At 35.2% G+C, this 72,089-nt stretch overlaps 1 protein-coding gene and 1 pseudogene across 1 annotated transcript in view; both read left to right on the top strand.

Moving 5' to 3' along the window:
• The window catches only part of LOC127218357 (vigilin-like), a 2,034-nt gene extending 1,260 nt beyond the window's left edge, over nucleotides 1-774 (top strand). Inside the window, exon 1 of the mRNA XM_051179376.1 lies at nucleotides 1-774. This exon is cut by the window's left edge and continues 1,260 nt beyond it. Coding sequence (XP_051035333.1) covers nucleotides 1-774 — 774 coding nt within the window.
• A 22,539-nt stretch (nucleotides 775-23,313) lies between these two features.
• On the top strand, nucleotides 23,314-30,837 carry LOC127218359 (cyclin-D-binding Myb-like transcription factor 1; annotated as a pseudogene).
• Nucleotides 30,838-72,089: the final 41,252 nt, after the last annotated feature.

A 72,089-nucleotide genomic window follows, 5' to 3' on the forward strand; every position in this document is an offset into this window, starting at 1 on the left:
GTATCACAACCAGGAGGAAATTTTCATATTATATCTATTATGGGCCTTGAAGCAAATGTAGAACAAGCCAAGATGAAACTGCAAAAACAAGTAAAAGCTTTACAAATGGAAATAGATGACCGGACATTAAGAAATTTCAGACAAACATTCAGTTTAGATCCCAAATATCATTCCAAGATCTTTGGTAATAAAGGTATACTTATTTCCCAGATTTGCACAGAATATGATGTTACTGTTCATTTTCCAAAGAAAGGAGTCAATCCAATACAAGATCAAATTACCATTTCGGGTTCTAAAGACAACATCCTAGGAGCTCGAGATGCAATAATGACAATGCTGCGTAAGATTGAAAAAACCGTTTCCAAGGAAATCCCGCTGAACCACCAGGTTTGTGCCAATATTGTTGGATTTGGTGGAAAATCCATTCATAAAATCATGGAACAATTCCATGTAGACATTCGTGTACCTTCAAAGGGAACTTGTGCTAATTCTAGCATCATTGTGAGTGGATCATCTTGTAATGTACAAGATGCAATTAACTATATCTTGACTCTTGAGAAACATTTCCTGTCTGTTGGAAAGTGTGAACCTCCGCTGGAGCATATTAAGCGTGGCCCTGGTCACATAAGTGTAAAAACATCTAAGAATTTTGGGAAAAGAAATGTTCTTCGTAATGCAAAATCTACGACACGTCCTCCACATGTGAACAATTCTGATGATTTTCCCAAACTGAAACATCAAGTGTCTCCTAAGCCTCACCCTTGGAGACCATAACAACAAGGAATAAACCAAATAAATGGAAATTGTCCCAACCTGATTACCTGAGACTGCTGTCAAATTTTATTATAGAATTGAAGTATTTATTGACTGTCACAATTCTGACATATTTTCCATCTTCACATCACTGCTAAGATACTACAAATGTTACAGTGGAAATTATGTTCTTGGGCTTGAATGTTTGCAAGATGTAACACTTTCTACACAGGAATATATCCTGACATATTTACATGTATTCTCTTAAGAAAGTCCATATACATTAACTCAGGCTTCCTACCTTCATGTTATATTAGTATGGCATTTTTAACTTTTACTATGAAACTTAGCAACTGTCACAAGAAAGCTACCTAGATATCTTTACGAAGTCATACCCTTTTGCTTCACAAAAACAATCAAATTTGTTCTTTTGGCTTCTTACATTATTTCTAATTCACATGCACAATGTGATATTATGGTTTACAACATAGTAAACACACTTTCTGGTCAGTATACTAGACATTGATATACTTTAACAGTACTTGCACATCACAAACATTGTAAAAGTGGTACTCAAGCAGATGCTGAAGCTCATCACATTGCATTAATTGAGTTGTTTCCTCAGATAATGGTCCTATCATTGAGGAGCTTGAGAATTTTATGATTTGTTCTAATACTCTAGACACACCTTTTAGAAATCTTCCTTCAAAAAAAGTTAAACTCAAGAAGAGATTATGTTTTCATTTTCCTTTGAGTGAATTCTTAGGTCTGATAAATTTTATATTAATTGTGTCAAGTTTGTTTGGTTATTTTCTTTTGTTCATTTTATTTGTTAGTGTCAGTCACTACCAAAAGGGCTACTGTTATAGCTACAGCTGATGTATGATATCTAAATCCATTTCCTCCAGTATTTATTTTGTTTCAATTAAGTTAATTGCCAAAGTCTTGTTTTCTTAGGAGTAGGTTTAATCCACTGAATGGTCTGTATAATGCATGCAACCCCAAACTCAAGTAAAATTCAGAAGTCTCAAAGATGGCACAGCAGTGGTCTGTCTTGTACCTGTACCAAAGCTATATGTCCTCAGTCCCACTAAGCTTGTTTGCATCCCCCTACAGGTCATCCAAGAACATTGTCTATACAGGAAACATCAGTAGGTTGCTGCCTAGCAAAGGTGTTGACTAGACCTGTGGGTATCTCAGTATACTGTAAACCTGTATATGATATTTTCAAAATATTACACGTGAATGCCTACCACCGCACAAAATTTATTATCTCTAGATTTTGTTTTATTTTGGTTTGTTCTAGCATTTCTACTACATACTTTGTTAACTAAGGTGCAATTTCAGACACTTTCACTTATGTCATCTTGTCAATATACTATTCTGACAAAAGTAGGTATTATAGCAATCTGGGGTGGTATAGTGTTGTAAGGTCACATAGTTTTTTCTTTTTAAATTTTATAATTCATTTTTTTGAGATGAAGTCTCACACAGTCAATGTAAGCTTTAAATTCTTGATTTTCCTGCTTTGAATTCTCAAGTGCTGATTAATAGGCATGTGCCACCATGCCTGGCTTCTGAGTCTTAACACATTTTCTTTGCATCGTGAAGGAATTCCTAGTAGCTTAACTCAAGGTATGTTGCTATTAACTTGGCCTAGTGGGTATTATTTTAGAATAATATTGATTATATAATACTGCCCTTATAACTTTAACAATTACAGACATATCACTTGGAATTTAGTGGTAACCTACTAAGCTTAACCATTATACTTTCAATCATTCAGAGATCATTTAGGAAAGGTTATGATAATCTTAGCAGATATTTTGTTTCACTTCAGTATAATGCACATAATTAACAAGTGCTTAATAGAAGCAGTGTAATTTATAGCTCTATAAGGTGGATAAATTTTTCAAACTGAACTTATTTCAGTGTTAGGTAAATAATTCCTCACTTGAATAATTTCAAGTTATTTTTCAGCAATGTTTTTTTTAACAAAGGTATGTGAGAAAATATTAGTCACATGATGGAATATTAAGTTATGCTATGATTTCATCAACATAATAGCCATCAATAGAAAATATAAAAATTATGTAGATGGCCAAAAGTTGAAATATGAATCTCTTTCAAGATATTTTATTTCTTAGAGAAGGGGAGGAGAGGAAAGCATGTGGGACCGGGAAGATTGAGTCAGGGGAGGATAGGACAAGGAAAGGAGAGAGAGATACCATAAAAAAGGGAGCCACTATAGGTGTCCAGAGACCTACAAGACTGACCCCAACAGTGGAAAGGCTACCTTTAATGCCTTTCCCTGAAAATGAAATTGATGACTAACTTATTCACTATCATAGAACCCTCATGTAGTAGCTGATGGAAACATAAGCAGACACCCACAGCTAAACACTGGGCCAAACTAGAATCCAGATGCAGAGAGGGAGGACAAGACCAGGCTACAGAAACCCACAGAGACTGCTGACCTGAACAAGGAGGAGCATATGGGCCGCCAGACTTAAACAAGCATCAGACTGACTCAGATCCCCTGAACATGGGTCCCAGATAGAAGGCCTGGAAAGTCGAAGGGAGCTCTGCCAGTGTAAACAGGGTGTATCCCTGGTGCAAAAATGATTTTGGGAGCATATTCTCCATGGAGGGATACCCTTAACCTAGAGGCAGGAGGGAGGGCCTATTCCCTACTCCAAATGACTTGACAGATTTTATTGACTCATCCTGGAAGGCTAAACCCTCCCTGTGTAGTGGGGGGAATGGGATGAGAGGATAGCCAGGGAGAGGCATGAGATGGGGGGAGAGAGGGAAGGACGGAGGAAGAGGGAACTGGGTTTGATATATAAAATAAGAAAAAAATTAAAAAAGGATATTTTCTTTTTTATATATAACCAAGTCCATTTAAATGAAAACAAACATTTATAAACAATATTTGGGAATTTGGGCTTCATTCTTTCAAAACAACTTCCTGCTGGTAAGGGATGCTGTCATGGGGGATTCTAAGACGATGCACAAATCTTGCCTGTAGTCTGCAAGGCTGCTTTATCCAGCTGTTTTGAATGTAGGATCACCTCGTACTCTGTTTCAGGCATTAGATGAGGGCTCCATGGATAAGTTAGTTGTTGATCTCACTCTCCGGTAAGGGCATTTATGGTAGCCTTTCCATGGAAGCTCAAATTGTTAGTTGGCAGCAGTCTTGTAGTTCTCTAGACCTTTCTTTGTGTTCAATTTTATCTTCAAACCAATATTGGCTCCCTCTTTTGTATTCTCTCTCTCTCTTTCTCTCTTTCTCTCTCTCTCCTGTCTTCTATTCCTAACCAGGCTCAATCTTCCTGGTTGCACATGTTTTCCTTTTCTCCCCCTCATTTTCTCCTACTTCTCTCTCCATTCACTGCTCCCCCTCACTTCCCCTGTGCTCTGGGGGACTTGTCCCTTCCCGGTTCTATGAGGGACTTTATATGACTCTCTTAGAATACACCTTGTATCCTAGTTCCTCTGGGGTTGTGAATTATAGGCTGGTGATCCTAAAAAAGGATATGTTCTTTCTTAATGTTTGAGCTCACACAGTTTAAAAATTAATTCTCTAATGGCATTTCACCAGAATTCCTCAATTTAAGATGTCATAAACCATTCTTCTTTTCCATGTCCAAATTCTCTGATCAATTATTTCTCTTCACTTTCCACTGAAGGTGAATATGATTTCAATCCAAGAACCTATTAAAAGCAGATATTACAACCATCATTGTCCATTAAGTTAAGAGTAAAGCTATCTGTGTAATAGGAGGTTACACTAAATGTCTAAATTTCAACAGTCATCTGTTTTCAGGATTCAAAGAATAAAGGAAGCAAGAGCCAGCAGTTGAGCCCTAAAACATTTTGATACCTGGCATGACAGCTGGGATTGTCTTCCTGGCTTGCAGGTGTCTGTCAAGGGTGGTTTAGGGATTGTTTGTGTGCAGTGAGGGTAACCTGGGAAGTGGTGAGTCTTTTTCAAGAAAAGGGTAGATGTAGTTGAGAGGGCATGGTATCCAGTCCCGAGAAAGAACAGTTACTGGAGATAACAAGAGAAATAAAAGGAAGTAATGCATAGAGTCATACAAATTGACACATTTGCCAAAAATCAGCCTGAGTTCAGGCCAAAAATATTTTAATTTATTTTGGGTTATGTTTCCAGAACTCTATTGCACTTTGTAAACACATGTGAGGTAAAGTGCTCCTTGTAATTTTTTGCAGTATATGGCATGCATGCATGTGGTTTTGCGTGCATGCACTTTCATGTGCAGGGTGAGAGGACTAATTTGAATGTTATACCTCAGGTTGTGTTCACATGTGCTTTGTGACAGGTTGGCTCACTAGCCTAGTTCACACTGATTTGTTTATAGCAGGTTGCCAGCAAGCCTCAAGGACCTACTTACCTCTGACATCCTAAGTATTGCCAGTGTTATCAGCATGTGTCACCATGCCCAACTTTTTAATGTGGGTTCTCTGGATTGAACTCAGGTCTTAATGGTTGTACATTAAGAGCTTTACTGACCCTACTATCTCCTCAGGCCAGAAAGTTTTACTAATTGCTAATTTCATTTTGAAGCTCAAAATATTTTGATAATGTATTAAGGGGCTACAGGAATGGCTCAACAGATAACGTACTTTCCAGGCAAGCATGACAAAGGGAGTTTTGTTTTCCAAGTGACCTACCTATAATTATAAACTCAGAAATGCAGAGATGGGGATTTCCAGAACATAGTAATCAGTAAAAGTAGTACTATTTGCAAGCTCTGAGTTTGATTGAGGCACCTTATCATTTCATATGAACAAACTTGAACACACACATACACACACACACACACACACACACACACACACACACACTCACTCTCTCTCTCTCTCACACACACTCACACACACAGAGAGACACACATACACACACACAGATAGAGAGAGAGAGAAAGAGAGAGAGAGAGAGAAAGAAAGAGAGAGAGAGAGGAGAGAGAGAGGAAGAACTTTTTCCTTTGGGGTATCACTTTAGTGCTGAATTACTATCTATTACATGCCATTTAAAATAAAATAACATTAAAACTAAAAGAAATATTCCAAAGCAAACTCAAACTAAACTGCAAAGATGGAAGAAAAGTTAAAATTCTTTAATAATTTAAATCCAAATATAAAGCATAGAAGAGCAGTTCAGTGCTTAAGAACACTTGCTGCTCTTGCAGAGGACTAGAGGTTTGTTCTCAGCACCCACATGGTTGCTCACAATAACCCAAAGTCTACTTCCAGGGGATCTGATACCCTCTTTTGGTCTCCAATTTAGAAGCTCAGTGAGCAGAAGAAAGGGAAAACACAGGTACCTCTTTACCCCAGAGGACAAGGAATCTTGGACCAATTAACTTTCATAACAACCTTTATTAGACAAAAAAGATATAGGGCCATGGTAGTGTGCCATGATCAAACTTTGAAATTGTAACACAACTAGGAAATATAGATCATGATATCAGAGGCAGCATGGTGGAGTTAAAAAATGGTAAGGATAGAGAGAAGAGTTGAGGGAGAGAGAGGGAAAGAGAGAGTGAGACATAGACAGAGAGAGAAAGAACCTTGGAAAAAGTTTCAGGAGAGATAGCTTAAAATGGAGGAATAGAAAAATAGCTTATGTGCATAGCATATGGGGGGCATGGGGGCTAATGAAGAGAATATTTTTAGAGAAATGTCTAGGAGGAAAAGGCAACTTATGGCTGGAAGGGAGTTCTATACATATTTTTTTCCCAGATAAGCATAGCTGACGAGGAACATTGGTGAAGCAGGAACTGCATTATGACCATAAACTTATCCTTCAGGTTTGTAATGGGAGAGCTGTACTTTGAGCATCCTATCAAATACCTGCCACACTGGCCACCCCTACTATCATTGAGATCTGTGTGCTTTAATATTCACAAACAGGGCTGACAATTGCCTGACTGGGTGCTGGGTCATGGTCTGATTTCTGGGAGAGAAATAGAGACAAATAGTCTAAGATATAATACACAGGCTTATGCTTCCTTGTGACAGGCATGTATGACACATAAAACTTCTTATGTATGTTATATAGAAACCAGGTTTGCAAGTTTGCAAGTAGCCACTGAAGCAATGTGACCAAAGAGAAATCCCCCAACCCACCACAAGCATTAGAAAATGTTCCCCATACCATCCTTCTTAAATTGATCCAGCCATAACTCCAGGTCTTCACATTTCTCTTGGAGAGTATTTAGAATCCAAGTCTCCCAATGTTCATACCTTCCACCCATGGTTTTTCAACCTAATAATCATAGCTCCAGGAATAATGATGACTGTGTGTGCAAACCATACAAGTCCACAATAAAGAGTGTCAAACCACCAAGCAAGGAGACAAAGGCAAATGACAAAAAGTGAAACATGTAATGGAAATATTATAAATGGAGAAGCCTTTTATTCCTACCCAGAAGTTTTTGGCATTATCTCACAGTAGCTACTGGCTGCCATGGGGGCAGGCACAAAGTAGCCTTTACGAAGCCTGGATAGTATCTTGCCACTTTCTGAGCTTTCAAAGCAACACACCCAGCAATAACTCTAATTTACCTGGGATCCCTTTGAGAACTCATTGAGCACATGAAATTTCAGTTACTGAACAAATGACTGCTTCTCAATTCACATTATCTCTGAATAATTATTGTGCTATGCCTATGTGAACAATCTTAGACCACAGAACAAAGAGGTAGGATTTAGAGTTAATAGAAATATTTTCAAGGCTGCATTATTCTCCAAAGAATCATTACTATAACATGCAGTTCCCATTTTATTCCTAGATGTGGATCAATGTAAAATATTTTAATGTTTGCTTGACAATTTGGTCATCAGTATTAATGTGCTGACAGGGTTGACAACCTAGCCTTCCTTTAGACGTCCATTGTAGAAACTTGGCACCTTCTGCTGGAGCCCAGATTTAATCAGTACACATGAGTACTGTAATGGTAAGGAGAAATTAATTTTTTGTTGCTTTATTTTATATTGCTTTTATTTTTTATTTTTTTCAAATTTTTAATTGAAGATATTTTTTCAAACAATGTATTTTTATTATGATTAGCTCTTCCAAAAAACTTCCTACTCACACAAATTCACAATATTTCTTGCTCTCATTATAGAACAAAGAGGCATCTAAATAAATGACCAGAAATAAGATAAATAAGATAAATAAAACACAAATAAACCTGAACAGGATGAAACAAACAAACACACAAAAGAACAGTAAAAAAGAGCCAAACAAAAAACACAAGGAATACACATATACTCACTAGCACACACTTTGGCAAACACAGACATTCCTTAAAAATACAAAATGAGAAACCGTAATGCATAATCAAAATACCTATAACATAATTGGAAGAAAGGAAGAATAAAAGAGAACAAAATAGTTAAAAATACCTTCCATAAAATAAAGTAGCATTCAGTTCATTTTGTGTTGGTCAAATGTTGCTGGGCATGGAGCCTGACCTTAAGAGTCAGTGGTTCCCCAGTGAGATTCCCTTGAGAAAGCGAAATTTTTAATTTGCAAGTGTTTATCAAATAGAGATAGCTTCTGGTTATGGATGGAGCCACATATCCACTTCTATCAGTACTGGAACCTTTGAGCAGACACAGACCCATATAGACCCTGTGCATGAAGTCACAGTCTCTGTGAGTGCATTTGTGCATCAGTACTGGTGTTTTAGAAGGCCTTGTTTCCTTGGTGTCTTCCTTCACCTCTGGCATATACAATCTTCCCATCTCTTCTGTAGGGTTTCCTAACCCATGAAGGGAGGACAATGATAAAGTTATCCATCTAGAAAACAGAGGTCCAAGGTGTTTTGTCTGTGTACCTTGTCCAGATTTGGGTCCTTGCATTTATCTCAATGTACTGTAGCAGGCAGCTTCCCTGAAGATAGCCAATCAAGGCACTAATCTACGACTATAGCAAAAAGTCATTAGGTATTTTATTGCTACTTTCCATGGGCAAACAGTACTATTTGATTTTCCCTACTTCCCAGGCCTGAACAATTGGTCATCTAGCAGTGTCAGAAATGAAATTCATGTCATGAAGTGGGCCTTAAATCAAATCACTTATTGGGTGATTAGTTACACAAGCTTTGTGCCACTATTGCGTGGATGTATCTTGTATGTAGGTCATCAGTATAGATAGAAGGCTTTGTAACAGGGTTACCATTTACCTTTCATCATTGGTAGTGTGCAAACTATTTTCAAGTATCATAAACATTAATTCTCAGTTCAGCTTCTCTATGTTCAATGAGTTTGTATTATTTTCAACAATACTGTCTTACCACCAATAGCCTAGGTTGTTTGAGGGTTCCTATGGGATCCCTTTAAAAACATATTGGTTATATGTAACCCATTCCAGGATTTTAGGCTTATTTTGGTGATATGAGATGTTCTGGGTTTCTGTCTCCCTGTTATTTCACAATTCTGTTTATATCACCTTCATATATGTATATATTTCAGAAAATGTCCACTGTGTTATGCTTCCCTACAACTATTTAAATAGTCCTTGTTTTACCTATCCCACTCCATGTTTCCTCCCTTGCTACCTTATTCTGTACCCCTCTGTTTAATACTCCCATATTGGTCCCTTCCCCTATTTGCCCATCCATAACTGTTAACACTTTCAATATTGATCCATATTGCCACTAGTCCCTTAATCTATACCTATACTGTGTGGTTGTAAGTAATGTGGTGTTCTTATGAATGATTTAACAGCTAATATCCACATCTGTGTGAATGCATGCAAGGCAGACATGGAGGAAGCAGGACATCCAGAATAAAAGAAAGGTAAAAATCAATGAGGCAAAACATAGATGAAGTGAAACAGTCTAACTCAAGTTATAAAACTGTTGGACAAGCATAAGTAAAGGCCAAACATTCACAACTACTATGAAGTCTCTGTGTCATGATTCAGGAAGTGGTACTCCAAAACAGTCTGAGACAGAAAGAGATAAATATGAAGGAAAATAAGGGAAAGAAAGAGCTTAAGAATGAATCCTCATAGTTTGAAACCTCAGAGCTTCTATATGTGTTAATTAGTGTCCAGAGGACAGAGACCAAGATTTCCATATTCTGTCCTAGAGCAAAGAATTAGATCAAGGACACATGAGTAGAATTACAAAGAGAGTTTACAATAGAACACTTCTGAGATAGAAGAGAGTGAGATTAATGGAAAAATTAGGACACTGAATCACACAGTTTTGACCATTTGGGGGCAATTCACATAATATCCACAGCTTATATTCTTATATGCTATGTTTTTTTCTTCAAAATTGCTCTAAGTATTATGCATAACTCTGATGGGAAGGGCAACTCTGGATTTGTTTGTTTCAACCTACATTTTCCATATGCTACTACTAATACCTTTCTTTTCTATCTTTCTTTTTATCTTGACACAACTTCATTTTGAGAGCATTAGTCCAGAAAATCTTTTTGAAGTGCTAATGGATAATGATTAATCTTCTATATCAAGTTCCCTGGTGTCTTATTCTTGCTTAAGAGAGATTATAAAATTATATGTATTTTCTCACTAGTTATAGAAAAGACTTTGAATCACTTGTGGTAGGAGTTAGCTGTATTTCCCATACCACAAGAATTTTAGGTTGGAAATTTCAAATTCTAGAAGTCACAAAATTTTCAACATTGAAATACAAGAACTAACCAATCAATAACTCCCAAAAGGACAAGAGGTAAGGAGTCCATGGCCATGATAGCACTGCAAATACTCATTTTCAGGATGTTTGATCCCTGACATAAGTGTATTCCATTCTATTATAAAAGTATGAATGCACATTGTCATTTAGCAAACAAAAAGGTAAACAAACACGCAAAAAAACCATTTTTGTAGAAAGTCCCATGGTAAAAAAAAAAAGTGAAAATGAAAATATTGAGAGTTTTTCTATTATGGAATGTTTACTGTTCCAAAGAAAATAATGAAGTAAAAGAAAACAAAGTTGACAACCATTGAAAGATGAATAAATGGGGGTTGTCTTTGTATTTGTAATGTTAGTTATCCATTTTTCTTGTTTTAAGAGAATTTTCAACTTTTTGACCTTTTAGCAGTTTATAGATATTTTCTATAGGTCCCTGTCTCTAATACACTTTTGAGTTAACAGAAGTTATGAAGATCATTTTACAGAATAATTTTTGGTTATTTTAGTCTGAGTTGGAGGGCTTTATCCACTCTGAGAAAGTGTAAATTTCCAAAAATATATCTTTGATGATTCTAATCATTCATCATCTACATATATTACATTATGTGGCTGAAAAAGTAAAATATAGGCCTTGAAATTTCACTATGTTACAGGATTCTAAAAGTCACACATTAATTTTGGATCATGCATTAGATATTGCATTAAGTAATTTTATGTTTTGTGTTAAATACTATGAAGTAAAAAACAACTTACAAAAGAGAGTTTATTTTGGTTTACTGTTCCAGAAGGTGATTTTTCAATGGCTGGCATGGAATCTGGACTACCACTTCATTATCCAGTAAGCAAAATGGGGCAATTCAACACACCCCAAAGCCCATCCTAAGTGATAAATTTCCTATAACAAGGCTGCACCTCCAAAGGTTTTTATACATAATCTTCCAACACAGCACAATCAATAGGGACCAATAATTCATATACTCATTTCTAGATCTATGCACTTCTCTTGGGGCTAGTTCCATGTAATATATGCAGGAACTTTTAAATAAAATTTGAAGATAGTTCTGTACAATATAGTGTCTTGACTGCATCAAGAAGAGAGGTGTTTAATCTTATACACAGCTGGCTGCTTCTATGTGAAGTAATGCATAGGAGAAGCAATGAGTTCTGCCTTCCCATAATAAATAGTTGTGTCAAATTCCTTGTTTAATTCTATGTATTGTTCTACACAGCATGGAAAAATAAGACCATCTGGCTTGAGATATAGTGTTAGCACAAACAGTAAGAAGAGACAGCACCCTGATTTTAAGAATTAGTATGATTCTAACACACTGTTGCTTCCCACATGTCCAACAAGTGGTTGATAATCTCTTTGACAACCCAAACTTGGTCTTTGCTGTCACTTCTGAAAAGTAATATATAGAAAGAGTTCATGCCCTTTTGGGATCTCCTGACCTGGTGGCTGCAGGTATGTCAATTCACCCCAAGCAGATAAAGCCATCCAGAGTCTACTGACATTGTGATTCTAATGTCACATCATCTAACTGGGATAGGGAGTCTCTCAGACCTGCCTGCATCCAATGTAAGACCCATCTACCTGCATCTACTCACAGGAAGAAAACCTTGGACCTGTAACCACCAGGACAGTAACAGACCCCACCTGCATCCACTGCAAGAAGGGATGAGAAGGCCACAATATAAGAAAACATTCAACAACACAAAAACAAATATGATGACCTGACCAATCCAACACAGATGAAGCAGAAGAGACTGACCTTAAAAACAACTTCATGAAGGTGATAAAGACCATAAAATAGGAAATTGAGAAAATCCTTTAAAGAAATGGAAGAAAAGACAAACAAAAGATGCAAGAAACAATTCAAATAGTGAAAGGTTTGAAAACTGAAATAGAGGCAATTAAAAAAAAATACACACACACAGTCTGAGGAAATGCAGGAATTAGAAAACTTTGGTAAACAAACAATGCAGGTGTCAGCATAACAAACAAAATACAAGAATTGGAAGAGAAAATTTAAGGGGTTGAAGAAAAATACATTCATTAACCAACAAATTCCAAACAAAATATCCGGGAAATAGGGACACTGTGAAAAGGCCAGACCTAAGAAAAATAGGTATAAAAGAAGGTGAAGAAACCCAACTCAAGGGTAAGAAAATATATTCAACAAAATCATAGAAGAAATTTTTCCTAACCTGAAGAAAGTCATACCAATACAAGCTCATAGAACTCCAAATAGAGTAAACCACAGAAAAAGTCCCCTCATCATATTCACCACATAATAATCACAACACCAAACATACAGAAAAGAGAAGGAAAGAGAATATATATACATATATATGAATATATATTCTACAAACCCTAAGAGACCATGGATGCCAACCCAGACTACTATACCCAACAAAGATTTCAATTACTATAGGTGGAGAAAAAAGACAATCCATGACAAAACCAGATTTAAAAAAAATCCACATATACTAATCCAGCCCTACAAAACATTCTGGAAGGAAACTCCATCATAAGGAAGTAAAGCATGCTCACAAAATCATAGGCAATAGATAATCCCACTTTACCAAAAGTCAAAAGAAAATTCAGGGTAAATCCACACACAATATGACCACCACCAACAAATCCAAAACAAACAAGAATTAACAATCAATAGTCCTTAATTTACCTCAATATTAATTGTCTTAATTCACCTATAAGGAGACACAGGCTCACAGAATGGATAAAAAGACAGAATCTATCCTTCTGCTGCATACAAGAAACACAACTTCAAAGGTAGACATTGCCTCAGAAAATCATTGGAAAAAGATTTCCAATCAAATGAACCCAAGAAACAAGGTGTTATTCTAATATCTAACAAACTAGACTTCAAAATAAAATCAAGCAAAAGTCAGGAAGAAGGTCATTTCATATTCAGCACAGGAAAAATCCATCAGGAAGAAGTCTCAATTATGAACATCCATGCCCCAAATACAGAGGCACCCACATTCGTAAAAGAAACATTACAAAAACTCAAATCCCAAATAAAATGTCGCACTCTTATAGTGGAGATTTCACTACTCCACTCTCAGCACTAGACAGGACCACTAGACAGAAATTTAACAAAGAAACAAGAGAACTAACAGACGATAAGACAAAAATAAGTTTTAACAGACATATATGAAATATTCCATCAAAACATAGAAGAATATGCTTTCTTCTCAGCATCACATGGAACCTTCTGAAAATTGACCACATACTCGACAACAACACAAGTTTCAGAAACCACACAAACTCATAGAAACCAAACAATGCACAATTGCACAATTCATGTGTGAAGGAAGAAATAAAGAAATGAAAGACTTCCTAGAATTCAATGACAATGAAGACACCACATACCCAAACTTATGGGATACTTTAAAAGTAGTGCTAAGAGGAAATTAAATGCCTATATCAAGAAACTGGAGAATAGTCACATTAGAGAACTAATGCAACAATGGATAACTGTAGAAAAAAAAAAAAAAAAAAAAAAAGCAAACTCACCCCAGAAGAGTAGATGTAGATGCCAGGAACTAATCAAACAGAGGGCTGAACTCAAAAAAGTTGAAACACAGAAAACAGTACAAAGAATCAATGTTATGATGAGTTGGTTCCTCATTATAGGAAGATAGACAAGCCTTTATCCAAACTCACCAAAAGACAGAGAGAGAACATGCAAATTAGAAAAATGAGAAATGAAAAGGGGGGACATAACAAAAGACACTGAAGAAATCCAGAGACTCTTCAGGTCATATTTGAAAACTTGTACTCCCCAAAATTTAAAAATGTATCTAATACGGAAAAAATTCTTGATAGATATCACATACTGAAATTAAATCAGGAATGCATAAGCAATTTAAACATACCTATAACCAATAACAAAATAGAAGCAGTCATCAAAGGCTCGTAACTTAAAAAAAATCTCAGGGCCAGTTGGCTTCAGTACAGAAATGTACCAAAAATTCAAAGAACACATAATACCAATACTCTTCAAACTCTTCTACACAATATCAGCAGAAGGTTCATTGCCAAACTCTTTTTATGAGGCTACAATTGCCTTTGGACCCAAGCCCCACAAAAACACAACTAAGAAAGAGAACAACAGACTGCTATCTCTCATGAACATTGGTGCAAAAATACTCAATAAAATACTGGCAAGTTGAATTTAAGAACACATCAGAGAAATCATCAAACATGATCAAGTAGGCTTCATCCCAGGGATGCAGGGATGGTACAATATATGAAAATCTATCAATGTAATCCACTATATAAACAAACTGAAGAAGAAAAACTACATGATCATTACACTAGATGCTGAAAAAGCCTTTGACAAAATCCAACACCTCTTCATGATTTAAATTATTGGAGAGATCAGGGCTTAGAGGAACATAATAAAAGCAAACCAATAGCCAACATCAAACTAAATGGAGAGAAAGCCAATGCAATTCCTCTAAACTCATGAATGAGACAAGGCTGTCCACTCTCTCCCTATGTCTTCAATATTGTATGTGAAGTTCTAATTAGACTAATAAGGCAACAAAAGGAGTGGAAGGGGATAAAAATTGGAAATGATGAAGACAAACTCTACTGTTTGCAGATGATATGATAGTTTACATAAGTGATCTAAACAACTCTACCAGGGAACTCCTACAGCTGATAAACACCTTCAGCAAAGTGGCGGGATACAAGATTAACACGACAAAATCAATAGCCCTACTATATATAGATAAAGGTTCTGAGAAAGAAACCAGAGAAGCATCACCTTTTACAATAGCCACAAATAACATAAAATATCATAGGGTAATGCTAACCAAACAAGGGAAAGATCTACATAATAAGAAATTTGTGTCTTTCAAGAAATAAATTAAAGATACCAGAAAATATACAGGAAAATCGATGGAATTGAATAGAAAACACTGATATTAACCCACAAACCTATGAACACCCGATTTTTGACAAAGAAACTGAAATTATACAATGGAAGAAGGAACCATCTTTAAGAAATGGTGGCAGCATAACTGAATGTTGATGTGTAGAAGACTGCAAGATAGATCAGATCTATTGCCATGCACTTAAGTCCAAATGGATCAAAGACCTCAACATAATTTCAGCCACACTGAACCTCTTAGAAGAGAAAGTGGGAGGTACACTTGAGTGAATTGGTACAGGGGACCACTTCTTGAACATAACACCAGTAGCACAGACACTGAGATCAACAATTAATAAGTGGGACCTCCTGCAATTGAAAAGCTTCTGTAAGGCAAAGGGCACAGTCAACAAGACAAAAGGGCAGCCCACAGAATGGGAAAATATCTTTACCAACCTCACATCTGACAGAGGGCTGATCTCCAAAATATACAACAAACTCCAGTTTGTATTTAAAAACTTCGGAACAGAACTAAATAGAGAATTCTCAATTGAGGAATGTAAAATAGCAGAAAGACACTAAAGAAAGTGTTCAACATCCTTAGCCATCCATCAGGAAAATGCAAATCAAAACAACTCTGAGATCCCATCTTGCCCCTGTCAGAATGTCTAAAATAAAAACACCAAAGTGAGTTTATGCTGTAGAGGATGTGGAGAAAGGGGTACACTCCTACACTGTTGGTGGGAGTGCAAATTTATATAGCCACATTGGAAATCAGTATGGTGGTTCCTCAGGAAAATGGAAATCAGTCTACCAAAAGATCCAGTAATTCCACTCTTAGGAATATACCCAAAAGATGTCTATTCCTACAACAAGAACATCTGTTCGACTATGTTCATAGCAGCTTTATTTGAAATAGTCAGAAGCTGGAAGCAACCTACATGCCCCTCAACTGAAGAATGGATAAAGAAAATGCGGTACATTTACTCAGCAGAAAACAAAACAAAACACACAAAGAGAAAACAATGGAACCTTGAAATTCGCAGGCAAATGGATGGAACTATAAGAAACCATCCTGAGTGAGGTAACCCAGTCACAAAATGACAAACACTGTATGTACTCACTCATATTTGAATTTTAGACATAGAATAAAGTATTACCAGCCTAAAATCCACACTGTAAGTAAAGCTAGGAGACAAGGAGGACCCTAAGGGTGACATACATGGTACCCTGGAGAAGGCAAAAGGGACAAGACCTCCCACACAAATTGGGTGCATGGGTGGGAGGGGAGAGGGAGAGGAGGGGAGGCAGGCAGGTTGAGTCAGGGAAAGAATAACGTTGAGCAAGAAAAGAGATATCATAGTAGAGGGAGACATTATAGGTTTAGATAGAATTCTGGCTCTAGGGAAATATCCAGAGATCTTCCAGAATGATCTCACCTAACAATCTGAGCAATAGTGGAGAGGCTACATTACATGCCCTTTTCCGATAAGGAGATTGATGATTACCGTATATACCATTCTAGATCCTTCATCTAGTAGTTGATGGAAGCAGAAGCAAACACACACATCTAATCACTGATCCAAAATCTCAGAATCCAGTTTCAGAAATGGAGGAGTGATGAGCACAGGAGTCAAACCAGCCTGGAGAAACCCACAGAAACAGCTGACCTGAACAAAGGAGAGCTCATGGACTTCAGACTGATAGCTGGGAAACTAGCATAGGATTAACCTAGATTCCCTGAATGTGATGTTAGATTTGGGAGGACTGGGCAGTCTATGAGACCTCTGTTAGTGGATCAGTATTTATACCTAGTATACAACTGGAATTGGGATCCCATTCCACATAGAGGGATAGTCCCTCTGCCTAGACACATGGGAGAGGGCCTGGGCCCTGCTCCAAATGATGATATGAAAGACTTTGAAGACTCCCCATGGAATCCCTAACCCTCCTTGGGGAGTAGAAAGGGAATGGGATAAAGGATTTCAGGGAGGTAAGGGAGGAGGGGAGGGAGGGTGAGCAAGGATTGACATGTAAAAACAGCTTGTTTCTAATTTAAATTTTGAAAAGGAAGTATTCATAGTTGCAGTGCACACCTTTAATCCCAGCACCCCAGAGGCAGAGATAGCTCAAGGCCTGCCTAATCTACAGAGTGAGTTCTAGAAGAGGGAAGGACAGCTAACTCTACACAGAGAAATCCTTTCTCAATAGAAAAGAAAAAAAATAAATAATTGGAAAGAAATGTTACACGAGTTCTAATTGGTCTTAAAAATAGAAACCTGGAGTCAGACATAGGGGAAAATGCTGAAATATCAGAGAGCAAAAGGAGGAAACCACACCTTACCTTACAAACTTCCAGGCTGAAAATACAGTTAGCTCTTATCTTCTCCCAACTATTACCCCTTTCTCTGCCCAGCCACATTATATCCATACTGTCTCTACAGACTTTCGCACTTCTATGGTTAACTAGTGTCTAGCTCTGCATTCTATTCATCATGCCAGTTTCATTTGTTAGTGTACAAACAAGATATTATCACATTTCCCTTTTTGTCTAAAGTAAAAAGGTTATAACTAATATAAGAAAAATAATTTATAATAAATATATACAATATATGCAGACAATAAAACATCAACAATGCCCAATCCATTGGAAATTGATAAATATAGAGAAAATACTATATATCTATCCTATCTTGATAAGCTCCAAAAATTGTACCTTATTTACTTTCTATTTTAACTTGCATTACCAAAAATCTATATTTTTATGACTCTCAACCTCTTGCATTTACATTTCTTTTTTTGCATTTGAAAACAAGGACATTTATAACTATCATGTCTTAATTTCCATCATAGACCTGAGAAGAACATAATATTACCTGAGTAAGCAGGGAAGTTCAAGCAAGCAACTTCCAAAAAATACATGAGAAATGGTAGAAATAGCTGGCTTCATGGACAAGTTTACCCTGCAATGTTTAGACATCCATCTTTGTCCTGCAGGCCGATCATATCTGACAGAATGTTCTGTGAAGCAGGATATTTTGAAGGGCTGTCCTACCTTGACTTTGCAAGGTTCAGCATTCTTTTCTTTTATGTACTGTTTATCCAATTACGACAGCATACTCTCAGCAGTTGAAGCAAGAACATTTTCTTAAAGAAAATGCCACAAAGAAATTAAATTTCACGTGGAGTTTCTTCAATACCCATCATGTTCTTTGAAGGAGATTGGTGCTGCCAGAAACAGACAGGTCTCATTGTCATAAAAGATAAAAGAACCTATATTATTAAAACATCTTAAATGTCATATTCTACAGATATCTGAAGTATTTGAAGATGATTGACTTATCTAAAATATATCTGTGTTTGACACTGAAAACCTGCCTAATGTGACTGCAATTTTGATTGTAATCAGTGACTAATTGCTAAACTTCAATCCTTTTAATCCTAAATGGTTGTTAATAATAAATTTAAAGGATTAAAAATTTATATTACATTGTTAAATGTGTTGCATAGGTATAATACATTGAACAAGATTAGAAATGTATGGACAGTATGTTCCAACAATTTAACTTCAATTTTGTATCAATGTACAAAAAATCCAAATCAATGTAAAAAATAATAAAAAGTAGTATTTGCTCTTTTACTTTAAAGGAAGATTCAATAATTTATCTTTTTATTATATTTCTATATCCTCCCTCTTTCTTTTCAGAGTAGACTCAGTAATCAACCCTTATGTTATATCATGCCTATATTCTTTTTTTTTCTTTCCACAAGAACTCTGAATCTAATCTCCTTTGTTCAACTTTAGTTCCTTACCATTGCAAATAACAACTTCTAACTCCCCCCAACATTGACAACTATCCATTACCCATTGAATCACCCCAAAATACCCACCCCACCTCTTGGGTATGTGTGTTTCATTTTCCTAAATTTACTTTCTGCTATCTTGGAGTGATGGCATCTTAATAGGGGATGCTAAAAAAGAAAAAAAAGGGGGGGTAATTTTCAAGTCCTGGGAGAGGTAATTGTATTGCTTGTTATTCAGTCTCTGCACAGTGGGAAAGATCAGAGATTGTCATTGCTAGAGTAGTCTGTGAGGCTGCATCTTCTCAGCTAGCCACTTTCAAATTGTACTGAACAGTTTGTAGTTCAAAAGCCAATCTTCAGGTGGTGTTTTTCCAGCTTATTTTTATTATCATAGTCCTAGTGGAATTGTCATTATGGGGCCCTGTCATCCTGTGGAGACTTCAAAAGTTGCTGTTAAGCATGGTCATGGTTCACTGCAGAAAACTTAAAAAAACATTTCAAATGACATATGCAGCAGAACTCAATGAGGTTAAAGGATGAATAATTGTTACATATATCCAGAATACAAAAACTTAATTCCTAGTTACCTGATACTCAAACCTGAAATAATGTACCAGAAGCTAGATGAAACCTTTTCCTAGAATTAGTTAGTACTCTATTTGACCAGTAATACCATGACAAAAGGTTTAAAAACTATGTACATATTTACACACACACACACACACACACACACACACACACACACACACACATATATATATCACATAAATTTTCAGATATTTATACATCAAGAAAAGATTTAAAGAGTTGAAATAAAATGAAAGGATTATGAGATTAATATCAATACAATAGTCCCATAATTTTTTCCTTCTGTCTCAGGTCAGAGTGCTCTTTTGACATGAGATAGAAATTTTGGGTTTTACTTTAACAAATGTGATTGGGTTTAGAGAACGAGAAAGCCACAGACCATTTGCTTTATATGTCTACAGAAAAAAAACATAAACAAACATTTTGAAAAATTTATGAAGTTCTCTCCTGTTGTAGATATGATATACTAATAAACCAAATTACTCTTTTCATTTGGACATATTTTTTTCTGAATGGTTTGCTCTTCACATGTTTTATATGTCCAGTTGTTTTCAGATACCTTAGCTGAATGCCTTTATTCTTAATGAAAAGACAAAAATAAAGCCCTTCCCCAATCCTAATTGAGGGAAGTTTTCCTTATGGAAAGTAATATCTGATCAAATAAAAAGAATTTGTTGGCTTTAAAGTTAGTTTTGATTGAATGGCCATGATGTTTGATGAACTATCACCTCTTTGAATCAAGAGGTCTATCTTGTTCAAGTCTAATATTTATCAGTTTTGATAGTATCTGTAGTTTTTCTTCATCTGTGGAAATAAAAGCAAAACACTGTTCCCATCTTAACACATATCCCACTTCCATTCTGAGGTCAGCACATCTTTCAAGTATACAAGGTGATTTAATTCTGTAGTTTTTTTTTTTTTGTATTATCCAATGTCTCTCCACAGCTGTTGTTCCTTTCTCTTTAGTATTCATAAAATTCAAAGTTAATAAAGAATAATGCAATCTATCTGTGTAGGTCTTTATTATACCTTTACATTTATTTAGCATATCCTTTAGAGATTTATTTGATCTGTTTATAACTGCTTATCCTTTAGAATTGTGTCTTATAACTACAATCTGATTTATATTGCTTAATTTTACTAGAGACATACGATGGAGCATTGTCACTCTTATGATTGCCATAACTTCTAACAATTGTGTGGTTACAGAATCAGCTTTTTCTTAACTCAAAGCAATTGCCCATTGAAATTAGTAATAGATATCAATAGTGTGGTGTACATATTTTAATTTTCCAAATTCTATAAAAAGAAACACATCCATCTTCCAGATTACATTCCTTTGAGTACTCTTTGTGGTACTACCTGCAGATAGTGGAGTTTGGTAATAAAGAACAAGTAGAATATTTTCTTATAATTGCATTGACGTGTTGACAAGTGATAGAAAAGACTATTGTTTTTCAAATCTTTGATTTTGATATAGCTTTTTAATGAAATTCTGAGCCTCTAGAATGTTGCCTACCAATAGTTTATCAATTTTATCATTGCCATAATTTAAGTCAATATAGCCTCTGGAAATTTGCTTTAACTAGCCCTAATCCGATCAACTTTCTTTTCTTTTGTTTTAGAGTTACTACTATTCTGTGCTATATACAATCAAATAATATGTTAATAATACTGATATCTAGTTTTTTATTTACATTTAATTTTGATATTATTAGTACATCATTATCAATTTTTAAATAAGTGTTCATTGTTTTGTGAAATTCTACTACACACAATTAATTTACACAAAGAAAACATTCATTTATCTACTCTGTGTAAATATTTTACCAATATAAAGACAATGCTGTAAGATAAGCTTCCTCAAGGCCTCTGCACCCCAGTAAATCACATCTGTTTCTACCAGAGTGACTAGTTTGGAAGGAAAAATAAGGTGTTGGTATTCCTCCTCCCTCATCCCAGTCTATCCACAATATAACTAATCTATAACTCACTCTTTTCTTTGAGTTGACCTCTGCAAAATTTGATAGTTCGGTTGTACTATCAACTGACAACTGTGTTTCTACATCTTTTTCTCTTCTTATTCCTTGACTTTTTTCATCAAAGACTTCAATTCCAACTTCTGCTATGTCTCCAGAACCTAGCTCTTGGTTTGAAAACGTATGATATTAAAGTTTCCTAGAAGGCAGAACAACAGAAGTATATGTGTTACAATGAAATACATCAAATTCCAGTTCAACACTTACATTTGGTTTCTCATTGCTGAAGTAATATCTACTCAGCTTTATTAGTAGAGGAATTAAAAACAGACATGTATTAAACAGCAGAAAACAACAACAAAAATTGTATTCAATATTATCATGAATGTGACATTGGTGTTAACATATGCAGTGGGAAGATATAGTGAGTTTCTTTGGAAGGGGAGTCTAAAAATGAAATGGAATTCTTGAGAGAGAGGGTGAGAGGAAGGGAGGGAGGGAGTGGGAACTGGGATCAACATGTAAAATAAAAATAATTAATTAATAAAAAAATAAAGAATTATGTTACTGTCAGAGCAGTGCAACAGCTTCTCATCCAGCTGCTTACAAATACCCATGTGTTTTCTGTGGAGGTAAGCATTGCAAATAAGTTCATGTGCCTGCAGCACGGCTTGCTTACCATGAAGGCATAGTAGTTGTTCAGCAACTACACACTGAGGCAGAGCACTGTTATTTGAGGCAGGAGCACTGACAATAACATCCCTAGGGCTTCTATCATCCATGAATCTGTAGGTATTCAGGGATCTTATCTTTATCAGTATTGATTCAGTTTTAGGTTTATCAATAAATCTAGGAAATTTTATTAGTTTTTATCATTCCTTTGTTACTATTTTAGTAGGAATGAGAAATGTCATTTATATCTTCTTGAAATTTAATCTTTTCCATTGCAATTACAATAGTCTAATTTTCCGGAATTTTAGTATTATTGTATCTAAATGTTTTCTTTGTAATTCCTTTCCCTTCTCTCAAAATGCTTTGTATTTTAATAATCTAATTTATTTTTATTGTTAATTTAGTCTACATATTTATATACATTTCTGCTTTTAATATTAAAGCCTTAGACTTTATTGTCTTCCTAAACAGACATCATGTGTCAATAAGGCCTAGCTTAGGCTGGTCTGATATATTATCCTTTACAGGTTATTTCTGCAGATTTTTATTAAAAAGTAACATTTCTGTGACATACAAGTTCCAGCACATTATAGTTTTGTGGTAATTTCTCATTTCATCTAAAATTAATTCCTTCTTTTTATCTACTGTAATTACAATGATCTTTTTCAGCTGTCCTTTGCATACATTTCATTCTAACCATTTGTTCTTTCAAACCATTCTTCATTAATTCTTGGTTTAATTTTTACAAAGTAATGAAAAATATTCTCTTCAGTTGTGTTAAAGTTTAATATTTTAGTCATGGCCCACCCTAGAATTAGATTATGAATAACTTTGTTTTCTTTTTCATTGTGAAGTGAGAACTTCCTCAAAATTGAAGTTTGTATTGCTCATCTTCATGTGAAATGGGTCTGAATGATATCTGAGACTACCATGGTAAGCCCCTTTCCATATTGTTCCTATTTGGGTCCTGTAGAGTATTTACTGTTTTCTTTGCAATATTTATTTTACATATGTTTTCTGGTATGAAAAGTATATAATGAGTTGCATGTAGTGGCAATGAATTTGTTTTTAATATAGGTTTTTAAAAATAAAATCTCATTTAGCTGTCACTACTTTGAAAGCATTAACTTCATCATGATAGTCAGTTTATCTTTTATGTCCTGATATCTATTCTCCTTTCTATTTTGATTTTTAAAAATTCTTATTCTTGGATAATACTTTCATATTTTGAAATCGATTCCTTTATTCATACTGTAAGTATATTGAGTGGTGTGCAAGCATTAACACTATAAATTCAATCAATCCCCTGTCATACTGGTATATTGGTCACACACTCTGTATTTAATATCCATCTTAAATATGTCTGATCATTACATCCTTCCAGGTTTATATTTTCTTTATTATCCTGTTTCAATGGAAAACATAAATCTGGAAATTTCTATTGTTTCTGCTCCAGGTGTCTGTCTTGAGTTCCTTACATGAATTCCCTAAGTGACTATTACCTGAAAGAGGAATCTGACAGAAACCCTTCTGTTGTCCACTGAACTTTTGGTCATGGCATTTACAACAGCAACAGAAAATCACACTAGAATAAAATTCAAGTGTAATTTCTTTTGTTGAGAGACTATTACAAATAAGCTGCCATGAACACAGTTTAACAAGTATCCTTCTCTTATGTTTGAGCATCCATTGTGTATACACCAAAGAGTGGTGCAACTGTGTCTTGAGGTAGATAGATTCCTAATTTTTTGAAAATCTGCCATATTGATTTCCAAAGTTGCTGTAAAAGTTTGCATTCCTACAGGCACTGCAGGAATGGTTCCCTTGCTCCACATCGTTTTCAGCATAAGCTGTCATTTGTGTTTTTGATCATACCCATTCTAGCATGAGTAGGATGGAGTCTCAGAGTCATTTTGATTTGCATTTCCCTGATGGCTAAGGATGTTGAAAATTTCTTTAAGTATATCTCAGTAATTTGAGATTCTTGTGTTGAAAATTCTCTGTTTAGTTCTGTATCCTATTGTTAGTTGGATTGTTTGGTTTCTTGCTGTCTAGTTTCTTGAGTCTTTTATATATTTTGGTTTCTTGCTGTCTAGTTTCTTGAGTCTTTTATATATTTTGGAGATCTGTATTCTGAGGTCTTGGTTGTGATTTTTCCCCTGCTATAGGCAGCCATTTTATCCTATTGACAGTGTCCTTTGACTTACAGATATTTTTCAGTTTCAGGAGGTCACATTTATCAGTTGTCTGCCTCAGTGTATGTGCTACTGGTGCTATATTCAAAAAATTTTCTCCTGTGCCAACACATTCAAGACTCTTTCCTCCTTTATCTTCTGTTAGGTTCAGTGTAACTGGATGTATGGTGAGGTGTTTTAATCCATTTGGACTTGAGTTTTGTGCAGGGTGCTAGATATGGGACTATTTGTATTACTCTACATGTTGACTTCCAGTTATGCCAGCACCATTTGTTGAAGATGCTTTTTTTTCAGTTGTGTATTTTCTGCTTTTTTTGTCAAAACTGAAGTATTCATAGATATGTGGACTTATGTAAGGAACTTCGGTTTGAATCTTTTGATCACACTGTCTTGCTTTTTGCCAATAACATGTGTTTTATTATTATTATTATTATTAAATCATTATTTCTCTCTAGTAAAACTGAAATAAGAGGTGGGGATGCTTGTAGAAATTGTTTTATTATACAGAATTGTTTTAGATATCCTGGGTTTTGTATTTTTCCTGTATGAAACTTAATATTGTTCTTCAAAGTTCTATAAATAATTGTAATTTTGATGTGGATTGCAATGAGTCTGTTGATTTCTTTTGGTAATATGAACATTTTCCTATGTTAAGACTGCTGATCCATGAGCATTGGAGACCATTCTATCTTCTGATGTCTTCTCTAAATTCTTCAAGGAATTGAACTGGTCTCATAGGCCTTTCACATGTTGGTTACAATTATATCAAGCTATGTTATGTTATTTGTGGCTATCATGAAGGGTGTTGTTGCCATGATTTCTTTTTATCCTGTTAATCATTTATATAGTAGAGTTTAATTGTTGAGTTTATCTAGTCATGAACCAATTCATTAAAGTATTTAGCAGCTGTAGGTGTTTTCTGGTATAATTTTTGGGGTAGCTTATATATACTATCATAACATCAGCAAATAATGATAGTTTGACTTCTTGATTTCTGATTTGTATCTTGTTGATATCTTTTGTCTCATTCTGCTAGCTAGAACTTCAAGTACTACATTGAGTAGATATAGAGCAGGTGGGCAGCCTTGTCTTATTCCTAATTTTACTGGAATTGTTTTGTGTCTCTCTCCAATTAATTTGATGTTAACTATCAGCTTGCTGTATATTGCTTTTATTATGTCTAAGTATATCCCTTGTGTCTTTGATATCTCCCAGACTTTTTTCATAAAATTGTGTTGGATTTTATAAAAAGGCTTTTTCTGTATATAATGAGATGATCATATCATTTTATTTCTCTCAGTTTGTTTACATGGCGGATTTTGCATATGTTGAATCATTCTTGCATCTCTGAGATGAAGCCCATTAATTATTGTAGATGAGCTCTTGATGTGGTCTTTGATTCAGTTTTTGAGTACTTTAATCAGTATTTTTGCATCATTGTACATGGGAGAAATTGGTTTGTAATTCTCTGTTTTTTGTGTGTCTTTATTTGGCTTTGATTTCATGGTGGTTGAGGCCTTATAAGAAAATTTGGCAATGTTCCCTTTGTTTATATTTTTGGAACTACTTGAAGAGTATTGGTATTACCTCTTTTCTAAAGGTCTGCAGTAAGATTCTGCACTGAAACTAACTGGACCTGAACTTTTTTTTTGGGGGGGTGGATTTTAATGACTGCTTCAATCTGGGTGTGGGGAGGTTATAGATCTGTTTAAACTGTTCATCGGACCTTGATTTAACTTTGGTGTGTGTTGCCTATTAAGAAAATTGTACATTTTTAAAAATGAATTTTGCATTTTTGTGGAGTATAGGATTTTAAAGCACTTTCTAATGATTCTTTGAATTTCCCTGGTGCCTGTAGTTATAACCTCATTTTCCTTTCTCATTTTATTAATTTGGACATTCTCTCTGTGTCTTCTAGTTTGTTTGGATATGGCTTTGCCTCTTTTGTTAATTTTCTAAAACAAATCAAATCTTAATTTCACTGATTTTTGTATGCTTCTCTTTGTTTCTATTTTATTGAATTCTGACCTGAGTTTGGTTATTTCCTACTTTTTAGACCTCTAGGTTGTTCTTCCTTCTTTTTGTTCTTGAGTCTTCAGGTGTGCTGTTAAGTCACATTTAAGAGAATCCTCTAATTTCTTTATACTGATTATTTGTTCCTGTTATTATTATTATTTTGTTGTTGATTGTAATGGTGGTGGGGTGTGTGTGCCTGTGAGTTTGTATGCATGCCCACATGTATGTTTTCGTTTTTTGGATTTTGCTGGTATGGTATGTGATTGTCTATTGAGTGTTATTGTTTTTTGGGTGTAGTTAACTTCCTTGGGTTGGAGTTTTCCTTGTAGTACGTTCTATAACGTTCAATTTGTGGCCAGATATTATTCATATTTGACTATGTCATGAAATATTTTCTTTTCTCCATCTATTATAATTGAAAGTCTTACTAGGTCTATTAGTCGGAGCTGGCATCTGTTGTCTTGCTTTTAGAGTCTCCATTGAGAAAACAGGTACAATATTTATAGGTCAGCTTTTATATATTATTTGGCCTTTTTCTCTTACAGCTTTTAATAGTCTTTCTTCTGTATCTTTAGTGTTTTATTTATTATGTGACATGGGACTTTTCCTTCTGATCCAGTCTACTTGGTGTTTGTAAGTGTCTTGTACCTTTGTAGACATGTTCTTCTTCCTTATGTAATGGGAATTTTCTCCCATGGTTTTGTTAAAAATATTTTCTCAGTTTTTTAGCTGGACTTAATCCTTTCCTTTTCCTATTATTCATAGGTTAGAACTTTCCTTGGCATCCCAAATTTCCTGGATGTTTTTTGTTAGGAACTTTTTAATTTAACATTTTCTTTGACCCATCACTTTTTTCTATCATATCTTCAATGCTTGAGATCCTTTCTTCCATGTCTTGCATTCTGATGGTGATGCTTATATCTATAGTTATGTTCATTTACCATCCACTCCTTTGAGTGGGTAGGGCCTTCCTTGGGGAATCTAAAGTCTTGCATACAAGGTTGAGACAGGACCAAGTCCATCCTAGAGAGTTTTTCATTTCCTCTTTAAGGACATATTTCTGTGTCTATTCTTGACTTCCACACATGTTCCATGTTCATACATGTACTATCATATCCTGATTCTTCTTCTTCCATTCTGTATGTAACCATTTTTCAAGGTAGCCAAGTAGTATTCACTTATGATATCACAACATGCATAATTACTAATTACTCTAATATCATACTGCTACTATGATTTTAGTATTCTGTTAATATGAATGGAATTAATATAGATATTTATTCTGTCCATAAGTACATTATGAATTTGTATTTATAGACTGCTATTCAATTTTCATCTAATCTTTGTATAGACTGTATCCTATATAAAAAGATCTACAATCTCCACTATAAGATTGTTCCAAATTTGTTTGGGAGTCAGTGATAAGTCTACAAAAATTTATGTGAATTTTCTTGTGCTACAGAATTTAAAGTATATTAGGGAAATATTTAGGAAAGTTTGAACAACTATCTGACATAAATTTTCAAGTTAATATAAGCAATACAAATGTGTTCAGGATTGATTCAGAATGGAAATTGAAAATATAATACACTTTTGAAAATACTGCTGAACAAAAAGACAATATACATAATTTACCACAAAGATGGGTAAAATAGTTGATGGTCACAGAAGACTGCAAAAATACTTCATTCTCTATTATAATAATGATGACAAAAAAGAACATACTAATATGGAAAATATATAGTCCTCCAGCAGTGAACACTAAAACATTACAAAAAAGGCTATTGCACTTATAACATGTATTTTTGAACTCATGTAAACAGATAATTAGAGAAAACTTGAAATTGTATGATAATTTACTAATTTTTAGGAAAGACATTTGCACACACGTACACAAGAATGTAATTATCAACAAAATAATGATAGTAAAATTTAAGACAGTATGCAGGACACTGTCTTTTTATATGGAAGTATTTACCATGCTAAATAATCAGCAAACATACCAAACATATGTTCAATTCTCAATAGGGATATTACATGTCAGATTACACTTTCTAGGAGATGTGGTGTTTACATATCCTTTGTTAGTCCAAAGTACATAAAAAAGTACAATTGCATCCTTCAAAGTCCATGTGTTAAATAAAAATAAATTGTTGAATATTGTGATGAACTTGATACAAAATAGGCCCTTAATTACATAATTTATATAACTTCTACCATGAAATTTAATGTACATTATTTTCTACACTGTATAATATTGTAACATTTTATTCTGTGAGAATCCTTGGAATCTGAAAGTGAAACTTACCTTCCTTCAGAGCACTTTTTACATTATTATGGAAGTAAAATAATGTGTAAATGTCTTAATATCTAAACTTCTTCTGTATTCTGAAGTTTGATTGAGAGATGTCTTCTTATTTACTCTATAAACCCTTGTAACAAAGGCATTACAGTTTCTATTTCAGTTCGGTATTCAGTTTGGTATTAATTAATGGATAATTAATTTTATTTTTCAGAATGGTAATGCATATTGAGATAAATCAGCAGTTCTCTGAAGTTTCCCTGTTTAATAATTTTAGAGCCACTTGAATTAGTCCTGTTTTCTCAGATTTATCATCAAACACACATTGCCAACGAGACCAAGGGAAAGGACAAAGTGTAACATATTAAGCATCTTTAAGCACAGCTATTTCCAGCAGTTTGTCACACTTACCTCTTCTGTCTAAGCCTCTACTAACATTGCCTATGACAATATTTAAAGATGAGTACATTTGAAGTAGGTCCTGAACCAGAAACAGTTGAAATTGTGAGCTCTGTCTTACTGAGGACACAGACAGGAACCTCATTCTTTGCATTCAGAATGAAGCTGATGTAATGGAAAACCCTACTGAACCTCTAAATAAGAAGCCTTGTTTGTCCTCAGAGAGTGATGAGACTTATTACATGTCACCTGCTGCATTCCCACTGCCAGAAATGGATCAGAGCTTTGATTTGGTCACAACCATAGCCACAGAGGTGGAAGATGAAGAGATTACTGAGGGAACTATGATGCAGTTCCAGATTTTACAGAATTATAAACCAGATAAAGAATTTCCCTTGGATAATGAGGAAAAGTCAATCATTAGCCAAATATGGTTCATAGGTAAAAAAGATAAAGATAATCTAAGCAAACAAGATCATAAAAGGAAGCAGGGGATGTGGTCCAAGGAAGAAACAGATATATTGATGAGCAACATTGAACGATAAATTCAGGAACATGGAGTACTGAATGCAGCAGAAATCATTTTTAAGATGTCAAAAAGTAAACGCAAAGATTTCTACAGGTCTATATCATCGGGTCTGAATCGGCCTTTGTTTTCAATGTATAGAAGAGTGGTCAGAATGTATAATGACAGAAACCATGTGGGAAAGTACACACCTGAAGAAACTGAGAAGCTCAAGGATTTCTGGCAGCAGCACGACAATGACTGAGTAAAAATAGGTACCGTTATTGGAAGAAGTCAGTCTTCTTTCTGTTAAAGACTGGTGCCGACTGATGAAAGGTCCTTGCAAGGTAGGGAAATGGAAAGAAGAAGAAGGAGGAGGAGGACAAGAACAGATTCTTGCAGATGTGGCTTATGAACTGATATGCACTGAGATGGGTGAGAAATTCACACAGGGTGTGTGTTGGACAGCTGTGGCGGTACGAATAGGTACTAACTCAGCAAACAGTGTCGTACTAAATGGCTCAACTACCTGAACTAGAAACAGACTGGAGGCATTGCATGGACCAGGAAAGATGAAGTCACTCTCATCCACAGTTTAGCAGAGCTTGATGTATCTGATGATAATGAAATTCACTCATTATCAAAAGGATGGGAAAGTGTTCGTCACCACAATGGCTGAGAAGTAAATGGTAGACCATCAAAAGGCAAATTACAAACCATAAGGACTTTGTATTCCCAGTCCTAGTACAATATCTTCGACATGTATATGAGAGCCAAAATGCAAGCCTCATGTTTTGGGAGAATAAGTCAGAATCTGAAGCGTCAGAGAGCATCCATGATATCAGTGTTCAATAAGTCCCCTTTATAGACACCAGTAAAGGAAATAATAGTACATCCATCTGTGCAGTCCCGTGACAGGATTGCAAATTACACTCAAGCTCATTCCTGGCTCCACAACAGATTAAGATGCAACTATTGTTAATGCTGAAACAATAACCCTGCCCAGTGAACCACAATAGATATTTGAGATTCTTCCTTCTTTCCATTTATTTTCTATTCCTTCACCTTGTACCCTTAACTCTGACCACTAGTCCCACAGTGAGCCTAACAGCTTCTGCACCTACTTCTAACCTGTTACGTTTCATCTTTTATCTCCAGAATATCTATTGAACACTATAATAAATGACATTTGGACTATCATACCCCAAGAATCATCACAAAATCCGTTGCAAAAAAACAAAATAAACAAACAAACAAAAAAGAAAAAAAGAAACCCTGTTTTTTCCACTTCCCAAGTAGAATTCGCAGTCAATAGTAACATCAATTTTTCTGATTTTCCATGGTCTTGCATATTCATTAAAATCAAAAAATTCTTCATATAAGATGGCTGTGTAGCCATCATTTAATTATGCCCTTGTTTCAAAATCTAGACACCCAAACAGCAGAGAGCTAATAGACTGTGCTGTGATTACAGCAGAAGAAAAATTCTGTGACACCAACCATAATAATAAGAAATTTACTCTGATTTAACCAGTGCTTGAGTTACTGAGGATTGAGTCACTTGCCATAGTGATGACAAAACTATGTTTTGTGCCCTTTCACTACATGAATTTATCAATCAATGCATGGTGTTTTACAGGCACTGAACATGTCTTGCCTTTCACAACACTAACAAATCTAATAATCCAGAAATATCAATGATCACATACCATTGTATCTTTTTTGAATATCCCTATTTCTGTAGAATTAAAGGATATTGGATTTGATAAAATATTACTATCTTGTTGTCAGAAACAGGAAAAGTGCCCAAAAAGTGTGATGGCATCTGAAAAGAAACAAGAGCAATGCCCAGGAGAGCTTACCTTATAATTTGCTGATTCACATAGTAACACTAATGCCAATGAAGTGTTATGATATCTGCAAAGGAATGTGATCAATACCAACTAGATCTTTCTTTCTAATCTCCTGAACCATAGAGCTACAGTGGGTTACCTTGAACATTAATACTAAGACTTCTTTTTTACTATTTTCAATACATCTGAGATACAGTGTGTGAGCAGACAGTGAGAAATTTAATTATAGATATCCCTGTGTTAAATGATATCATGGGGTATTTATTTTGCCCCTCAGCTTCTTGAAATGTTTCAGATAACCAATGATTAACTGTATTAATATTCATGTCTATAGTTCAAGCATGGTACTCAACAAAATCTCCATGAGGGTTGAGGGCTGCTTACATTTCAAACTAGTCCTAACAATATAGTCCAGGGCCTATTGTTTAGAAATAGAGACTTTGAAGGTAACTTTTTGTTAATTGTTTCTGGTTATCCCATTGTTGGCTGCTGGAGCTTATTTAGGCAGTAGAAAGTGAGTAAAGAAAATTCACTACAATTTTGCTGTTCTTAAAGGGAATAGGAATTAGTAACCAAACCCATTAATAGTGAAAAAGTTTCCACAATCTTATTGCCAGGTTTTTCGTTTACAATTAGCACACTGAAGTGATGCTAAATGGGGATAAATGTGCTTAACAAACTGGGCATTTTATTACATGTTATACTATATCAAATACACAAAAATCAGAGAAAGAGTTTTTATTGCACCATTACCAGGCAATGTACTACATGAATGGCAGTTTAAAGATGTTTATTTATGTAACAAAAGAAACAGGTCAATAAACATTCCTATTGGTTATGCCTAAACTGGCTTCTAAATTCTAATGGAAGGGATTGATATAAATACTCACCAAAAGTATAGTTATATAATTGATTGTAATGATATAATTACAAGCATATTTATTTCACATTATCAAAACACAGTAAGAGATATGGAATCACTAGGGAACACCTTTCATGTGTTCAGTTTAAGAATAAATCTGTCTTACAATGTAAAAGTTTAAGATACTTTTTTGTGTATTTGCTAAAAATTTCTTTCTGCATGAAGTGATATTTAGAACCATCATGTTGATTTCTGTAGAGAAATTCAAACATGGAGGTATTTCACAAACTTAAAAGTCTAAGCTCTATTATGCCACATAAATACCTATACCTCTGTGAGTCAGTCCTTTGTCATGAAAAAATATTCAGTATTTGAGAGCATAGTGTTTAACAGGAAGGTGAAGCACATGGAGCAGCCTCTTTCTATATACTCCCAGTGATTTATTACCTGAAAAACCACTATTAAATACTATACAGTAGGGGTTGGGCCCCTGATTCCACTGCTCCTGTATCCTATCCCCATCGAGAGCACCCTTGGAGCTCTGATACACCACCACCCAAACCCACCGAGAGCCTGCCCCCCCTACCCTGTGCCCTATCCAGCCCACTTTCCTGCCTCTCTGGTTGAGCACTGTCCAGCTGCTCTGGTTGAGCACTGGGACAAAGGGTGGAGCCAACAATCCACCCTAATTTGGAGACTTCTCAGAGCAACTCTGAATAAAGGAGACCTGCCTATCCACGCGGGGCCACCTGTAATTTCCAACTGCTAGGTCTCTGACCCCACCTCCACTCCTCTACTGGAGACCCGGACCCCTCCCAGAGATCTGCCTATATATGCTGGTCCACTCTGAGTTCCCCACAGCAAGATCCTTGACCCCAAAAGTAGGGCCTCTGCTAAAGAAAGAGGCCTCAGCTGGAGAGTCCCAGTTTCCAGTGAAGGAAACAGTTCAAGACTTGAAAACTGAAATAGAGAAAATAAAGGCAACACAAAGCAAAGAAATGCTGGAAATAGAAAAACTGGGCAAAAAAATCAGGAATTAGAGATGCAAGCATAAACAACAGAATTCAAGAGATCAAAGAGAGAATCTCAGGCACAGAAGATAAACTAGAAGAAATAGGTTCATCGACCAAAGAAAATCATAAATCCAACAAATCTTTAAAACAAAACATCCCAGAAATATGTGACACCGGGAAAAGGCCAAACCTAAGAATAATAGGCATAGAGGAAGGTGAGGAAGCCCAGCTCAGAGGTGCCGAAAACATATTCATCAAGGACAACAAAATCATCAAGGAAAACTTTCCCAATCTGAAGAAGAACATGCCATGAAAGTACAAGAAGCATACCAAACCAAATAAAGGATGGTCCAAAGAAAAAAGACCCCTCGACATATAATAATCAAAACACCTAGCATACAGAATACAGAAAGAATATTAAGAGCAGCAAAGGAAAAGTACAGGTAACATACAAAGGCAGACCTATCAAAATTACACCTGACTTCTCCATGGAAACCCTCAAGGCCAGTATGTCCTGGATAGATGTTCTACAAGTATTAAGAGAACAAAGATGCCAGCCTAGGCTACTATATACAGCAAAACTCACAATCACTATAGATGGAGAAAACAAGATATTTAGTGACAAAACCAGAATTTCCCAATACGTATGTACAAATCCAGCCCTACAGAAAGTATTGGAAGGAAACTCCAACCTAAGGAAGGTAACTATGCCCACAAAAATGTAGGCAAAAGATAATCCAACTACACCAGAAACCAAGGGTAAAGCAGAATAAATATATTCACAATAACAATGCCAACAACAACCTAAAACAAACAAGCAACAACAATCAATGGTCCTTGCTCACCCTCAACATTAATGGTCTTAACTCACCTATAAAAAGACACAGGCTAACAGAATGGATACAAAGACAGAATCCATCCTTCTGCTGCATACAAGAAACATATCTAAGCTTCAAAGATAGATATTACCTCAGGGTAAAGGGTTGGGAAAAGGTTTTCCAATCAAATGGAAATAAGAAGCAAGCAGGCATAGCTATCCTAATATCTAACAAATTAGACTTCAAACCAAAATTAATCAAAAGAGATGGAGGTGGTAATTTCTATTCATCACAGGAGAAATCCATCAACACAAAGTCTCAGTTCTGAACATCAATGCCCCTAATACAAAGTCACCCACATTCATAAAAGAAACACTACTAAAATTCAAAGCTCATATAAAACCTCACACACTTATAGTGGGAGACTTCAATACAGTACTCTCAACACTAGACAGGACCAGAAATCAGAAAATCAACAAAGAAACAAAAAACTAACAGAAGTTATGTCTCAAATGGGGTTAACAGACATCTATAGAATATTCCAACCAAACACAAAAGAATATACCTTCTCCTTTGCTCCACATGGAACCTTCTCTAAAATCGACCACATACTAGGTGGCATAACAAACCTCAACAGACACAAGAGAATAGGAATAGTCCCCTGTATCTTATCAAACCACCATGATTTAAAATTGGAATTCAACAATAACACAAATAGCACAAAACCTGCAAACTCATGAAAACTGAACAATGTTTAATTGCCCCACACCTGGGACAAAGATGAAATAAAGTAAGAAATTAAGGACTTTCAAATATTCAACAAGGATGAGGACACAACATACCTGAACTTAAGGAACACCTTGAAAGCAGTGCTAAGAGGGAAGTTCATAGCACTAAGTGCCCATATGAAGAAAACAGAGGATAGTCACATGAGAGAATTAACAGCGCAACTGAATGCCTTAGAACAGAGAGAAGCGAACTCACCCCTTAGGAGTAGATGCCAGGAAATAACTTGAGGGCTGAAACCAACAAAATAGAAACCAGGAAAAAAATACAAAAAAAAAAATCAATGCAAAGAAGAGTTGGTTTTTTGAGATATCAAAACGATAGACAAAACTTAATCCAAATTAATGAAAAAGCAGAGAGAGAACATGTAAATTAAAAACATCAGAAATGAAAAGAGGAACATAACAATGGACACAGAGGAAATCCAGACAATTTTCAGGTCATACTTTGAAAATCTGTATTCCGTAAAAATTGAAAATTCAAAGGAAATGAACAAAAATCTGGATTAATATCACTTACCAAAATTAAATCAAGAACAAACAACTTAAATAGACCTATAACCCACAATGAAATAGAAGCAGTAATTTTAAGCCTTCCAACCAAAAAAAAGTCCAGGGCCAGATGGATTCAGGGCAGAATTCTACCAGATATTCAAGGAAGAACTAATACCACTACTCCTCAAACTGTTACACAAAATAGAAACAGAAGGTTCATTGCCAAACTCTTTTCATGAGTGCCCAATAACCTTGGTACCCAAGCCTCACAAAGACACAACTAAGAAAGAAAACTACAGACCAATGTCCCTGATGAACATCGATGCAAAAATATTCAATAAAATACTGGCAAATCGAATTCAAGAATACATCAGAGAAATCATCCTCCATGACCAAGTAGGCTTCATACGTGGAATGCAGGGATGGTTTAACATACGAAAATCTATCAATGTGATCCACCATATAAACAAACAGAAAAAGAAAAATCATATGAACATCTCCCTAGATGCTGAAAATGCCTTTGACAAAATTCATCACCCTTTCATGATAAAGGTTTTGGAGAGGTCAGGGTTAACAGGAACATACCTAAACATAATAAGAGCAATATACAGTAAACCTACTGCCAACATCAAACTGAATGGAGAGAAACTTAAGCCAATTCCTCTAAAATCAAGAACAAGACAAGGCTTCCCACTCTCTCCATATATCTTCAATATCGTACTAGAAGTTCTAGCTAACAAACGCTAAAAGACAACAAAAGGAGTTCAAGGGGATCCAAATTGGAAAGGAAGAAATCAAACTGTCTCTATTTGCAGATGATATGACAGTTTACATAAGTGACCCAATAAACACTACCAGGAAGCTACTACAGCTGATAATCACCTTCAGCAAACTAGCAGGATACAAGATAAACTCAAAAAAATCAGTACCCCTACTTTTTTCATATGGCAAAGAGACAGAGAAAGAAATCAGAGAAACATCACCCTTTACAATAGCCACAAGCAACATAAAGTATATTGGTGTAAAGCTTACCAAACAAGTAAAAGTCCTATATAATAAGAACTTTGTGGCTCTAAAGAAAGAAATTAAAGAAGATACCAGAAAATGGAAAGATCTCCCATGCTCTTGGATAGGAAGGACAAACATAGTAAAAATGGCAATCTTGCCAAAAGCAATCTACAGATTTAATGCAATCCCCAATAAAATCCCACCACAATTATTCACTGACCTTGATAGGATAATAACCAACTTTATATGGAAAAACAAAAGAACCAGAATAGCAAAAACAACCCTATACAATAAAAGAACTTCAGGAGGCATCACCATTCCTGACTTTAAGCTCTACTACAAACCTATAGTTCTGAAAACACCCTGTTATTGGCATAAAAATAGACAGGTAGACCAATGGAATCGAATTGAAAATCCTGATATTAACCCAAACACCTATGAACACCTGATTTTCGACAAAACAGCTAAAATTGTACAATGGGGTGAAGACAACATCTTCAACAAATGGTGCTGGCACAATTGGATGAGGGTTTGTAGAAGACTGCAGATAGACCCATGTCTTTCGCCATGCACAAAACTCAAGTCCAAATGGATCAAAGACCTCAACATCAATCCAGCCACATTGAACCTCTTAGAAGAGAAAGTAGGAGGTACCCTTGAACAAATTGGTATGGGAGACTGCTTCCAGAACATAACTCCAGAGGCACAGACACTGAGAGAAACAAATAATAGATGAGACCTCTTTAAACATAGAAGCCTCTGTAAGGCAAAGACACAGTCAACAAGACCAAACGGCAGTCCACAGACTGGGAAAACATTTTTACCAATCCTATATCTGACAAAGGGCTGATCTCCAAAATATACAAAGAACTCAAGAAACTAGTCAACAAAACACCAAATAACCCTAATAAAAATGGGGTACAGAACTGAAGAAAGAATTCTCAATAGAGGAAATCAAAAAGGTTGAAAGACACTTAAGAAAGTGCTGCACATCCTTAGCTCTCAGGGAAATGCAAATCAAAACAATTTTGAGATCACATCTTACTCCTTCCAGAATGGCTAATATTGGAAACACCAATGATGAGTCATGTTGGATTGGATGTGGAGAAATGGGAACACTCCTCCATTGCTGGTGGGAGTGCAAACTCATACAGCCATTTTGGAGATCAGTATGGCGTTTCCTCAGGAAAATGATAATTAGTTTACCACTGGACCTGGCAATCCCCTTCTTAGGCATATACTGAAATGATCCATATACATGCAACAAAGACATCTGTTCAACTATGTTCATAGTAGCACTATATAATAGCAAAACCTGTAAGCCAACTAGATGCCCCTCAATTGAGGAATGTATAATGAAGATGTGGCACATCTACACAATGGAATACTACTCTGCAGAAAAAATAATGGTACCTTGAAATTCGCAGGCAAGTGGGTGGCACTTGAAGAAATCATCCTGAATGAGGTAACCCAGTCACAAAAAGAGTAACATAGTATGTACTCACTCCTTTATGTATTTTAGACCTAGATCTAAGGATAACCAGCCTATAATTCACACCACCAGAGGAACTAGGATACAAGGTGTATTCTAAAAGATTCATATAAAGTCCCTCATAAAACTGGCAATAGACAAGTCCCCCAGAACAGAGGGGATGTGGGGGGCAGTGAATGGAAGAGAAATAGGGGAAAATGACGGGGAGGAAAGGAAAACTCGTGCAACCTGGAAGATTGATCCCAGTTAGGAATAGAAGACAGGAAAGAGTGGAAGAAAGAGAGAGAGAACATAATAGAGGTAGCCAATATTGGTTTGAAGATAAAATTGAACACAATGAAACGTCTAGAGAACTACAAGACTTCCACCAACTAACAAATGAGCTTCTGTGGAATGGCTGCCATAAATGTCCTTCCCGGAGAGTGTGATCAACAACTAACTTATCCGTGGAGACCTCAACTAATGCCTGTTGGAAACAGGAGCAAACACCCATACATAAACACTGAGTCGAAGTAGAACCCAGATGCACAAGGAGAGAACAAGACCAGGTGCAGAAACACATAGAGACAGCTTCCCTGAACAAGGAGGAGCTAACGGGCCACCAGACATATAGCTGGGATGGGTCTCAGCCAGAAGGACTGAGCAGTCTAAGGGACCTCAGACAGTCAAGCCAGGATTTATCCCTGGTGCACAAAAGAACCTTGAGAACACATCCCCCATGGAGGGATAACTGCCTTAACCTGGAGACAGGAGAGAAGCCCTAGTCTCTACTTTACATCACCTGTCAGATCTACATGACCCCAACTGGATGGCATTCCTCTACATATGGAATTGGAGGGGGATGGGAGGGGAGGGTGGTTAGGGTGCATGTGAGAGGGCAGAGTGGGTAAAAGTGAGGGAGGGAGGGAGGGAAGAAGATAGGGAGGGAGGGAGCATGGGAGGGAGGGAGAGGGAATTAATAAATTAAAAAAATGCTTTGACTCCAAAGTTTAAGTTCAAGGACAAGTTACTGGGGAAAAGGATTTCTATTTTTGTTTCCACAGAAAATGAAAAGCTTTGGATCTTCCAGACTAATATGCTTTGATCAAGCCAGACTGCCTGAAACAAAGTACCATGTGATTCTACATTCAAAACAGCTGGATAAAGCAGCCTTACAGACTACAGCCAGGATTTCTGCATCTTCTTAGAACCCCCTGTCAGCGCCCCTTACCAGCTGGAAGTAGTTTTGAAAGAGTGACGCCCAAATTCCCAAATATTGTCTATAAATGTTTGTTTTCATTTAATTGGACTTGGTTATATAAAATAAATAAATAAAAGAAATAAAGGAAAAAATACTATACAGTAACTTCGAGTAGGTCATGACATTATGTCAACAAAATTAATATTCATTTTAGAATACTAAAGTATTTTTAGTTGTGTATGTCTCTCAGACTCTTCTTATACCTTGGTCTCTTGCCTAAGGCAAAGTTCCAGTTATTTTTTCCACCCTAATTTACCAATAGTACTTCCTCATAACATATAATAGAGTCAATATATTTGTATATTGCTCCTTTCTCTATATATACATACATAATATGTAATGTACTGTGTGTGTGTGTGAGAGAGAGAGAGAAAGAGAGAGAGAGAGAGATAGTGAGTGTGTGCATTGCAGAACAAATATAGGTTTACGTGGCTGAAACATGATAAAGATACTTCAGAATTGATCTAAACCAAGTCATTATATATAGTCAATGAACAAGACTAGTGATGAAGGAGCAGCTAGTAGAAACTTTTGATACTAGATTTAAATTTCAGATTTTAGAATGCAAGGTAAAATGACTGTGCAAGTAATGGGTCACATGCAGGTCTAAACATGTGAACTGTGGAGAAGTAGGCAGCTGAATAGTCTGCATACCCAGTTCTTGATCTTTATGCCAGTTATCAAATGCTAGATGTGCATCTATGACATTACAGTGCTATATTTCCATCTCTTCATGGGGGCTGGGTGAGAAATTCTGGTATGTCAAGTATGTCCTCAGGCTGAGATTCTTTGATATGATTACAAGATGACTATGTGCCCCATAGTTCTAATTCTTCCCAACAGTTATACAATGTGATCCTCTTTCTACTAATAGGAATAAGTCATTAATGTTTCTGTGCTTAATGGGTGGGGCCTGAGAGATGGTGCAGTATCTGCATCTACTCATGAGTTACAGCCATACTTTCCTTTCAATACAGAGTGGGAAATGCACAGACTGCACATACAATCAATATTTTATACAATATGGAGTAAAATGGAGCAAGACAGAGCATAATCTCAGCAAACATTTGTATTTCAGATATTAAAAGTTTTGTGAACTATTCTGATACCTATAACTGGAGGCCTGTTATGAATAAAAATAGAATATTTAAGATTGATATAATCTAGGACTTCAATAATAGCAGTGAGTTCATTTTCTTTGCCAATTAAACAATTAAAATGAAAGAATGAAGTGTTACTTGACTTTTTGTGAAGCCTTGGAAAGTCCATCATATGGTGCTCAACAAACTGTAGTCACCTTTTAGGTTTACTAATAGTATTACTTAAAGTTATTTTAAAGAAGGACTCACAAGAATGAAAAACAGACAAATAGACCTTGTGCAGAATTTCTTAGTGTTTTGAAGAAAAATCCCAGAGTTAATTTGTTTTCCTGTTTATTCATAGCATTAATTAATTAATTTATTTACATATCATTTAAGGTATTTGATTTTGATCATAGTGCCACTTTTGACTTTCTTGATTTATGCTTCAGCCATATTGCATTTCTTATTGCCTACTCTTGTAGGGTTGTTGGACTCTCGTGGAGACATATTGTGCTGGTTGTTGTTGGTTGTGTTTTGATGCTGAAATCCAGGCATCTGTGTTTGAGATGATTACAGTTATACATGCTGATATCTTGTCCTGTGTTTGCTGAGTGTGAGTCTTTTCTGGCTCTAAGTAGAGTGTGATGGTAGTGTGTTATCTGGTAGGCAATGCTTTTGAGCTTTTGCCATATGTAGCCACTCGGGTCCAGGGTAGAAAGTATTTCTACATATTGGGAGCGTGTCTTAGCAAGGGGTTTTATTTCTGTGAAGTGACACCATGACCATGGCATCTTTTATAAATGAAAACAGTTAATTACAGTGGCTTGCTTACAGTTATAGAGGTTTAGTTCATTATCATCAGAATGGGGAGCATAGCATCATGCAAGCAGATATGGTCCTGGAGCTGAGATTCCTACATCTCGACTCTGAAGCAACAGGAAGTCAACTGACAGTCACACTGAAAGAAGTTTAACAAAAGAGACCGCCAAAGCCAGCCCCTACAGTGATACATTTCCTAACATTGTCACTAAAATTCAGGCCCATTTTCTTTCAATCCACCACAGAGCTGACACTACTGAATGGGGATAGGCTAGAAAGGAAAGTACTCTGAGAGGGTCCACAGGAGTGAAGAAATCTGGGTGTGCTACTAGGATCTCCAAGGCCTCTGAAAATTGTGGGAGAGAGGATGGAGATGCTACAAATCTATGGGTAAGATTAGGAGATTGGAATTGGAGAAGAGGAGATTGAGTGAGAATTGCCTATCTGGAGAACATCGTCGTAAAACCTGATTCCTCTTCTTCCTGTAACCAGTCTCACAGATGGAAAGAATCTAAAGTGATAGATCTCTCCTTCCAGGAGGGATCAACAAAATCTGTCGAGTCATTTGGAGTTGGGACTAGGCGCTCCCTCCTGCCTCTAGGCTAAGGGAGTATCCCTCCAAGGGGAGTGTGCTCCCAAAGTCCTTTTGCACACCAGGGATATATCCTGGTTCCACTGTCAGAGGTCCCTTAGCCTGCCCAAGCCTTCTAGAGGAAGGGTGGGAGGGAAGAAGGAACGGGGAGGGAACTGGGATCGATATGTAAAATAAGAAAAAAAAAAAAAGGAGATGGAACTCTCAATCTGATTATAAGGTTGTTGAATAAAATAGGCACTAAAGACATGGCCATTTTCTTAGGAATCTCATTCTTTGTAAAACATAGGACAGAGGGAACTTGTCTCTCTGAAATAGGCTTCATATAATTTTGACAATGTGTCAAACCACCTTACAGATTAAAACTCTGCTAATGATAAGTCAACAGTGGCAGTGGCTGTACCTTGGCCTGGAATGCTTATATGAGGATATCCTTGGCCTCTATTTAAACTTTTTTCTTCTTTAGGACTTTAAAGGTAGACTGGATGGTTTTGTTGAATCTTTGTCCTCACTTTCCATTGGAAATATTGAATAAATATCTTTTTCTCCTGTTGTCTACTTTTAAATTGTCTCTTTTTTAGGCTTGTTGCGGAAAGGTGGCCAGACATGATTTGACATAATTTGTGACCTCCAATTTACCTGCTAGACATTCTGAGACATAATTAAAAGTGAATAAATAGATAAATTATTTATTTACTTAATATATATGACCCCTCAACTATTAAATGGAGAAAGGGATAATGTTAAGTCAATAGGCTAGACTTCATGTTTTGGATGTTTGTGTTAAATCTTACACATATCTTAAAAAATAAAGTTTATAACTACATTTTTCTAAACTAGACACATCTATTCCCATGTAATTGTGTCATATATTTGTTTGGTTTTTGTTGTTTTCATATTTTACTTCTTTTCAACATATTTTGCCACTTCAGTCCTCTTTTGAAATTTATTTTTGTTATGTGTTAAATTTTTTAGGCATACACAATTAAAAGCATGTGCAGATTCCAATTTAAATATTGTAGTCATATAATGAGTCCTCATAAATACTTATGTTTTATAATTTGGGGTACTCTAAACCACTTTACATGTTATCTTTGATGTTTATATATGTTTATGTATAATGTTATATGTGAGTGTATATACCTGTAATTTTATATAAATAGATTTTGATAATGAATTTCTTCTGAAATAGATTCTTGTATACTTAATGGGTAGTATGAAATTTATATTATGTCTTAAATTTTTAAATATAGAACTGTTAAATGAAAGGACTTTTATGATTGGATTATATATAAATTAATAGATACATGCTTCCTGAAATTTTTATGCTTTTTCCTTTTCTAAATGACTGTAGAAAATAAAACTCCCCATATGTTTCTTTATTAAAATGTTTGTTATATATGTATATATACATATATATATATATGTATATATAGTATGTAAACTATCTCTTTATATCTTTGTGTGGCAATATTTTATTTTATGTAATGTTCTTGTTGTCTAATTGTCTAGTAAATAAATCCTCATATAATCTAAAGTTGTTAATTCAGTGCTGCTTCATTTTGGTTCATAGAAAAACAAAAACTGAAAAAAAATCAAAATGATGATAAAGGGCAAAAAAAGCATACTAAATCAGTATGACCATACATAGACAAAACAAATAAATGACAAATGGTGCCAGACAGTGGTGACACAGGCCTTTAGTCACAGAATTTGGGAGGCAAAAGGCTGGTAGATCTCTAAGTTCAAGGCCAGGTTTGTCTATAGATGGAGCTCTAGGATACCAAGGGATACATAGAGAAATAATGTCTCAAAATACAAAAACAATAAAATAAATAAATGAAATTTTCAAAAATTATTAATGGTCCTACATCTTCTCTTGAAATCAATAGCAAGAGTTTGTAAATTAAAAAAATTAAATCTACTCTTAAGGACAAGATATTGACAATCATACAGTTCTAGTCAATATATTATCTTCTAGAACCTTGTCTGAATTCTGGTTCTACAACATTGTTCTGTTTGCTTGCGCATAAATTAATTTTAGAGATGACAACTTCTATTGTAAAACTTGTTTTTCCTACTAGGCAGTTGCCCAACCTTGAGATACTGAACTCTTTATTCAACTTAGGTTTGTTTTATTTACTTGTTTATATGTGAGATTATATATGAGTGTATATACATAAATACATTTTGCATATTTTATGGATAATTTATTTGTTAATGTTGCTTTAAAAACAAATAAACAAGAGTTTTAAGGTTTTTATTTTAGATAGCCCTACTTAAGAAAAAAAAAACTAATACTTCTAAGTTGTCATTTTGAAAACATATTTCAAGGCTTACACAGACATCTTAGTGTTTACAGCTCATCTTGGTACATTACAACATGATGGTATATATTTTTAAAAAGTTTTAGTTAAAAAATAAAAATGTCATAGATGCCAAACTTTATCCTGTTCTGGATGCCTTACCCTGCTTTTGATGCCCCATAAAAATATTACAAAATGAATAATTTTTCAAACAACAATAAAATAAACATTTGGAGTTACAGGTTACAATATCTTAAATCTTTAACAAGTAATTAACTTAAACTTAGTTTAAAAATAAAAACTATTAATGTACCTTACTTATCTTTCTTATTTGACAAAAGTAATAAGGAAAATCACTAGCTTCCATTTCTGTATCCTTTGCCACAAAAAAAAAAAAAAAAAAAAAAATGTAAAGTGAAAGAAAACCAAAGTAAACCATTTGATATATTTGAAATCCATACAAATCACTGTTTAGAAAGAAAATTTTGCTTAAATTACTAATAGGATTTTGGAAGTATGAGTTTGGTTTTCTACCTGAAAGTAAATATGTAATGGTCATAGTATATCTGGAATAATTTGTAGCAAAGTTTAAAAGTAAATTATTTTCTTTTCAAATGAACAGTACCATAAGCCATGGGCAGACCACAAATTAGGCTAGTACTCCAGCTTCCTCAACAGACAAACAAGCACGTGCGCGCGCGCGCACACACACACACACACACACACACACACACACACACACACACACGAGAAAAAAAAGAAAAAAGAAAAGAAAAAATGGGTGGCCCAACTAGTGTCTATGTTCACACACACACACACACACACGAGAAAAAAAAGAAAAAAAGAAAAGAAAAAATGGGTGGCCCAACTAGTGTCTATGTTCATTAATACAAGATAACTTTGGTAATTAATTTCTGAGTTTTTAATATAAATCCAACAATTTTCAATCTACTCTTTCTAAAATCTTTTGACTGTTAAGCCTTAATTCCTTTATGAAATCTTTATTTGAGAGTGTGGACAGTGTAATATTGATTATCAAAATAATATGTGTGATTTATATTCTGAGTTCTGTAACAAGGAATCATGACAAAAACAACTTAAGGGAAAATGTTGATTTTGGTTTAAAATTTCATTAAAATAAGTCTATTATGGCAGGGATTGGTAGCAGTCAGGGAAGGTAGGATGACAGAAACAGAAGCTTGAATGATGACGTTGCACCTACACTAATCCGAGAGGGAGAAGGTCTTGAAGCCAGGGTAGAAAGCCTCAAGGCCTACTTCCAGTCACAAGTTTTCTCCAGTGACTCCCTGAAAAGGTTTCAGAAGCTTTCCAAATAATAGTATGTGCTGGTGAAAGTGTTCAAATATGTGTGGTCCTGTCAAGTTCATATTAAAACCACAAAATACGAAATTAAATTTTATCTTCATGAATACTTATTGTATTAAAGATTAAGATAATTAGTAAAAAATATAATATACATAATCTTTCTACCATAAAAATCTAAGTAGTCAATTGTAAAACTGTTTTCCAGTGGAATGGTGGTATTTGCCATGGCAAAATTCTGATTTTGTAGATCGAGTAAGACAATGGAAACATAGCTGAATTATTAGGATTTTGTGTACATAGCATTTGTTTCTCTTTAGGTAGCATGAGTTCTTTAAGCTGATTATTGTTGTGTATGAGAAAGAGTTTCATTATACTTTACCTCAAGACTCCTTGTGAGCACTGCATTAACTGAGTGAAACCAAATGGTGTATGCCTCTTAGAAATAAAATCAGTTACCCTTGATTGAAAGAACTGATTTTCATCCTTCCTCATGCTGTGACCCTTCAATGCAGCTCCTCATATTGTGGTTACCAACAAACACAAAATTATTTTATTGCTACAAGCTAATTGTATTTTTGCTAATGTTATAAATCACAATGTAAACCCAGTAACGTAGAGCCACAGTTTGAAAAGCTGATTTAAAGCCTCAACAGCTTTGTTTTGCATTTTTTGCCAAGTGAAAAAGATTGCCTAGGTCTAATGGATATAGTGTTCAGCTATGTGGCAGTCTGTGTGTTCGAAGGGAGTGGCAATGCCAAAAACCTTGGACCTGTTTCAGCTTGGTGAGTTGTGGAGTGTAGGAAGGAAAAAAGAAGAAAGGAAAATCAGTGGGGTAATGATTGTGTGAACAAATCAATACTGGTAGAGCCAAGAAGACTGGGAATTTGCCAATGGCATTGGGGGTGCTGAGAAAACAAGTAGGTGGTGGCATCTTTACTCTTTATTTCTGGGTTACACACACTTGCTACCATCTGGATTTTCTTCCTCTGGAGGTACACAGTTCACTCATGTGGTTAGTGATTAGCTCACAATGAGTTTTCATGAATTATCTCTTAATTTTAAGGTGGACTATCACAGAAGCTGCTTCCTAATTTTTGTTTTCAGTACTGTGTAATATCAGCCTACTTGTATCTCCAGTAGATATTTATACCCTTTAAAATGATTTAAATTACATTGGAATATAATTATAGCATTTACCTACCCTTTATTCCCTCCAGATCTTTTCATATACCCCCTACATAATCTCTTTCAAAATTGTGGCCTCTTGATTTTTGTTACTAAATCTGACTGCTCAAATGGGAACTGAACAAGGAAAATACCAATCAATAGACAAGTTAGTATAAGGAGTATGTTTTTCCCCACCGCTGGTCTTGTCCCAATTAACACACTGAGACTCTGTATTTAATATAATGTTGTTGGCCAGGTACTCTTTCTTATTGGTTAGCTCTGTCTTAAGTATTAACCCATTTTTGTTAATCTAAGTATTTCCAAGTGGTTTCATCTTACCGGGGAATTGGGCTGGCATCTGATCTCCCCAATCTCTCCATGCTGATTCCTCCTTACTATTTCCTCTTTCCTCCTTGTTTCCTAGTTTCACCTTTCTTGCTTTCCTATTGGCCAACAGTGTTTTATTCAATGACCAGTATGAAAAACTTATTTACAGAATGACATCTCCCATCAAAGATAGTGTCTCAGGCTGGGGGACTGAGAGATAACTTCCTGAGTTTAATCTTTTTGTTCCCTTCAGAAAAACTTCTGTTAGTATTTGGAATTAAAACAACAGTACAGGCAAGCTGAAAATTCTGTCAGCTTCAAAGATGAGTCAGATGTTAAAAAACCAATGAACAAACAAACAAACAAAAAAAATCTCATCTTTAAACAAGGATTGGAGTTCAAAGGACACTTGATCCTTGACTATTGTGTTACAAAGCAAGGGACACATGATTTAAAAACAAGGAAAACTTGTTATGAAGGGGAAAACACTTCAACAGAAGTGGTTTAGGGAGCTGAGGAAAGAGCTTCCAAAACATTTGGCCCCAAAGGTTTATTAGACCTTTAGAGGACCTTGAACTTATGCCCTTCCCATGCTCTAGCCATTAAATTAAACTCAGGGAAGGAGGGGGTTTCAGACTTCCTCTGAGTACTGATTTCTCTCCTACAGGAAGTATGATGTTCTGTCACAGTAGTAGATGCTGTTATTTAAAATATTTTAAAAGTGTATAATATATAAGTGATCTCCAAATATTAAGACAAATATATGAGAGCCAGAGTCAAATCTGACCATTACATTTACAATGAGAGAAGGCAGTTTCACCATTTTCCAACCATTTCTTACAGTGATGAGAAAAGAAAACTGATGGTAAATAATAGGATAGCTATAAGATTCTTTGAAAATAAAAATGAAGAAATAATATTATATGTGTGATGAAGAAATAATATTATATGTGTGAGGCCGCACAATTAGTAAAATCTGCTTGACCCAATGGTCAGTTGTGAATTTCTGCATCTGCTTCCATTTGTTTCTGGAAGAGGGTTCTAACTGCTCTGGGGTTGTGGATTGTAGGCTTGGTATCTTTTCTTTATGTCTGGTATCCACTTATGAGTGAGTACATTCTATATTAATCTTTCTGGTTTTGGATTATCTCAGTTAGGATATTTTTTATAGTTCTATAAGAACATAAATCTTTAAGACCCAAACTCACAAAATTAATTTAAAAAGAAATCTGTTTATACTCATTAATTTCAAAGAAAGAAAATTCTGTATTTGCAAGAACACAGCTCTCATCTTAGAGGAAGTAAAAGATAGTTTATTCTGGAGTCATTTTGAGTAACCATAGCCTGGGAACAACACAGATTTTAATTACCCAGCAGCATTACATGTTTTAGTTTCATGAATTTTTTTTTAAGTTTTACATAGCAAAGAAAGTCATAAATCAAGCAAAGTTTTAAATTATATTAGTAGATACATTGAAGAAATGGGAAAAGGTTTTCTATAGGCTGAAGATGCCATTTTCAGCTTTTGGGTTGATGGAAGTTTGTGGTCTATCTGATAATGGGTTCTAAAAGTGTTTTGTCTGTTAGTCACAAGATCCTATTTCTGACATAGAGCTGGGCTAAAAATGACTGTTTTGAAGGGCTATAGGTAGCTAAACACAAGGTAATGAGCTTTTGGACCTAAAACATTCCAATATATACACAGTACTCAACTCCTAGTCAGTCAATCAGTCCCTGCAGCTTTTTTTCAGGTGTTTTCATCCTCACTCCCCAAAACTACTATGACATTGTGTCTCGCCCAAAGGAAAATTTCCTTCACTAAATGATTATTAGGCATATTTTAAAACTTATGAGTGCTCACAGTACAACTCTAACTGTATATGGAGTAAATCTGTCTATTGTATCTGTTATTTTGTACACAAATAAATAATGCATTGGATTAAAAATTTAAAATTCAGAACTAAAGATGTAACTCAACATTTGTGCTATAAACACAGGAATTGTAGGAATAAATCAATATAAATACTAAATCTTTTGGAGTATTTCAAATCAAGAAAAGGTAAGCTAGAGCCTAAAAGAGGAACTGTCGAATAAGATAAATATTCAATTAACCTATTGATGGCACCGAACCTCTGTTTATGTGAATGTGATGCACCATTTTAAATTTTGAGAGAGATTCTGACTTCACAATGAAAAAGTCTACCATGATAGCCACATGTTTCTGTACAGGATAGGCATAAACTAGAATATTATGCATTAGCAAAAACATGAATTTATGTAAGTATTTAAAATCCATTCTGATAAGGACATAGAAAGACAACAGTTTGTATGAGGCAGTGAAAATCATCCACAAGCAGGTACAGACAAAAGAGGATTAAAATTCCCGGGAAAGATCAAACGAGATAATTACAAAATACACAAACAAACAACTATCATATCATGTAACCCATAGCCTAGATTGCTGTTAGCAAAAACCACATTATAGTAGCTATGGCATCCAAATTGTAAGGGAGTTTCTGACCTCTTATGGCAAAAGAAAAACAGGATATCCCCTTCTTTCAATTGCCAGACTAAGCCTAGACTAGTGGATAGGGAATGGGATGGGGGAATGAGTTGGGGGCATGGAAGGATGGGAGGGAGAGGTAACTGAGATTTTTATGTTAAATAAGATTGTTTCTAATTTAGATAAATTTTAAAAAAGAAATATAGAGGTTATTGCTACAGGCTGAAATCCAAAAGCAAGTTGTCATATTCATTGTTCTGTGGTTATGAAGAGACACCATGATCAAGGCAACACTTATAAGAAAAATCATTTTAATTGGGACTTGTTTACACTTTCAGAGATTTAGTTTATGAACATCATGGCAGCATACAAGCAGTTGCTGGTTCAGTAACTAAAAGGCCCCCTCACATGCACCCTGACCACCTTCCCCTATTCCCCCCAATTCCATTTGTACAGCAATGCCATCCAGGTGGTGTCATGTAAATCTGTCAAGTCATTTGAAATAGGGACTAGGACTTTCCTGTCTCTGGGTTAAGGCAGTATCCCCCTATGGGGGATGTGTCCACAAGTTTCTTTTGTGCACCAGCAATACATCCTGATTCCACTGTCTGAGGTCCCTTAGACTGCTCAGGCCTTCTAGCTGAGGCCCATATTCAGTGGGGCCTGAGTCAGTCCCATGCTGGATTCCAAGCTAGTCTGGGGGGCCCATTAGCTCATCCTTGTTCAGGTCAGCAGTCTCTAGTGTCTCTCCCTGGTGATAAAGCATTAAACTATGTGAGCCTGGTGACCATTTTTATTTCAACTTTCACCCAAACTCAGGAAGAAAAAGACATTTGCTATTACTGTGTAAGTCATATTGTGAGAGAAGTGTTTTGAAGTAATTGATTTTAGGAGAAAATGTACTCATACATTACCCATCATAATAACTACTTATCTCTTTGCTCTGGTCAAATACAGAGAAACAATCTGAGAGAGTATGAATTAATTTTACTTCAGAGTTCTCAGTGTAATACCCCTCATCAGAGACTTGTCCGTGGTTGTGGATTATAGACAACAGTTGCTCATATGTGTTGCTAACTAAGGAGAAAGGTAGAACGTAAGTGAGGTTGTCATACAAGCTTATTGTGGACCCCTAAAGCACTATATCCACTCATCTAGGCCCACCTCTTTAAGTTTTCACAACTTCCTAAAAGGACTTCCATCTAAGGAAAAAAAATGTTCAAACATATTATTATTCAAGGGCTGTTTCAGAATGAATTATAATTTACAGATAACAGAGAGAATTCTGGAAAGTAGATCATTACAATTACCATGAAAAAGGCAGAAAAGAACTTGCAAAGGACACAAAAGGAAACATTGTGCTAATGTATATTGGAATAAAAATGAAGGAAAAATGAAGTACCTGGTAATAATCTAATGAAACTTGCAAAAGTCTTCAGCAAAACTAAAATCCTAAAACATGTTGTGTTGAAAACATTTTACCTAAGAATGGTAAATTATTATACAAGATATTCATTGGCGTTTAAATTCTGTTTTTCAAGTTCTCTTGAAAAATAAAAGATGGTGATAGGGGTTTCAACCTCACAATTCGTAAGCTGCATGAATGGCTTAATAATCTAGGCACAGAGTACCTGTGCTAAGATGGGCATACTCTAGGATACAGAAACTTTCATTTATGCCATGTATATACATTTAGGTAAAATCAAGGAAATACTACTCTGATTATATAGTGTAACTATATTTAATTAAAAAAATATAAAGTTGAAGTAGAAAGAATTAACCAGGAGATATGAAACTGTTGAAAAATATATCATTCTATATGTTACAAATAAAAGAAGAACCTAAGATGAAAATGAAAAATTTTCTCTGTCATATCTATGAATAATATAAAAATATAAGATATGCCATAATTTTTATATTTATTAGAAAGAATAACTAAGTATAAAAATGCTGAGTAGTATTGGTGTAATTATTTTTTTCATGGGTTGTTAAGTTTGTGAGAAAAACTAAAACCCATACTCATTCATTGTGGTGATAATTTGAAATTGTGGTATCACTGGGAAAACTGTTTTTTGGATTCCTCAAAAGTAAAAAACAAAACAAACAAACAAACAAAAAACAGATTCATAGCATTACTCACCCTTCCCATTCCTGAAACCATATGACAAATCCAAAACAGGGACTGAAACCAAATGCCTGTCAATAAGGATAATTGCAGGTAGGCAGATCTCTGCAATTTCATTGGAAAAGGAAACAAGGACATGATAGTGGTAAACATACATTATACATAGCTGAGGAATGTAAGAAGTAAACTAGGACCTGTTAATGTAGAATAAGTTCTACAAATAGTTACGGGGTGTAATCAGAAACTTCAAGTGTATAGGAGAATTTGTTACCAGTAAATGATCATACAATGTAGAAGTCCGGAATATAAATCCCAAGTTTGTTGAAAAAAACAATAAGCTACAGCAAGAAACAGCCATTTTTATTCATAAGAATATATTCCAATATACCTTAAGTCTTGGTCTAATCTATCAGAAGAATCCAATCCTTCTGAGTTGTCTCAGGAGAAGATGGCTGTATAATTACTATGTGATCTTGCAGCCCAGAGCACATGGCCATTTCACAATGCAAAATTCATTGGTTCTCCCTGTATAAGACCCCACAATATTTGACAGTACCAACAATATTGGGTACTTAAAATTTTTTCTTAATTTGCAGATGGTTTTTAAAAAGGACAAAACTGAAAATATTACACATGTCAAAATTAACATGGCACTTAATACAGATTCCTAATCTTCAATGTCAGAAAAGAGTCATGGCAAAGAAAGATAGAATCATACCCAGTCTAAAATCCAACAGAAAAATAATCAAATCCTATAGGGTCATATAAGGCATCCAAAATTCCTGATTTGATCATCTGGGCCCCAAAATACTTGGACACACCAGTCAGTTCTATTTCTGATGTCTGTAGAACCTGTGATACTATGTTTGTTTCGCTACAATGTGTACATTTGAGATACTCTATTGCAACAAATATTTGAGCTTTCTACTTTGAAACAATGGCTTTTCAGTGCTTCTTACAGAGAATTGAAGGATGTCCTATGTTTCCTGGCCTTGGTAGCTTTAGAGAACCTTTGCATGGTGTCTATGCATTTTGCATGCCTTTGAAATAAAAGTCGTACTGACCATACTGCTCACTTTCTCCCTGAGTGCTGAGGTGCAATTATGGCACAACTTGAATGGTATTTTGTCTTGAAACTTACTGTACCTGTTTCATCCATTAAGACATTATCACGATGCAGACAGATTCTTTTCCAAATTAACATGAATGGTTTCTAGTTCAAGTTCCCAATAGTATCTTTGTTCCCTCTGATACATAATGAGAGAGACATCTACATTTGTATTTATTTTGCTGTTCTGGTCTGCAAAAATAATGGCATTAAAATAATCTAGGTTTTCTCTTGTCTGCACCTTCAACCACTTTCACACTTCTGCAAATGAATCCCAAAGACCTGTGACTCTGTAATTAATTTGTCGACAGAAATAGCCCAAGTGCTCTATGCTGTATTCCACTCTTATTTATTAACTAAAAATAACTATTTTTCTTATTACTGTGTCCATATATGTGACTTAACAACTTAAAGGAGGACGTGCTCATTCTGAAAGCATATAATCTACATAGAGGGGAATAAATAAATGCAGGCAGGTCCATAGAAACAGAAGTGTGCAGCTGTAACTCCTCAGATCACATCTTGATTTAAGAGAAAGTATTGTGACAACAGAAAAATGGTTGTATTATATTAAACACAAACACTTGTCTACAGAGACTTACTTCTTCCATTAGACTTCACTTTGTAATGTTTGAACTATCTTCCAAAACTGTGCTATCATTTCAGGACCAGGTCCTTGAATATGTGTTCTTATGACAGAAACATCTTTCAACTAAACCATGTCAGTATGATACAAACATCACAATTATATCTCAAGGTAACTTTTGAAGAAACAGTGAGTGGATTAAGGCCTAAACAGAAAGCCTTTTTCTGAGAGTTATAGTATAACATTTGCAAAGATAATACTTATTTTAGACAAAAAATATAATGGCAGATTAGAGATCATGTTTTTTACTTTAATACTATAAGCCTGTTCATAGCTGTTTTAAGTTTTCATTCTACCTGATGAACATGATCCTTCAGAATTTATCAGCTTACATGAACTTGTGAAAAAATAATGTACTTCATTTACATATTTATCATATATCATTTATTAATTAATTTTAGATTTCTTCACCAAGAAGTAGCTATAACTAATATATTTGTCCTCATCTTTTGAGGGGATACACATATTAATGGCCAAGGCAGATATAAGTACCAATGACTACAATATCTACCAATGACTACAACTATTACTTATGCTAATAACTATTATAAAAAGAAGAAGATATGGATTTGCTCTTGTGTACTGATTAAAAATTAGAAAGAACTTATTTTTGTTTAGTAATTATCAACAGTTAACAAGTAACTGTCACATGGTAAATTTACAATTAATACTGAGAGAATACACAAGTGAATACAATTTTAAAGGTACAAGTTTCATGTAGCAAGTGATATTTATGTAAGTCAGATAAATTACAGGATAAATCTATGAGTAAAGGTTTAGGGAAATGTTTTATTCAGAAAGAATAACATGAGCAAGATTGATTTTACTTAGATAAAATTAATTATATTCTTAAGGAAGTGCAACTTGTCAGCAGTAGGCAAATGGTACCATTACAGCTCATTTTAAAAGTCTCTTTAGTTTAAGATTATGAATGACAAATGATGATAGGCTAGAAAAGTCAAAAATTGTTTTAAAAATAATAAAAAAAAAACACAAATGATTTTCAAGCCACAGGCTGGTGCTAATCCTGTTACTCTAAAGTAGAAGTGTTCTTCTAGATGTATTATTTTTCAAAATTTTATAAATACTTTTTAAACATTGTAGCAAAATAAAAGTTTTCTTCACATGGTAAATCAAAATTCTCTAGAGATAAAGATGATTTTTCTTTCCACATAAATAATTATTATCTTCAAATATTGGTACCTCAAGTCTACATAATCTGCCTGCTGTTGTTGTAATTTATTTCCACATGCACCTTTTTGAAGTTAAAAGTCTGTATACGAATCCAAGGTTGTGAGGTTATTCCCTCAATTCCCTTTAACAGATATTGTGGATGTAACAAATGTCCAACTATGTAGAAATAAGAAATATCTTTTCAATTATTTTATTTAAAAATTGTTGCCCTTAATTTTAAAACCAGGATTCCTACATATTAGGAACATATACTATTCACTATGTTGTAACTCCAGAAGGGCTTATCTCTAATAATGATGTAAGCACTCCGGGTTTACAAATTCCTAAATAATGTGTAAGGACTTCTGGCTCAGAGTGGTTGCCATCAACTTAACATAAAATTGTCATCACACTATATCACCTGCTGTTTATTATATTTTTTGATTTTATTTGTTCATCAGCTGAAATTCTAAGGCTAGTTTTTCATGTTATGACTCTTGAGACACAGTATCTGTATTTGAAAATTGTTTATTTCCTTGAGCATAAAAGTTGCATTTAAAATATCAATTCAGAAAACTTTCAAATAAATGGTAGTTGCCATAAAAACAAAACTGAAGTCATAGAAGTAAGACTTAACCTAGTAGCTTGGACATAATTTTGTTTTCAGAGTAGGACTACTATATTCAAATTGACATTCGTAATTTAATTTAGGATCCACTTATGATTTTAAAATGTTCTTTCACGACAGTTATTTCACAACATGGTTTTCTAGAGGATTACAGAAAAGAGCATGCCCTTATGAATGATAAAATAGCCCATTGAATTTATTGTAGTCTAAATGTTGTATATTTCTATAGTAAAATATTTGTCAAGTTTAATTTTATGCAAAGTTATACATGCAGTTTCTATTTCTTTATTGAAAATAGATTCTTCTCTCATACAATACATCCCAAGCCAAGTTTATTTTCCTTCAACTCCTCCTTGCTCCCCTCCACACACATGTCCCCTCTTCAGCAGATTACCTCTTCCTCTATTCCATCTTCTGAAAAGAGCAGGCCTCCAAGATATCCCACTGTCAAACAGGATAGACAAGATACATTAAGACAAGGCAAAACCCCTCATAATGAGGCTGGAAATAGGAGGAAGAGTTCCATTCCAAGTGCAGGCAAAGGAGTCAGAGACACTTCTATTCCCACTGTTAGGAATCTCACAAAAACTCCAAGCTAACATTCATAACATATATGTGGAGGAACTGGTGCAGACCCATGCAGGCCTGGTTTAGTCTTTGAATCCATATGAGATCCACTGAGTAGATTTTGTGGACAGTGTTATCCTGGTCTCCTCTGTCAACCCTTACTCCTACAGTCTTTCACTTCTGCCTTCTACAGGGTTCAGGGTTCCAACCTATAAGTGGAGGGACTGCACGGTACCCTCCAATTTATATTCTCTCCGCACAATGTCTGACTGTGCGTCTCTGAGCACCTGCTACCAATTGATGCTGGAGGAAGTCTCTCTGATGATGGCTGGGCAGGTCATTCAGGAAGTATAGGATATGGGCTCCCTCTAGTGGTTGGCCTCAAGTTTAAAAAAGCACTGATTGGCCACCCCCTCATGTGCTGAGCCCTCATTGCCCCAGCATATCTTGCAGACAGAACATACTGTAGGTGCAGGATTTTGAGGCTGGGTTGATGTCCAGGCATCTCTTTCCAAAGCCTGAAGAGTATTTGTTGAATTGTTGGTAGGGGAGGTTCTGTGAAGAATGCTGAACCATCTAGGGTGATGGTAGGGCATAAAAACACTAAAATCTGACACTGAGGCCCCGTTTCTGAGGACAACGTCCTAAAAGATCATTAAATGTAGAGAGGTCGATTGAGCTGATATGGGCTTGGAGCCTTCACACCATATGCTTTAGTCTTATAGATACGAGAAATATGAAGTCTTAATAGATGAGCTGAATAGATGACAAAATGTGCTTATTTGGACTTTTGAGTTATTTGCTTTCTATGTTTATGTCCATCATTATTTAATTTTCCAAAGCTTTAATGAAAGAAGTCATAAAGTTTAAAAGCATTACTTATGCTCAAAATAAGCATATAAATATTTAAATAATGCAAGGAGCCAAATTTTAGTCACCAGTACACTTATTTGTAAGTAACTTACTAGATATTTTTATCACAGTATTGACCTTTTGCTACTAAGCAAAGGGCACATTTTACAGCTTTCTGAACTCATATTATCGACTGAGATGTCTTAAAAAATTAAGAAGTGGTGACATTTAGTTTTATTTTATTTCATTACCATTTCTCTCCCACTGCGGAATTTTAGATACTTATAATTAACATTACATCAATAGAGAAACAATGAAGAACCATATCTTTTGTTACTGAGTCTTATGGAAGCATTAAAATAGCATTAAATGAATTGGAGAATTTAATGATTTCTCCTAGGGATCTAGTAAAACTCTGAGAAATCCACTATAAATACCTAAGTAATAAAGGGAGAGATATTTGATAAAGTATTCTTAAAAATCATTCAACATACAAAAAATACTTGTATTCTATTAGAGTAATCAGAAAGGTTATATCAAAAGTTCCATGCAATTTCAAGTTTTTCCGGTAAACATATATATGTGTGTGGGTGCATGTGTAGCAAATGCTAGTTTCTTATCTGATATGTATATATATATATATATATATATATATATATATATATGTGTGTGTGTGTGTGTGTGTGTGTGTGTGTGTGTGTTTGTGTGTGTGTGTGTGTTTGTGTGTGTGTGTGAGTGTGTGTGTGTGTATAATTTGTGGTCTTTCTGTTTCTTCTTTTGAAATCTTTTTAAATTTAATTTAGAAACAATCATATTTTATATATCAATCCCAGTTACCTCTCCTTCCCATTCTCCCATGTGCTCCATTGATTCCCCCATCCCAGCCCCTCTCCAATCTCCAGGGAGGGTGAGGCCTTCCATGGAGATTCATCAAATCTGTTATATCACTTGGGGCAGGTTCCAGGACCTCCCCCCATGTTTCTAGGCTGAGAGAGTATTCCTCTATGGAGAATGGGCTCCCAAAATCCATTTGTGCACTAGGAATACATACTGTCATTGTCAGAGGTCCCATAGACTGCCCAGTCCTCCTTTCTGACACCCACATTGAGAAGGCTTGGTTCGGTCCAATGCTGGTTCTCTAGGTTTATTACTGGAGTCTATGTGCTCCCACTTGGTCAGGTCAGCTGTTTCTGTGAATTCTTCAAGTCTTGCCTTGACCTCTTTGCTCATCCACCCTTCCTCTCTACAGCTGGATTCCAGGAGTTTGGCTCAGTGCTCAGCTGTGTGTGTCTGCTTCTGCTTCCCTCAGCTACTGGATGAAGGCTCTAGGATGACATTTAAATTAGTCATCAATCTCATTATAGGGGAAGAGCATTTCAGGTAGCCTCTCCACTATTGCTTACATTCTTAGTTGGAAACATCCTTGTGGATCTTTATATTTCAATTAGCTTAATATAGCCCCATGTCTGTCTTGCATGTACAATCTTTTATTTATGATCCAAGTGATCCTTTGTCTGAAATATGTTTTATATTCCAGGTGTTGTTATAAAAATCATATATTGAGCCCGGCGTTGTTGGTGCACACCTTTATTCCCAGCACTCAGGAGGCAGAGGCAGGTGGATCTCTGTGAGTTCAAGAACAGCCTGGTCTACAAGAGCTAGTTCCAGGACAGGCTCCAAAACTACAGAGAAACAAAACAAATTGAAACACTGTGGTGTTAGGAAAAGAGATGTAAAACATATGAATAAAATTTTGTAATCAACATAAATGCTATTTTATGTTTCAGAAAGTAAATTCAATTTCGCTTGAATTCGATATTTTCTAATCAGTGGTATTTCATACAAAAATGTGAGTAGTATGAAAGACAATGATTGTGATCAAAGATAAAATTTATAGGAAAGAGAATCCTCTCTTTTTGAGCTGTAGTTAAAAGCATGATTCTTTCTTTCTCTGTATTTGCTAGTAAATTAGTTCATTTCATCCCTGTGTGAGAATTAAACTTATTAAGCAACAGTTCTAAATTCAAAGCCCTACTCTTTCCTTTGGAGATCAGAAAACATTAAGAACAAAGCAATTAACACATTTAAGACTTCCAACTTTATTTTATGGGAATTCTAATTTACCTGGCTCTCGTTATCTCTTAGCCATGCTTTACAAACATCAATAATCCAAAAAATATTTGTATGGGTTGATCCACTATGATAAAAGTCTCTACTTAAATATCATGCAATTTGACACTGAAAAATGTTTCTCTTATTGAAAGAAAGCTGTGAAACTAAAATAATTATATGCAATTATTAGTGCCAGAAATCTATGCACTTGGATTGACCTGGGGGAATCTATTTACTCTGGAAAAATATTAAAATTCTGAGATATTTAGTTTACGTGATAAGCTACTGGTATTCACTATCTACTCTACTAGAAAACATCTCATCACTTGTTTGTGAAACTTGTTCTGATAAAAATCAATCAACATAAAATCTAGAAAAATCCTGACAATTTCAAGTCGATGTATATTTTTGCCAATTATATTTTACATAGATACTGTAATAGATGAAAATCCACATGGTAGCAGTAAGACAGCCAATGTCTTATGCCAATGTTGGAAGCCACAATTAATTCCCCCAGGTACAGAGTCAATACTTTGACAGGTAAATTGCTATAGGATAGTGCCTACTGCCACTACAGGGAAGCTGTTACAAGTCCTGGATTCTAAATTCACAATATTTATGGAATAATGTTAGAAAATCTCTTTTTTGATCTGAAGCCTATTTATATTATATAAATACAATACTCTAAATGTATTCATTTTGTTTACAGACTTGGTGCCTGCTTTCCTAATTTGGTGACATCCAGTATCACTTGCTATTTTGTCCTTAGTCCTATATATCTATTGTCTCTGCAGAGCAACTTTTTTCTTAGTAGAAAACTCAAAATAAATATTTTATGCATGTTTAAAACTTATTAAAATGTAATAACAATAAATATGAGACAAACATTAAACAGGTAATATGATGTGGGATGCCTTTCTGTATGCACTGAATATGTTTTATAAAATAGTGTTATTTGGCCAATAATCAGGCGTTTTAAAGCCAGATGGGTAATCCAAGCAAAGAGACATGAAGAAAAAGTTGGAGTTTGGGAGAAACTGGTCCAGCAGAACCAAGCAAGACAGAGAAAAGCATCTGACCACATAATTTTTTTCCACAATTATTGATTTCTATTTTGATTTTCAGAATCACTAAAATTAGTAATAAATTCAATATTTGCTCCTGTAACAGTTAATTCAGCAATTAAAAGAATGAATAATCAGTATAACATAGTTCTATAGTTCTTTGGAAAATTGTTGGGAGGCTGTTATGGTGAGATGTTTTAGTCTACCATGGCATGACAATTTTCTCCAAAGTAGCCAACATGAAGGACTACCTCCCCTGTGATGCTTCTTGCTTTCTACCTGCCTTTATTTGGATAATGTCTGTAGGCCTGGATGCCTCATTTATCTGAAGGCTGACCCTTGACATAGTTCCCTGAAAACACTTTTGTCCTGTTGACCACATGGTAATTAAGTAACATGTTCTGGTTACTTTCTTAGGGCCATGCTGCCACTAACCCAGCCATGTTCTGGTTACTTTCATAGGGCCATGCTGCCACTAACCGAGCTTTATGGTAGGATAGTGCCACTTAATGCAAATTTGAGTTTGTCTCCAGGATTTCCAGTCCTATATATTTACCATACTCTGTAACAAACTTGAGTTGTCTCAATGAAGTTATATTCGAGAGTGCTCCATATTCAGAATGCCATACCATATTCCTTGAAAATGAAAGCAATTTAATAATAAATCAGTATAATTGATAAAGTACATTTCAAAATATACTTGATTATTCTCAATAATTATTTATTTTATTTTAAATTTTATTTATTCATATCCTTTCTGCAGTTACCACTCCCTGTTTTTCTCTCGTACCATGTCCCCTTGATCCCCAATATCTTCTCCTCTGGTTCTATTCAGAAAAGGCCAGACACCCTGTGGATGTCAATAAAACATGGTCTATCATAATTATAAAATAATTGAGTATATTATATATTCCAAAGCCATGGATAAGTATCATCATGACAACCACAAAAGTAACTCAGTAAGTCTCCATTATGGGTAAAATGGGGAATCTTAAAGTGTGCACTGAATTGTCAAATGCATATTGAAATACTGTAGCTTATTTTTTAATATATAACAAATAAATTGGCTCATCAAATACATTGTAATATTTTAAGTAATACGTATGGAATTCTGTTCTAAAATTGTCTATATGAAATTCTAATTTAGATTCAAGTGTATTTATAACATGCAATGAATTACATGCCATTACATGTTGCATCTATTAAATTCTGTTGACTACCCTTGAGGGAAGGCATAGCATATACTTAATATAGCTCAAAACTTGGATCTTAGAGAAACAGACAAACTTGATAAAATATTTTTCATATAAAAAACAATATTAAATTCTAGTAAGTTTAATTTTATGCTTGTAGTATTTTAAAATAACCACCTTCTTTTAATTCTCTTAAAATATTTTTCTTGTTGCATAAAATGCCAGAAATTTGTCACTAATATTAACTTTATTTCAATAAACTATACAGGCTTAATGCTAAATCTAATATTACATGTAGATATAGAATATTATAATCTTGATATTTCACAGTTGCACATGTAATTTCACCATAATGTTTCTTTTTCTTATATATGTGCACAGAATTTTTTTCAAGAATAATTGCCAATGTGCCTTTTATTATAAAATGTTCATATCTGTACTCTAGTCTTTTTTTATTTTTTATAAATTTTTATTTGAATTAGAAACAGTTTGTTTTACATGTCAATCCCAGTTCCTTCTCCATCCTATCCTCCCGTGACCCCCCACTAACTCTCCATCCCATACCCATCCACTTCACAGGGAGGGTGAGTCCTTCTATGGGGGAATCATCAAATCTGTCACATCATTTGGGGCAGGGCCTGGGTCCTCCCCAATGTATCTAAGTTGAAAGAGTATCCTCCCATGGGGAATGGGCTCCCAAAGTCCATTCATGCACTACAGATAAATAATAGTTCCACTGCCAAAGGCCTTATAACTGGCAACCATGTTCCAGGGGTCTGTGTTGGTCCTATGTTGGTTTCCCAGCTGTCAGTCTGGGATCCATAAGCTCCCTCTTGCTCAGGTCAGCTGTTTCTGTGTGTTTTCCCAGCATGGTCTTGACCCCTTTGCTCATCACTCCTTCCTCTCTGCAACTGGATTCTAGGAGTTCGGCTCAGACTTTAGCTGTGTGTGTCTGCTTCTGCTTGCATCAGCTACTATCCAGAAGGCTCTAGGATGGCATTTAAGGTAGTCATCAATACCAGACATTCTAGTTTCTTAGAGATTTGTTTCAGTTTCATTATAAAAACATATGCAAGTCTGTGATTTTTCATGAAAATCTTTATATTTAAAGTGAAGAAAACAAATTGAAAACTGAAACAAGCACTAATGAACTTTTAAAATATTCTACAAAATAAGTATTTTATGTTTTATAGACCATACAATTTCTGTTACAAACATTTTATTCTACTTCACTAACAAAAGCATTTGGAGTTAACTGTCAACTCTTACACTTTAGTCAGGGAGATTATATTTATATTGTGCTTAGGACAAATTACAACTTTTATACTTATAAACTGGCTAGATATTCTGTGTAAGCCACCTGAATTCAAATAATAAAAATTTTCATTTAGTGTTCTTAAAATAGTTTGCATTTAGTAAGCAATATCATATTAATCAGAATATTTCAAAAGATTATCCATTTGATATTTTCCTTAGTTTTCTCCCAGTTCTTATTTTCATACAATCTTTTTGTTCTGACAATCCAATCATTGCTTCAAGGCCAGATACACTGAGTTCTCTCTTGAGTAAATTACACAGCTGAAAGTGAGAAATATTCACCTTTGATAATGGACTGAACCAGTACTCTTAGATCTATTTTTAGAAGTCATTCAATATAATGAGAAAAGAATTAGAGACGTGGAAGACAAAGTAACCAGCAATCTATTAACACAGAAATGCATAAAGTTGAATGATGCTAGCATGAAAGCTTATATCATATTGTAATAGCTTTTCTGATGAGACTCCAATTTTCCCCTTATAGTCTGTCTTAATTAACCTGAAAGTTCTCCATGGGACTGGTGATATGGCTCAGTACATAAGAATATGAGATGTTCTTGCAGAGGACTACAACACAGTTCAATCAGGTCACAACCATTTTAATTCCAGTTTTAGTGTATTAGATACTGCTTTCTGGCCTCCTCCAGAATCTGTACACACGTGGCACACATATACACACTGATACAAAACAAACAGGAAAATAGAGTCTATCTTTAAACATTACCTGATGTGTTGGTTTGAATGAAAATGTCCCCCTTAAGCTCACTGGGTTATGCTTATTTCCTAGTTGATGAACTGCTTGGAAATTATTAGGAGGTATGGCCTTGATGGAGGAGCTGTGGCCTTTTTGGAAGGTTCATATAACTTAACGTGGGCTCTGAGCTTTCAAAGGCCCACACCAAGCAAAGTGTATCGCTCTCTGCTTGGTGCCTCAAAATTTTGATGTAAATCTCTGATGTCCAGTACCATGCTGATCTGCTAGCAAGATGATAATGGACTGGCACTACTAAAGCCTCAGGAAACAATTAAATGCTTTCTTTTATAAGAGCTGTCTTGGTCACAGTATCTCTTACCAGCAATATAATCGTAACTAAGGCATCTTATATTCATAATCACATTTTCTTTTACAGTAAAAGTTATTTTGTTTATTTAATGTTCTGTGGATTTTATTTGAAAGTCAGCAGACCAGAGCTCTTTTCAGACAACGTTTTATATGCTTTCAACTCTAGCATACATTTTAACTTAACATCTTCCCCTATAAATGCTACTGAATGGGTCTTGCATAACTTCGGAATATTCCTTGATGAGATAAAGATCCTCGTTCAAATCAATATACTTCCTTCGAGTTGTGTTTTATGCTAACTAAGCATAAGATGCAAATCTTTGATCAAGCATTTTGCTTCTGTGTGACAATACAGTTAGGGGAGCACTTCTCTTTTGAAAGTCACACCACATTACAAACAGGTCACAGTTTTAGGGATCATCACATTCTGAAATATTCAATGCATTGACATGCAGAACATGGCATTTAAATGTTTTAATATTAGTACTCCATTGACATGAGACACTGTTACTCCTGACAGCACCATGTACTTTCCTTTATATCCCTTTACTCATTTAGCAATTCTACTGTTCCTTATAGAATCTTGTAATTTTGGTATCTGTTGAGATATTTTTTTTTGTGACCAAGTATGTATTCATTTTTAGATAGTTCCTGTTTCATATCTGTTAGCCTATGTCTTTTAATAAGTGAGTTGAGTCCATTGATATTAAGAGATATCAATGACCAGTTGATTGTTGATTCCTGTTATATTTTTTTATTGTGTGTATGAGGTATCCCTTTTTTCCAGATTTCCTCATGTGGGATAATCAACTGCCTGTGTTTTCTTGGGTATCTCTAACCTCCTTGGGTTGGTGGTTTCCTTCTAGTGCTTTCAGTAGGACTGGATTTGTGGATATGTATTGTTGAAATCTGGTTTTGTGATGAAATATCTTGTTTAGTCTGTCTATGGTGATTGAAATTTGCTGGGTATAGTAATCTGCATTGGCATACATGGTCTCTTAGAGTCTGCATAATATCTCCCCGTGAACTTCTGGCTTTGAGAGTCTCCAAGAAGAAGTGGTGTATTATTCTGAAGTGAAGAGTCTGCCTTTACATGTCATTTGACCTTTCTCCCTTGCTGATCTTAATATTATTTCTTTATTCTGTTTTGTTTTGATTATTATGTGGTCAGAGGGCTTTGCTTTGGACCAGTCTATTTGGTGTTCTGTAAAATTCCTGTATCTTCATAGATATTTCCCTCTTTAGGTTGGAAAAGTTTTCTTCTATTATTTACCTTAACATATTTTTGTGCCTTTGAACTAGTATTCTTCTCATCCTTCCATCCTTATCATTCTTACATTTGGGTCTTTTCATAGTGTTGCACATATCCTGGGCATTTTGTGCTATGACTTTGTTGGCTTCCATGTTTTCTCTGACAGTTGAATCTATTTCCTCCATTGTATCTTCATTTTCTGGGATTCTCTTTTTCATTTCTTGCCTTCTGTTGGTTATGCTTGCATCTGTAGTCCTGTTCATTTACTCGGATTTTGTATTTCCAGAAATCCCTTGATCTGTGTTGCCTTTATTCCCTCTATTTCAATTTTCATATCTTGGATTTGCTAGAATGCTTTTTCTTGGCTTTCTTTGAAGGATTTATTGATTGTTCCATTTTTTGTTTGTCTTTTCCTCTGTTTCTTTAAGGAATTTTTTCTTGTCATCTTTAAGGGCCTCTATCATCTTCATAAAGTTATGTTTAAGGTAATTTTCTTCTTGTTCTTTTGCATTGTGATATTTTGGTCTCCCTCTTATAAGAACACTAGGTTCTGCTGTTGCCCTATTGTTCTTTAAGTTTCTGAACACGGTCTTTCATTAGCACCTATTGGTCTCTTCCTCCATTCTATCTAGGCAGTGTCTATGCAGGCCCCTTGATCTGATCTTTGCAGACATTGTTTTTGTCTCAGGGATCCTCAGTTGGACCAATCAGTATGGTGGCTGTGTGTGTTGCGGGGAGCCATCTTGATCAGGTCTCTTAGTTCTCTCAGTACAGTTGATGTCTGAATCTCAAATAGCCACTGAAGTTGTAGTGGATGGGTAGGTTTGGAGGCCGAGTGATATTTATAAGTTATGAGGTCTTGTAAGGGGTAAGGTTTTTTCTCCTCCTGCCTAGTCTTGTCCTGCCGCCGTGCCAGCCCCAAATAATACACAGAAACTCTGTATTTGATATTATGCTGTTGGCCAGTTACTTGTTTCTTATAGGCTAGCATTGTCTTAAGTATCAACCCATTTCTATGTATTTCCACATGGTGTTACCGGCGAGAGGTGGCTGGCAGTTCTATTCTCTCCAGACTCACCATCTTGACACCTCCTTACTACTTCCTCTTTCCTTCTTGTCTCCTAGTCCCTCCTATCTTCCTTTCTTATTGGCCAACAGTGCTTTATTCATTAACCAGTATGATAAACATATATACATAATGGCATCTCCTATCAAGGTCTAGTGGGAGTTATGGTTATAGTCTACCTGCAGAAGCCTTTCACGATAACCAGCTCCTGTAGCTGAGATAGGTGGGGGAGAGGTCTGTAGATTTGCCTCAGGACATAGGCCTAGGGCCTGTTTAGTCCAGATGGAAATCTGGTCAGTTACCTCTTATTGCTCTCAGTACAGTAGAAGTCTGTGTCTCAGGTAGTGACTGAGATGTAGTTGGAGTACAAAGTAGGCTAGCAGTTTTAACGGACCTTGAGGCATGTTATTAATTCTGGCTGTAAGGTTCAGCAAAAATTTTATTCTCGTAGTATGTAAGAGATGTTTTTATTTTGAGTTACTGCTACAGATTTTAATAATCCCATAAAACATTGATAAAGCAAATAAAAATATATTTATGAGCAAACATTTCTTTATTAGAAAGCAGGAACAAGACCAGTATATTCATTCATTGTCAGTATGCATCATTTAGGTAAAGGTGTTCACATAAAGGAGTATAGTTAAGTAAGTCAATTATAAAGTGTTTATTAACATCAACTTCACAATTCCACATTAATTGCAATGCTTCATGAAATATTGTGTCACTTTTAATTTAAACATGATTAAATTTTAGTTTTCTTTTGTACATAGTTATGATACTTAAAAGAAATATATTATTTTATTCTAGAAAGAAGCAGAGAGATCAAATTTTAAATGTTCTAAACAAGAAAATAAGAGAGGCAAACTCAAGTTGATTTACAATATAGACACTTAGAAAAAAACAAAATTAATAGTAAAATTTTACTTGACAGTTGAGAATATTTTTAAATATCAGTGATCTATGTAGTATATACATAATGCTTAAACCTTGTCTTCATTTTCATTATCTCATTTTCACTAAAGTGTTACTTATGAAGAGCTATTATTGCATTCTATACTAACAGTCAAAAACAATATTGTAACTTTGTGATACTGTAGCAATCCCAACTTTTTCAGAGCACTGCTGCATAATTGTGCCATCTGTATCCCTGGCAAACCATGAGTATCCAGAGTGCTATCCATAAATCACTGCTTGTATTTGTTCATTTTCAGAGACCAACTCACTATGATTATGTTTTACTTGCATATATTAATTACAGATAATAAATAATTGTGTTCTGTTGTTTCTGTTATATGACTAACATCATAAAAAATATAAAAATCAATTCTCTCACATCTATCATTTATCCTGCTAATTGTATCACATGTTCAAATTCCTCCACTACCCTGCCAAGATTTATAGAAACATTCAATATTGTTGTTCAAATTCCTGTAAAGCATATTTTATGAATTGTCATAAATTTGAAACCATTCTTAAAAGATACATTCATTTAAATTAAAATAAAATATGGCTTCCAAGAAATGTCTCATATTAAATTGGAATAAAAAACTTACAGAGGCAATAATATATTTCTTAGTTTAGAAGTAGATATTTAGAAATGACCCTTTATATTTATTATTTTTTCTTATTTTACATATCAATCCCAGTTCTAACACATCCAATGTTTTGAGAGACTCTAGAAATCTATTTTAATAAGAAAATGTCTCATTTTCTAGTCATAAACCTACTCTTATCCTCACAAGGCCCTTGCATTTATTTTTAAAATTTGTCTTTCTTATTTGAACAATCAAATTTAACATGCTTAGGTGATGGGAGATGTCATTCTGTAAATATGTTTTCTCATTGGTTAATGAATAAAGCACTCTTGGCCCAATAGGAAAGGAAGATAGGCAGGACTAGGAGACAAGAAGGTTTCTGGAAGGAGTAGGGAGGAGATCCAAGATGGAGGACTGAGACAGCATAACGCCAGCCCCTCTCTCAAGTAAGATAAGACCATGTGAAAGTACTTACATTAATAGAAATGGGTTAATCATTAAGAAAGATGCAGCCAATAAGAAACACTAGTAACTGGCCAGCAGAATTATATCTAATACAGAGTACAGAGTCTCTATATATTATGTGGGGTTGGCGTAGTAGTGGGGCCAGGCCAGCAGGAAATAAACGTTACTCGTAACACTTAGGTAAAAGAGAAATTTGAAAAGTTTTACATATTCCTTTGATTTATTGTCTCTGCTACAGATGGATAGATGGATATAATCTTTATGTTTTCTTTTTCATGATATCACTATGTGTCATGAGGCCCTACTGGATTTTTTCATTAAAAAGATTTTTTAATACATAATATTTTCATCACAGTTTAACCTTCATCAATTATTCACAGTCCCTCCATACCACCCCATCCACCAAATATTATGCCTTCTCTCTCTTTTGGAAACAAACATAGAAACCAGAATTAAAAATAAGAAAATAGTAGAAACACACACAAAACTCATAAAAATAAAACATCTGAAACCACAATATATAAGAAAAAGGCCAGTAAGACAAAAAACCCTAAAACAAAAGCAATATGAAACAAAAAACTACAAAAATAAAATGTTTTATTTATTTTTCTTATTATACATATCGATCCTAGTTCCCACTCCCTCCGTCCCTCTCCCCCACCTTCCCATGCCTCACAACCATTCTCCCACCCCACCCCCATTACTCTACATGGAGGATGATGTCTTCCAGGAGTGGTCATCTAAATCTGTCAAGTCATTTGAGGTAGGGACTAGACCCTCCCTCCTGCCTCTAGAGTACAGGAGTATTCCTCCATGAAGAACATGCTCCCAAAGTCCTTTTGTGCACCAGGGATGCATTCTAGTTCCACTGTCAGAGGTCCTTTAGTCTGCCCAGGCCTTCTAACTGAGATTCATGTTCAGGGGGTCTGAGTCTGTCCAATGCTGGATTCCCAGCTATCAGTCTAGGGGCCCATTATCTCCTCCTTGTTCAGGTCAGCTGTCTCTGCAGGTTTCCGAGTTCATTTTGTTTCTAGACATTTACATCAGGCAATGATGCTTATCCTTAGGTGTGGTTAATAGACACAGTGAGACTCCCTTACACAAGTGCAGTTTTATTTAAAAAAAAATAGATGACAAATAAAGATAGCTTCTGTATTAGGGATGGCATTACATGTCCATTTCTAACTGTCAACATGGGGATACTATCACTATCTGGCTTGCATCTTCGCAGGCCCTTTGCATATTATAAGTCAGTTCATTATGTGCCCAAATCCTTTTGCATCTGGAATGCTTAATATCCTTGGTGTCTTCTATCCCCATTGCCTCTTAAAAACTTTATGCCTCCTATTCAACATAGTTTCCTGAGCCTCAAAGTGGGGCATTGATAATGACATCCCATTTAAGCTGACTGTTACAAAGTTTTCTAGTCTCTGTACACTGCACAGTTGTGGCTTTCTGTTTTAGTTCCCATCTACCACAAGAAGAGGTATCTGAGATGAAGAGTGAGGAAGACATTGATAATGCCTCTATTTAGGCACCAACTTGATTTCTCTGTGGTCAACGAGATATTTAATTCTTGTCTTCATCAATAAGGGCTTACCATCAGTTTGTGGAAAGCAACCAATAGGGGTTTACATGGAATTCATCTGGTCAATGACTCAAGCAGATGTAACTAATTCCTAATTCTTGGCACTTGCAGTTTCACTTGGTGATGCACTTACATTACTAAACCTAATGATTTATCCATTTGATATGCTAGGACTCCAGTGACTGAATGTAGAATGGCTGTGCATTTTTGGTAGAGCAATAGAAGCCCATCAAATTCAGCCAGGTGAAGATTTGAATTCTAGTATTTAATAAGCTTTTAGATGTTAAAATAATTATTTCCATTTAAAATCTGAAAGATTTAATCATGGATTCGATCATTTATACTTTCATATCAATAAATAGGTCATTTGTATTATGAAATAATTTAATTATCAGTGTAGCATTTTCATACATTTCCACTAAAATATGAAAGCTTTGACACTCTCAGTAACTTTTTGATATGAGAGTCAATTACTCGAATTAAAAGTGAGGAAGTACTGAAAGTACTTATTCAATAAAAATAAAGAATATAAAGTTTCTACTTTATCCTAGATTTTTGTATGATTTGATGTGACATTGTTAATTTGGTAGGAATTTTAGGTTTTAAAAGTTATCAAAAGCTGTATTGAAAATCCATACAGGTAGAAGGCAACACTACTCATAAATAGTTTGTGTGCAAAGAGAGATGAAGCATATCATGTTGTATGATAATACTATTTCACTTTTACATTCATTCCTTTCTAAGGTGATAATGTTTTGAAATACTTCATGGCTTACTTCTTTGCTAAAATTAATTTTCATGAAAATTATATGGGAAATTAGAATGACTTTAATATAAGACAATGTCACTTAAAAGTATATCAATACTCAGGCTAGAGAGATGGTTCAGTGTTTAAGTGTACATACAACTCTTGCAGAGCACGATTGTACAGTTATTAGCACACACGTCAGGAGTGTGATGGGAGATGCCATAATGTATATATGTTTTTCATACTGGTTAATGAATAAAGCACTGTTGGCCAATAGGAAAGCAAGATAGGTGGGACTAGGAGATGAGGAGGAAAGAGGAAGTAAGGAACGAAGATGGAGAGACTGGGGAGACGAGATGCTGGCCCTACTGCCTGGTAAGAAGACCACGTGGAAATACATAGAAATGGGTTAATAATTAAGATAGAGCTAGCCGATAAAAAACTAGTAATGGGCCAACAGATTATATCAAGTACAGAGTCTCAGTGTGTGTTATTTGGGGTTGGCACGGCGGCAGTTCAAGACCAGGCGGCGGGCACAAAAACCATACTGCTTACAGGAGTGCAACTCCAGGTGATCTAATTCCTCTGGCCTCTGCAAGAACTCACATTCACACTTATTTTCATCTAGGTACACAGAGACATAAAATCAAATAAAAAAATACACCTTAAAATAAATTCCAGTGCTGAAATTTATCAACACAATCAACATTTTACTGATTCTACCTTAATTAATATTTTGGCTACTGTTACTGTTCTTATATTGTTCTATACCACAATCCACAGTTTTAAGGGGTATTAACAGAATACATGGTACACGGTTTTACAAATGGCATCCTTATAATTATTGAAGAATTGTACAACTGATTAAACAGCAAATGATAAGTTGTTGTGAAGTCCTTAGGCACAAATGGGATATCTATACCATGCCATTCTCCAAGGCAGAGGGGCCCCTTCAATTATATTACTATGGAAGTAACTGGAGAAAGATTATAAGAGCTAGGATATGGGGGAACTGAAAAAAAAGTCTTTTAGATGTGAGAGGACTGCTTCACTCATGAGCTCATAGTAGCTGTGGTTGCATTACAAGACATTTCAATATGCTAATATAGTGTAGAAAGGAGTCCATGAGCTGCCACACCCTGCTGAGAATCTATGGAAATTTGAAAGATCCTAGGGGGAAGGACAGTCAGTGTTCTTTAAGGGAGTGGATCCTGGTAGTTTTATTATGCTCCAGTAGATAGCTACCAACAAAGAGTATGTGTAAAACATAAATTTGAGATGAATTATTAACTATAAAATAGAGGATATAAATGGGAAGTGAGGTTACGGCAGTAGGAGGGAATCTGAGAAGATTTCCAGGGTGAATTTTCGGTGAATGTGATTAATTTGGTAAATTGTGTAAGATTTACAAAGCATTGACAATATTTGAAATCAATGAGACACAACACACACACACACACACACACACACACACACACACACACACACACACACCACATACTAATAGTATGCCTGGAAACAAACACTGAATCAGTAGACGCCTTATTTATTAGTGACCAAATCAATCTGATCTTATAATTTTGATGATTCCCCATAGAATATCCTCGCCCTCCCTGGAGATTGGATAGGAGCTGGAATGGGGGTTGGTGGGGAGAATGGGAGGATGAGAGGGAAAGAGAACTGAGGTTGATATGTAAAATAAGATTGTTTATAAAGTAAATAAATCTTAAATAATGGAAAAAAAATCTGAGCTTAGCAGTACTTATCCAGTGCCTATATAGCTTTGTGATTTAATTATTTCTTAGCTTTGCAACTCATATTGACTTAAGCCTTTGCCAGGTAGCTAATAACTAAGTATTGATGTTCTCATAATTTATTTGATGTAAAAATATTAGTGCTATATTGCTTCTAAAATAAAATGATAGGAACAGTGGTGATATAAAGAAATATAATTTTTAACAATAAAGATAATGTTTCTATACTAAAATCAAGATTGAGCAATGGAAGCATAAAATAATAAAATGATTACCTTTTTAGATATAGCAATGTCAATTTTATATGACGTTGATTATTGTTTTCTG

The sequence above is a fragment of the Phodopus roborovskii genome, unplaced genomic scaffold, assembly GCF_943737965.1.
Source record: "Phodopus roborovskii unplaced genomic scaffold, PHOROB, whole genome shotgun sequence".
NCBI lineage: Eukaryota > Metazoa > Chordata > Mammalia > Rodentia > Cricetidae > Phodopus > Phodopus roborovskii.